The sequence below is a fragment of the Lolium rigidum genome, chromosome 3 (genome assembly GCF_022539505.1).
Source record: "Lolium rigidum isolate FL_2022 chromosome 3, APGP_CSIRO_Lrig_0.1, whole genome shotgun sequence".
Classification (NCBI taxonomy): domain Eukaryota; kingdom Viridiplantae; phylum Streptophyta; class Magnoliopsida; order Poales; family Poaceae; genus Lolium; species Lolium rigidum.
Window position 1 is genome coordinate 68,397,997 of NC_061510.1, and position 70,740 is coordinate 68,468,736.

Sequence of the window (70,740 nt, forward strand, 5' to 3'; positions counted from 1 at the left end):
TAGATGGCCAACACGTGTGCAAGGGGGTCCTCTAATGTGCACTAGTTTCCATTAGCACTCATATAACTAACCCTAGCTAATCAGACCCTACATAATTAAAACACATAACCCTAAAATATACTAGCTATAACCCGATCTAATAAAAACATGCTCTATATATAGCAGCTAGCCAAAAAACACACATATATACGCATGCACTTTATGCGCAAAGGCGCGGGTGCCTCTAATAATGTGTGTGCGCACTCGATCGATGATCCCTAAACCTTAAACCATAAAACCCTAAAACCCTAATCCCTAATCCCTAAACACCCTAAACACCCTAAACACTAAACCCTAAATCCTAAACACTAAACCCTAAACCCTAAACCCTAAACACTAAACTCTAAACCCTAAACCCTAAACACTAAACCCTAAACCCTAAACCCTAGACCCTAAACCCTAACCCTAACCCTAAACCCTAAATCCTAATTAAACCCTACATATATAGGCCAACGACACTTAATTGCGCATCAAGCAGGCGGCCAACTAATTAGCGCTGATAAATTAATTAACTTGAATTTTGACAAGTTCTCTCGAATGAAAACACATTTGATTAATTAAGTTACCTCATAATATATATATATATAATTAGTGTGCATGCATGGCATACCTTGCATATCATTCGTGCATATATTTTAATATATATTAATTTGAACATATTCTTTGGGGATTTCAATCTCTCTCTCTCGATCTATATATCGTTGGTGGCCAAAAAACTAACATATATACGCATGCACTTTATGCGCAAAGGCGCGGGTGCCTCTAATAATGTGTGTGCGCACTCGATCGATGATCCCTAAACCTTAAACCATAAAACCCTAAAACCCTAATCCCTAATCCCTAAACACCCTAAAACTAAACCCTAAACCCTAACCCTAACCCTAACCCTAACCCAAAACCCTAAACACTAAACCCTAGACCCTAAACCCTAACCCTAACCCTAACCCTAGCTAACCCTAAACCCTAAACCCTAATTAAACCCTACATATATAGGTAAACGACACTTAATTGCGCATCAAGCAGGCGGCCAACTAATTAGCGCTGATAAATTAATTAACTTGAATTTTGACAAGTTCTCTCGAATGAATACACATTTGATTAAGTTGCCTCATAATATATATATAATTAGTGTGCATGCATGGCACACCTTGCATATATTTCGTGCATATATTTTAATATATATTAATTTTAACATATTCTTGGGGGTTTTCAATCTCTCTCTCTCGATCTATATATCGTTGGTGGCCAAAACACACACATATATACGCATGCACTTTATGCGCAAAGGCGCGGGTGCCTCTAATAATGTGTGTGCGCACTCGATCGATGATCCCTAAACCTTAAACCATAAAACCCTAAAACCATAATCCCTAATCCCTAAACACCCTAAACACTAAACCCTAAACCCTAAACACTAAACCCTAAACCCTAAACACTAAACCCTAAACCCTGAACACTAAACCCTAAACCCTAAACACTAAACCCTAAACCCTAGGCCCTAAACCCTAACCCTAACCCTAACCCTAACCCCTAGCTAACCCTAAACCCTAATTAAACCCTACATATATAGGCCAATGACACTTAATTGCGCATCAAGCAGGCGGCCAACTAATTAGCGCTGATAAATTAATTAACTTGAATTTTGACAAGTTCTCTCGAATGAATACACATTTGATTAAGTTGCCTCATAATATATATATAATTAGTGTGCATGCATGGCACACCTTGCATATATTTCGTGCATATATTTTAATATATATTAATTTGAACATATTCTTGGGGGTTTTCAATCTCTCTCTCTCGATCTATATATCGTTGGTGGCCAAAACACACACATATATACGCATGCACTTTATGCGCAAAGGCGCGGGTGCCTCTAATAATGTGTGTGCACACTCGATCGATGATCCCTAAACCTTAAACCATAAAACCCTAAAACCATAATCCCTAATCCCTAAACACCCTAAACACTAAACCCTAAACCCTAAACACTAAACCCTAAACCCTAAACACTAAACCCTAAACCACAGAACACTAAACCCTAAACCCTAAACACTAAACCCTAAACCCTAGGCCCTAAACCCTAACCCTAACCCTAACCCTAACCCCTAGCTAACCCTAAACCCTAATTAAACCCTACATATATAGGCCAATGACACTTAATTGCGCATCAAGAAGGCGGCCAACTAATTAGCGCTGATAAATTAATGAACTTGAATTTTGACAAGTTCTCTCGAATGAAAACACATTTGATTAAGTTGCCTCATAATATATATATATAATTAGTGTGCATGCATTGCATACCTTGCATATCATTCGTGCATACATTTTAATATATATTAATTTGAACATATTCTTGGGGATTTCAATCTCTCTCTCGATCTATATATCGTTGTTGGCCAAAACACACACACATATATACGCATGCACTTTATGCGCAAAGGCGCGGGTGCCTCTAATAATGTGTGCGCGCACTCGATCGATGATCCCTAAACCTTAAACCATAAAACCCTGATCCCTAATCCCTAAACACCCTAAACACTAAACCCTAAACCCTAAACACTAAACCCTAAACCCTAAACCCTAAACCCTAAACTCTAAACCCTAAACCCTAAACCCTAAACACTAAACCCTAAACCCTAAACACTATCCCTAAACCCTAGACCCTAAACCCTAACCCTAACCCTAACCCCTAGCTAACCCTAAACCCTAAACCCTAATTAAACCCTACATATATAGGCATACGACACTTAATTGCGCATCAAGCAGGCGACTAACTAATTAGTGCTCGATAAATTAATTAACTTGAATTTTGACAAGCTAGTTCTCTCGAATGAAAACACATTTGATTAAGTTGCCCCATAATATATATATAATTAGTGTGCATGCATGGCATACCTTGCATATCATTCGTGCATATATTTTAATATATATTTGAACATATTCTTGGGGATTTCAATCTCTCTCTCGATCTATATATCGTTGGTGGCCAAAAAAACACACATATATACAATGCACTTTATGCGCAAAGGCGCGGGTGCCTCTAATAATGTGTGTGCGCACTCGATCGATGATCCCTAAACCTTAAACCATAAAACCATAAAACCCTAAAACCCTAATCCCTAATCCCTAATCCCTAAAGACCCTAAACACCCTAAACACTAAACCCTAAACCCTAAACACTAAACCCTAAACCCTAAACCCTTAACACTAAAACCTAAACCCTAAACCCTAAACACTAAACCCTAAACCCTAAACACTAAACACTAAACCCTAAACCCTAGGCCCTAAACCCTAACCCTAACCCCTAGCTAACCCTAAACCCTAAACCCTAATTAAACCCTACATATATAGGCCAACGACACTTAATTGCGCATCATGCGAGCGACCAACTATTTAGCGCTGATAAATTAATTAACTTGAATTTTGACAAGTTCTCTCTCGAATGAAAACACATTTGATTAAGTTGCCTCATAATATATATATATAATTAGTGTGCATGCATGGCATACCTTGCATATCATTCGTGCATATATTTTAATATATATTAATTTGAACATATTCTTGGGGATTTCAATCTCTCTCTCTCGATCTATATATCGTTGGTGGCCAAAACACACACATATATACGCATGCACTTTATGCGCAAAGGCGCGGGTGCCTCTAATAATGTGTGCGCGCACTCGATCGATGATCCCTAAACCATAAACCATAAAACCCTAAAACCCTAATCCCTAATCCCTAAACACCCTAAACACTAAACCCTAAACAATAAAACCCTAAACCCTAAACTCTAAACCCTAAACCCTAAACACTAAACCCTAAACCCTAAACACTAAACCCTAGACCCTAAACCCTAACCCTAACCCTAACCCCTAGCTACCCCTAAACCCTAAACCCTAATTAAACCCTACATATATAGGCCAACGACACTTAATTGCGCATCAAGCAGGCGACCAACTAATTAGCGCTGATAAATTAATTAACTTGAAATTTGACAAGCTAGTTCTCTCGAATGAAAATACATTTGATTAAGTTGCCTCATAATATATATATACTTAGTGTGCATGCATGCCATACCTTGCATATCATTCGTGCATATATTTTAATATATATTTGAACATATTCTTGGGGATTTCAATCTCCCTCTCTCTCTCGATCTATATATCGTTGGTGGCCAAAAAACACACATATATACGCATGCACTTTATGCGCAAAGGCGCGGGTGCCTCTAATAATGTGTGCGCGCACTCGATCGATGATCCCTAAACCTTAAACCATAAAACCATAAAACCCTAATCCCTAATCCCTAAACACCCTAAACACTAAACCCTAAACCCTAAACACTAAACCCTAAACCCTAAACCCTAAACTCTAAACCCTAAACCCTAAACCCTAAACACTAAACCCTAAACCCTAAACACTAAACCCTAAACCCTAGACCCTAAACCCTAACCCTAACCCTAACCCCTAGCTAACCCTAAACCCTAAACCCTAATTAAACCCTACATATATAGGCATACGACACTTAATTGCGCATCAAGCAGGCGACTAACTAATTAGTGCTGATAAATTAATTAACTTGAATTTTGACAAGCTAGTTCTCTCGAATGAAAACACATTTGATTAAGTTGCCCCATAATATATATATAATTAGTGTGCATGCATGGCATACCTTGCATATCATTCGTGCATATATTTTAATATATATTTGAACATATTCTTGGGGATTTCAATCTCTCTCTCGATCTATATATCGTTGGTGGCCAAAAAAACACACATATATACAATGCACTTTATGCGCAAAGGCGCGGGTGCCTCTAATAATGTGTGTGCGCACTCGATCGATGATCCCTAAACCTTAAACCATAAAACCATAAAACCCTAAAACCCTAATCCCTAATCCCTAATCCCTAAAGACCCTAAACACCCTAAACACTAAACCCTAAACCCTAAACACTAAACCCTAAAGCCTAAACCCTTAACACTAAAACCTAAACCCTAAACCCTAAACACTAAACCCTAAACCCTAAACACTAAACACTAAACCCTAAACCCTAGGCCCTAAACCCTAACCCTAACCCCTAGCTAACCCTAAACCCTAAACCCTAATTAAACCCTACATATATAGGCCAACGACACTTAATTGCGCATCATGCAGGCGACCAACTATTTAGCGCTGATAAATTAATTAACTTGAATTTTGACAAGTTCTCTCTCGAATGAAAACACATTTGATTAAGTTGCCTCATAATATATATATATAATTAGTGTGCATGCATGGCATACCTTGCATATCATTCGTGCATATATTTTAATATATATTAATTTGAACATATTCTTGGGGATTTCAATCTCTCTCTCTCGATCTATATATCGTTGGTGGCCAAAACACACACATATATACGCATGCACTTTATGCGCAAAGGCGCGGGTGCCTCTAATAATGTGTGCGCGCACTCGATCGATGATCCCTAAACCATAAACCATAAAACCCTAAAACCCTAATCCCTAATCCCTAAACACCCTAAACACTAAACCCTAAACAATAAAACCCTAAACCCTAAACTCTAAACCCTAAACCCTAAACACTAAACCCTAAACCCTAAACACTAAACCCTAGACCCTAAACCCTAACCCTAACCCTAACCCCTAGCTACCCCTAAACCCTAAACCCTAATTAAACCCTACATATATAGGCCAACGACACTTAATTGCGCATCAAGCAGGCGACCAACTAATTAGCGCTGATAAATTAATTAACTTGAAATTTGACAAGCTAGTTCTCTCGAATGAAAATACATTTGATTAAGTTGCCTCATAATATATATATAATTAGTGTGCATGCATGCCATACCTTGCATATCATTCGTGCATATATTTTAATATATATTTGAACATATTCTTGGGGATTTCAATCTCCCTCTCTCTCTCGATCTATATATCGTTGGTGGCCAAAAAACACACATATATACGCATGCACTTTATGCGCAAAGGCGCGGGTGCCTCTAATAATGTGTGTGCGCACTCGATCGATGATCCCTAAACCTTAAACCATAAAACCCTAAAACCCTAATCCCTAATCCCTAATCCCTAAAGATCCTAAACACCCTAAACACTAAACCCTAAACCCTAAACAATAAACCCTAAACCCTAAACCCTAAACACTAAACCCTAAACCCTAAACACTAAACCCTAAAACCTAAACACTAAACACTAAACCCTAGGCCCTAAACCCTAACCCTAACCCCTAGCTAACCCTAAACCCTAATTAAACCCTACATATATAGGCCAACGACACTTAATTGCGCATCAAGCAGGCGACCAACTATCTAGCGCTGATAAATTAATTAACTTGAATTTTGACACGTTCTCTCTCGAATGAAAACACATTTGATTAAGTTGCCTCATAATATATATATAATTAGTTTGCATGCATGGCATACCTTGCATATCATTCGTGCATATGTTTTAATATATATTAATTTGAACATATTCTTGGGGATTTCAATCTATCTCTCTTGATCTATATATCATTGGTGGCCAAAACACACACATATATACGCATGCACTTTATGCGCAAAGGCGCGGGTGCCTCTAATAATGTGTGCGCGCACTCGATCGATGATCCCTAAACCTTAAACCATAAAACCCTAAAACCCTAATCCCTAATCTCTAAACACTAAACCCTAAACCCTAAACACTAAACCCTAAACCCTAAACTCTAAACACTAAACCCTAAACCCTAAACACTAAACACTAAACCCTAAACCCTAAGCACTACACCCTAAACCCTAGACCCTAAACCCTAACCCTAACCCTAACCCTAACCCCTAGCTAACCCTAAACCCTAAACCCTAATTAAACCCTACATATATAGGCCAACGACACTTAATTGCGCATCAAGCAGGCGGCCAACTAATTAGCGCTGATAAATTAATTAACTTGAATTTTGACAAGCTAGTTCTCTCGAATGAAAACACATTTGATTAACTTGCCTCATGATATATATATAATTAGTGTGCATGCATGGCATACCTTGCATATCATTCGTGCATATATTTTAATATATATTTGAACATATTCTTGGGGATTTCAATCTCTCTCTCTCTCGATCTATATATCGTTGGTGGCCAAAAAAACACACATATATACGCATGCACTTTATGCGCAAAGGCGTGGGTGCCTCTAATAATGTGTGTGCGCACTCGATCCATGATCCCTAAACCTTAAACCATAAAACTCTAAAACCCTAATCCCTAATCCCTAAACATCCTAAACAACCTAAACACTAAACCCTAAACCCTTAACACTAAACCCTTAACCCTAAACCCCAAACCCTAAACCCTAAACCCTAAACACTAAACCCTAAACCCTAAACACTAAACACTAAACCCTAAACCCTAGGACCTAAACCCTAACCCTAACCCTAACCCCTAGCTAACCCTAAACCCTAAACCTTAATTAAACCCTACATATATAGGCCAACGACACTTAATTGCGCATTAAGCAGGCGACCAACTATTTAGCGCTGATAAATTAATTAACTTGAATTTTGACAAGTTCTTTCGAATGAAAACACATTTGATTAAGTTGCCTCATAATATATATAATTAGTGTGTATGCATGGCATACCTTGCATATCATTCGTGCATATATTTTAATATATATTAACTTGAACATATTCTTGGGGATTTCAATCTCTCTCTCTCTCTCTCGATCTATATATCGTTGGTGGCCAAAATTAAAACACACATATATACGCATGCACTTTATGCGCAAAGGCGTGGGTGCCTCTAATAATGTGTGTGCGCACTCGATCGATGATCCCTAAACCTTAAACCATAAAACCCTAAAACCCTAATCCTTAATCCCTAAACACCCTAAACACCCTAAAACTAAACCCTAAACCCTAAACCCTAGCTAAGCCTAAACCCTAAACCATAATTAAACCCTATATATAGGCCAACGACACTTAATTGCGCATCGATCAAGTTGCAGACCAGGGGTTCCTCGCGGTCCTCTAATTAAATTAAATGTGCCATGCATGATCCCTAAACCACATATATATAAATAACCCGATCTAATATAACCTTGCTATATATATATATATATAGATCATATATATAGCTAGTAAACCCTAGATTAACTCCAATTAATATATATGGCCTATATAGATCATATATATAGACATTATTGGGATTCATTAATTATATAATTAGTACTTATAATTCAATTAGTTAACTTGAATTTTGATAAGGTCTGAAATGAAAACACACTTTAATTAATTTGCCTCACAATATATATATAATTAATATGCATGCATGGCCTAACCATGCATGCATATATATATGTGTTTAATTTGGGGATTTCAATCGCTCTCTCGCCGCTCTCTCGTTGGTGGCCAACAACACACATGCACTTTGTGCGCAAAGGCATGTGCCTCTAATAATGTGTTTGCAGTCGATTGATCTAGTTTTGATTAATCATAGCACACAAATAAAGAAGTTGTATTTGAATCCACACAACCCTAATCTAAAACACATAACCCCTAACATGACCTAATTAATTAACTCCTTCTCTCTAGCTAATTAGTGGAAATTGCACAAAATCAAAAGGGGTCCCTCACTAATTATACATATATATCTAGATTGTGATAAACTTTTGCCCCATATTTGGTGGATGGGTGCATCTTGGCATGTAAAACAATTAATGTTTGCAAATGGCGTTGTCAAAATTTATGTACAAATGATTTCTTTCCATCCAAAGTGCATAAATGGGAGTTTTAATGAAGAAAGTACAAATAAAACAGCTCAACATGCCTCCACTTTTCACATAAGTAGAGCATATTTAAAGGATAATTCCAGAGATTTACTATTTTTCAAGCAACTTTGCTAATTTCCCCCCCACTCACATGACTTTATGTCGATTTAACGAAAATAGGGCGAATTTAAACTACATGGGCGGGATAGTTTGAATTGTGCGCGCGGCAAAGGGAACCGCCTATTCCTCAACCTTGTGCACGGCAAATTACACACGCAACTCCATTAAACACCACCTACCGACCTTAATTATTACCCCGGCGGCCCGGCCCTCATGACCCCCCACCCACCCCTACACAACTTATCCCCGTCCGTGCGAAGAGCTTCCCCTCCCCGTCCCGTCCGTGCGAAGAAGAAGCTTCCCCTCCCCGTCGTTCTTCTCGAGATGCACCGGCGGTCAAGTTGATCCACGGTAGGGCTGCTATCTCTAGCTCAATCATGCATCGGGCAAGACGGCCTAACGATTTATATTTTCTTGATGCTGCTAAAAAAATCATCAGTATGCTCGAACTAATTGGCACTTTATAGTTTTCCGCTCGATTTGTCCTCGATCAGTTTGTTCATTTGCGTGGGCATATAGAGTCAGTTCTGCACTCGATCTGTTAATTTGCTGAAATGCCATGGCAGAGTTTTGTACACGATCTGTTTGCTAAAATGTCGATGGGCATTTTTTGTTTTGTACTCGACATGATTGCTGAAATTCATAATCATGTAGTATAGTTTTGTACTCGTTGGATATACATTTCCTACTTCGCCTTAAATTAATCACCAACCAATGTATCTCATAATTAAACAGATGGACAGAACTTGGATACTGCATGGACACTTATGTTCCCCTTCATATATAAATGATGTTCAACCCTTTATGGGGTTTATTAGCTCATGAAGGTCACAACCTGGACGTGTATTGCCCGCGCTGCACATGTATGAATGGTGAGAAGAGGCCTCAGCATGTAGTGGAGGATCATTTACACATTTTTGGGATGGACCGCACATATGTTAGGTGGGTTTATCATGGTGAACCATATAATGATCCTTCAGCGGGAGAAGCGGATCTTGCTCACACTGTATGTGTGCTGGCATATGTAGTTAATTATTTATATTGATGCTGCCATTGTTTCGATCAATAGTTTGCATTGCTGTGCAAGGTTCTGTACTCAAATTTAACTTGTTGTAGATGGATGGACGGGAAGGAGAGAAAAAACGCTTGCTTCAGCAAACGGGTTTCAGCTCTGGGACATGTGTTGTGCCAGATGAGAAGGTAAATATGTAAAACGGCATTTGTTTAGGTTGCATCCCTTAGATGTTTGTCTAATCGGTTGATGTACTAATTGCAGAAGCATAGAGTTGAAGAGGTCTCTTAGTTTGATGGGAGATTTGTAGATGAATCTCAGTTTGATGCACCTGTGGATGGTACTGATGATGAGCCTTTCATAGACGAAGGTCCTGCACCTGACATTATCCAGCCTACAGAAGGAGGCCGTGGATGGAGTACACAGCTTTGCGTTGAAGTGGATGCACGCCCAGAGATCAGCAGGGGCGTTCGGGTAGTCTCAAGACCACCCAGCCCTGATGCACCTGTGGATGGTACTGATGACGAGCCTTTCATAGACGATGGTCCTGCACATGAGATTATCCAGCCTACAGAAGGAGGCCGTGGACCGAGTACACAGCTTTGCGTTGAAGTGGATGCACGCCCGGAGATCATCAGGGACGTTCCGGTAGTCTCAGGACCACCCAGCCCTCATGCAAAATGTTGAGCTACTTTATGATTCATACTCTTATGTTCTGGTGTTGTAGTATGTACTATCTTTGTTATGATTTGTACGCCTTTGGCGCTAGAACTATAATTAAGCATTCAGGGGATGATCGCGTTGCAAAATTTGACACCCACACAATCAGTTCATCGTATGAGTAGTAGCACAATTACTTCTACAGCCAGTCCTGCCAGTGCATTAATTGGTAGCATGAAACACTTTCAGGTACTCCCCTCTGATTCATATTAATTGACTCAATTTTGTCTAGATAAGGATGTATCTAGATGCATTTGTTAACTAGACTAACAAACTTGAGTCAGTTAATATGAATCGGTGTAAACCGCCCAAGTCCTCGAGCTTCTAGTTTATTAACTCTGGACTCCAAGCCTCTCGCGGCAAGCCATCGACAAAGCTTTGACCAGATCTTGGCCCGCTTTTTTTTACGAATAGCAAAGCTTTGACCAGTTCCTCTCGGGATACAGCACGCCGGTGAGCTTGCACGGTTGCCGTGAGCACTTTCCGGCAGAACTTCCTCTGCAGCGCCCTCAAGCCGCCGCTGCGAGACAGCATGCAGTGCCTCGAGGTGGACGGAATGGCGAACTCGGGATCTCAGGGCGGGGGGTCCGCCTCGTCCGGGAACGATCTCCAGCGGGTTAACGAGGACATGCATGGCGGCCATGGGATTTGGGTTTTCGTTGTTGTTTGATCTTGGGATTTGGGGTTTTTCGGATAGGGGAGGAGGAACCGAGGAAGAGGAAGTAACAGCCCGCGTGCTTGGCGCGTGGCGGTGTGCTTGAATTTCAAATTTTTGTGAAATGTTTCATTTCCCCGCTACAATTCGGGGGTTTTCTTGACGTGCCAATGCGTCCCGCCGGGCATCTTCAAGTGAATTTGGGGTGCCACACTATGGGCCCCAGTTTTAGTGAGACATGTAATGACTAGTCACATCACTAAGTTCACTGTGTAATAAAATATGTTACCCATCCCCTTTATGTAGCCCCCCTTCTCTCCCGATCGAGTGCCGACAGCCGACGGATGCAAGCCGCTAGCTCGATCCCCTCCTTTCGCCTCCATCGTCCAGGCATCCATCTTGGAGGGGCAAGCTGCATCTAGACCAAGCGGATTAGGTAGTATTCTTTCCTTTCTCGAGATCGGTTCTTTTTTCCTCATCTCGATATCTTGCGCATCTATTTCCTATTCTGGGCGAAGGGGTGTTTTTGTGGTCACCCTCGCGCTGGGAGTGATTGATGGGGGTGGGGGGCGGGGGCTACCTTTGCATGGATTTGGGTGTTCTTCCTTTATTTGTCGACATTTGCAACCTTTGCAGTTTCTGCTGATCCTCATTGTATCTTTTGTCAGCTTGTACAGGAAAGGAAAGACCTCGGTGGTGGTGGGGGGGGGGGCAATGGAGCGTAAGGCGACCACGCATGTGGGCAGTTGGCTGAGCCTGAGCTGCGTCCCCAGCCCCGCAAAGCAGGTACTCCGTTTGCTTATCCACTTTGTCTGTCCGCATCCTCAACTGCATTCCTGTTCCGGAAGATGCTTAAAGTAGCACATGTCTTCGGTTGTTTGTGCGTAAAGCCTCTGTGACACCATGCTCTATATTCTCTGTATCAAGTTGGTACCTCCAGGTTCCGTGCTGAGGCTATGGGGAACGAGAATAGCGCCCCACCTGCTGCAGGAGCATGGCCTGATCTGCAGCACAAGAAGCGAAATGCCACTGCTGAGGCTGGGCAGGGACCGCCCAGGGGTAATTTTTTTAACCAACTTACCATGATGTAGTCCGAATCCGATACTCCCTCAGATCCAAATTAATTGACTCAACTATCTGTAGATACGGATGTATCTAGATGTGTTTTAGCTCTAGATACTACTACCTCTATCCCAAAGCTTAGGGCTTATATTATTTTTAGGAAGTCAAACTATACCATGTTTGACTAAGCTTTTACCAAAAATCATTAACATGCAAAATACAAAATTAATATCATTAAATAGGTTGTGAAATATATTTTCCTATGGTATCTACACAATATTATATTTGTTGATAGAATGTTCTAAAATTTTGGTCAAACTTTACTTGTTTTGATTTTTCAAAAATAAATAAGCCTTAAGCTTTGGGATGGAGGTATCTAGACAAAGCTGAGTCAACTAGTTTTTTGTCTCGTCCATAGCTAGTGTTCATGGTGCAAAAGGCTAAGAGAATCCACTATATGCATCGATCTATCTCATACGAGTAATTCAATATCATCGCCGAGGTCTGCCTTTTGTTTTGCTATTCATATGCGGACTGGAACTTTAGGGCCTTTACTCAACGGGAAGATCAAAGCTCAGGCTGATCGAGCTGCCAGTATGTTGATGCCGCCCCCATCTTCTAAATTCCTCTACAAGCACAAGGCCACGCGCCAGCTGGGTGGTGATCTTTTAATGAATATGGTATATTTTCTTAATCCACAAAACATGCCTTGATTTTTGTCTGTTTATTGTCGGTTTTTTCTAATGCTTGCCAAAAGTTTACAGCAACAACAACAACAACCAAGCCTTTCAGTCCCAAACAAGTTGGGGTAGGTTAGAGTTGAAACCCATAAGATCTCTAAGCCAAAAGTTTAGAAACACCAAATTCGTTTGCTTACAATCATCATACAGTAATGTTCATCTACTCTCCAGTTCCCCTAACCCAACAAAAAATGATGTTAATTACGATTTTTAGATTAAAAGAGCACCATTAGGCGCTGTTAATTACGACTTTGAGATTAAAATGTCATTTGCAATTGCTAATTATAATTTTGAGACAAATGATTAGTTTAACCTCGATCTGTTCTGCTCTCCATTTTTTCAACCGAACAAAAATGTAACCATTCCATTCCTCTGAAATGGAACCATTCCATTCCATTCCACGATGTTTCAGAACCGAACACACCCTTGCATTGTTGTGAACTGTTGTCCATACACAGCCATACCCTTCCACTTACATCCAGGCACTATATGCATCGATCTGTCTCGCAGTCATTCAATATCACTCGCTGAGATCCGTTCCCATTCTTATGCGAGGATGAAACTGCTGCGTCTTTACTCAAGTGGATGCAAAATGAGGCTGATGAGGCTGTTGTGAGGACGATGGTGCCGGCACCATCTTCCGAAAACCTCTACAAGCACGAGGCCATGGGCCAGCTGGGTGGTGACCTTTTAATGAATCTGGTATATTTTCTTAATCCACATACATGATTTTATTATTATCTGTTTAATTACTGTTGGCTTTGCCTAATGCTTACCAAAAGTTCAGAAACACTGCGTTTACTTACAATTATCATACACTAATTTTTCACTTTTCAGTCTGTCTCATCCAGTATATAAACTGTTAAGTTCCGTTGGTTTCTTTTGTAATCATTTGCATTATTGTCAAATATTGTCTATGCACAACCCTATTCTTCCACTTACATCTCGCACTATTTGCATCAGTCTATCTCATAGATTTATTAAATATCAATGATGAGTTCTGTTGCTATTCATATGCAGGCTGAAACTTCTGTGCCTCTACTCAAATGGATAAAAAATGATCCTGATGAGGCTGCTGTGAAGACGATGGTGCCGCCACCATCTTCTGAAAACCTCCTCAAGCACAGGGCCACGGGCTAGCTGGGTGGTATCCTTTTCCGTAAGCAGGTATATTTTCTTAATCCTCATACATTATTTGATTTGTTTGTTTATTGCCGGCTTCGTCTAATGCTTACAAATAGTTCAGAAACACACACAACCCTATTCTTCCACTTACATCCAGCACTATATGCATCAGTGTCTCATAGATTCATTTTATATATCACTGTTGATGTCTGTTGCTCTTCAATTTTCATATGCGATCGAAACTGCTAAGCCTTCATTGGTCAAAAGGATTGCAACTGCTGCTGATGAGGCATCTGCAGAGGCTGCCACCAAGTTACTGTCAGACCCACCTCCTGGATGCTTATATAAGCTCAAGTCCAAGGACCAGCCGGGCCGTAACCATCCAAGGGTTCGGGTATATTTTTTTAAGCCACATATACATGCCATGATTTATGTCTGATATTATCACCGGCTCTGTCTAATGCTTTTTGGAATTCGGAAACACCAAATTAGCATGCTTATATTCATCATACACTAAATTTTGACTGTTCAGTTTGTAACATAGTGTTATGCACTCGCTTGTCAACATTTGCATTGCTCTGAACTACGCACTTTACATAACCTAATTCAGCGCTACGTACCAGTAGTACCTCCCATGTTTCCTTCACCATCCCGATGCCGAGCTTGCGGGAATATGGCGGGCCCATGTACATACCCCGCATATAACACCTCCTATGGCTCTATCTACCTTTCTAATAACTCCTTCACGAGTTACAAGTATGTATCTCGGTGGTTTAGCATGAATTGGCATATAGTAAAGTCTTGTTTTTAGTCTTCCTCGCTTCTTACATTAGTATCAATTTTCACTGCAGATCTGTACCTTGTGAACTTCGTCCAATGATTAACCAGATGTGTCCGCATGAAGGGTTTTTCACTATGCATGGCAATGGCAAATTGATGAACACCTACACGGTCTATGAGGTGTATGTCTACAAGACGCAGGTCATCACATATTTGTATGGACATGATTAGAGAAAGTTTGCTTTTGACTACGGTCTGAAGAAGGGTGACGAGCTGAGGATCAGAAACTCAAACGGGCAGATATACGTAACTGCTTACAGAGTTGGAGACACTTCCAAATATATAATATGTAACTTTTTTGTACTCATATCCTTTGATTACTGCATTCTGAGCAGTTGTTCTAAACCATTCCCTCTGTTCTAGCTTGCTGAGTTTAACATGATCAAAACTGCAGATCCCCTGATGGAACAGGAGTGGATGTCACAAAGGGCACCCACACCAGCACCGGCACCGGCTTCCCACTCTCCTGCATCAGCACTAGTTCCTGTACCAGCTCCGTTTACTGCATCTACCCAGCAGGCCCCTACATCAGCATTGGTTCCTGTAGAGGCCCCATATACTACACCTGCCCGGCGAGGCTCCCGCATCGGCACTGGTTCCTCTAGCTGCACCGTTTACTGCACCCGCCCAACGAGTCTCTGCATCGGCACCGGTTCCTCTAGAGGCACCGTTACGCTACCTGCCCAGCAGTCTCCTGCATCAGCACCAGCTCGTGTACCAGCCCAGGCTCCTGCACCTGCCCTAGCCAGATCACCGAGGTCTCAGCTCATTGTTGTGGCCACCCATGTGGTGACCAGGACGCATCTGAAGGCTATGTTCGTGAGTATATGACAACATAACTGCTCTTATCTTGATGTCTTCTCTGCTCAAAGTCTCACATGGTTCAGTCTTCAGTGCATTGGTGCCATTGACTAATTTTTGGTGGTATCTCTTGCTTTAAATCAGAAATTGCCTAAAAGTATCTCCAAGGATCTCAATGCTGGCCAAAGGGGCAAGATATCCCTCGTCATGGAGAGTGAAGGTCTCACCGAGGAGGGACGGTACTCCGTCAGTCCCACAGATGGCCGCTTGGCTGTTACTTCCAGGTGGAAAAAGTTCATTGACGGTGCCAAACTTCGCATTGGATCAAAGTTGAAGGTCAAGATCTTTCGATGCCGCTGTGACATGCTGGTCATAAAGTTTGCGGTTGTCTAGTTCTCGTTGTCCCATGAGCCCTTAGCAAATGCATTTGTAGTTATACTTACATAAGGTTATCTTATCCGAACTCGCTAATTAATTGTATGAGTGGTAAAACTACGGCAAGCTTTTGCTCTTAGCAAGTATGTATGTATGATCAGCTATTATGATAACTAATGTTTGTGTTCATCTTAATTTGCATTTCCATTTTAGAAAAAAACTTAATTTCTATTTTGGCTGACCCGTTAGAGAACTATCAGATTGAATCCACAACATGATTCAAATAGATTCATTACACCGAGCCACATGTCTTGACCTTGCTATACACTACTTCCATTAATCAGTGCAAGAAGGGCTTACCTGAGCTGCCTGAACCACGGAAGATTCGAATCCACCTTAGCTATCTAGAAATACAACCTTTGCAGAAAGAGGATTTGCAGTACGAGGAGGCTGAAATTGGGGACCCATGAGCCAGCAGCGTCGTCAACGTTTTAAAGGCGGCATGAGATCGAAAGAAAAAATAATCCAAAAATCAGTTGGTAAACAAAATCCAAGAAATGAAACATTTACCTTTCTGAGAGGATGACACGCGGGACCCATGAGGCAGCAGCATCCTCAACTATTCCAAGGCGGTAGGGGATCAAAATAAAAAAAGGAAATAGCCAGAAATTAATTAGGGTCAAAAATAAATCTATCAAAGGAAACCTTTATTGTTCATAGAGGATGACATGTGGGACCGACACCGCCATCTGCGTTGTCATCGTTTCAAAGGGGGCAGGGGATCAAAAGAAAAAGGCAAATAGCCAGAAATTAGGGGTAAAAAATAAATCCAACAAAGGAAACTTTTATTGTTAATAGAGGATGACATGCGGGACCGATGAGCCAGCAGCTTCCTCAACGTTTCAAAGTTGGCATGAGATCGAAAGAAAAAAAGCAAGTGACCAAATATCAGGAGCCAACAATAATCCAAGAAAAGAAATTTTATTGTACATAGAGGATGATATGTGGGTCCCATTTTGCAGCAGCGGTCTCAACGTTTCCAAGGCGGCACAGGACCAAAAGAAAAATGAAGTAGCCAGAAATCAGGGGGTGAAAAAAATCCAAGAAAAGAAAGATTTCAATTAGGCTGCATCTGGACATCTGGGCCTTCGAACTATCTTGCTGGGCCTTTTGACTCGTACAATTTCAGCCCACTCCAAAACAGGAAAGTTCGGATTTTTTTAAAAAAACAGGAAAGTCCTATGCTTCGTAAAAACAAAAAACAAGGAGATTCAACATATAAGTTTGTTTATGTAAAAATAAAGATTTAATTTATCCATTTGCAATAGCTCAGAGCGAAATACACTGTTTATTGTCTGCAAAATAATCAAGATATCACATGTTTCTTGTACGGGGAGGCTGACATCGGGGACCCATGAGCCGGCGAGCGTCGTCAACGTTTTAAAGGCGGCAGGGGATGGAAAGAAAAAATAAACCAAAAATCTGTTGGTAAACAATCCAAGAAAAGAAACATTTTCGTTCTGAGAGGATGACATGTGGGACCCATGAGGTAGCAGCATCCTCAGCGTTTATTGTTCATAGAGACTGACATGTGGGACCCGTGAGCTAGCAGCGTCCTCAACGTTTTAAAGGTGGCGGGAGATCGAAAGAAAAAATAAGCCAAAAATCGTTTGGTAAACAAAATCCAAGAAAAGAAACATTTACCGTTCTGAGGGGATGACATGCGGGACCCATGAGGCAGCAGCATCCTCAACGATTCCAAGGCGGCAAGGGATCAAAAGAAAAAAGGAAATATCCAGAAATTAATTAGGGGTTCAAAATAAATCCATCAAATGAAACTTTTATTGTTCATAGAGGATGACATGTGGGACCGACCTGCCAACAGCGTCCTCATCGTTTCAAAGGGGGCAGGATATCAAAAGAAAAAGGCAAATATCCAGAAATTAGGGGTCAAAAATAACTCCAAGAAAGAAAACTTTTATTGTTCGTAGAGGATGACATGCAGGACCCATGAGCCAGCAGCTTACTCAACGTTTCAAAGGCGGCATGAGATCGAAAGAAAAAGGAAAGTGACAAAATATCAGGAGCCAAAGATAATCCAAGAAAAGGAACTTTATTGTACATAGAGGATGACATGCGGGTCCCATTTAGCAGACAGCGGTCTCAACGTTTCAAATGCGGCTTGAGATCAAAAGAAAAAGAAAGTTGATTGTACATAGAGGATGACATGCGGGTCCCATGAGTCAGCAGCTTACTCAACGTTTCCAAGGCAGTAGGGGATCAAAAGAAAAAGGAAATAGCCAAAAATCAGAGGGTGAAAAAATCCAAGAAAATAAAATTGTATAGCACATAGAGGATGACATGCGGGTCCCATGAGCCAGCAGGTTCCTCAACGTTTCAAACGTGCCATGAGATCGAAAGAAAAAGGCAAGTGACCAAATATCAGGAGCCAAAAATAATTCAAGAAAAGAAACTTGATTGTACATAGAGGATGACATGCGGGTCCCATTTAGCAGCAGCGGTATCACCGTTTGAGAGGCGGCACGGGGTCGAAAGAAAAAGGCAAGTGACCAAATATCAGGTGCCAAAAAAATCCAAGAAAAGAAAGTTTTATAGTACATAGAGGATGACATGTGGGTCCCATTTAGCAGCAACGGTATCACCGTTTGAGAGGCGGCAGGGGATCGAAAGAAAAAGGTAAGTGATCAAATATGAGGTGCCAAAAAATCCAAGAAAAGAAAGTTTTATAGTACATCGAGGATGACATGCGGGTCCCATTTAGCAGCAGCGGTATCACCGTTTGAGAGGCGGCAGGGGATCGAAAGAAAAAGGCAAGTGACCAAATATGAGGTGCCCAAAATAACTCCAAGAAAAGAAACTTGATTGCTCATAGAGGATGACATGCGGGTCCCATTTAGCAGCAGCGGTCTCAACGTTTCCAAGGCGGCAAGGGATCAAAATAAAAAGGAAGTAGCCAGAAATCAGGGGGTAAAAAAATCCAAGAATAGAAAGAATTTTGGTTCATAGAGGATGACATGTGGGACCCATGATCATGCATCGTAAACGGCTCGATCGGAGAGCGTTGAACGAGATGGCGCGATCGAGAAAAAAAAAACAATGCCAGAGAGGCTGCCATCTGGGCCCTACATCCCTGGCTGGTGCGGATTTGCGTTGACTCGGCCGGCGAACCCGAGAATTCGAGATGCACCACGTCCCGGGCCACCATAGGAGACGTTTTGGCCGTTTTCGTCGGGCTAGGTGGCCTCAAAAACGAGAAAAAAAAAAGTGTTGACATGCACAACAGAGAGACCAAAAATCGTCGGCCATGGTGCACCAGCAACCACGGCGCGACTTCAACTTCGTCGGCCATGGCAACTTTTCTTGTAGTGGATGTCAAGAACGCGTTCCTACATGGTGTTCTGGAAGATGAGGTTTATATGAAACAACCCCCTGGTTTTGAAAACTCTCACGCTCCGCATTATGTTTGCAAGCTTGATAAAGCCTTGTATGGACTTAAGCAAGCCCCTCGAGCATGGTACTCTAGGCTTAGCTCCAAGTTATGTGAGTTTGGATTCAAACCGTCAAAGGCTGACACTTCACTATTTGTTCTCAACAAGTCAGGTATCACTATATTTGTTCTAATTTATGTTGATGACATCATAGTTACTGTTTCTTCTGATCATGCCATCACTACTCTTCTTCAAGACTTAAAAGCAAATTTTGCTATAAAAGATCTGGGTGACTTACACTATTTCCTTGGTATTGAAGTAAAGAAGATACACAATGGTTTACTTCTTACACAGGAGTAATATGCTACATATTTACTGGACAGAGTTGGTATGCAGAGTTGCAAGTCTGCACCTACTCCTCTGTCTTCATCTGAACAGTTGTCTTTGACAGATGGTACACCTCTTGGCTCTGAGGACAGAACTCAATACAGAAGCATTGTTTGGAGCTCTTCAGTACTTAACACTGACACATCCTGATTTAGTTTTCTCAGTAAACAAGATCTGTCAATACTTACATGCTCCAACTACAGAACATTGGACAGCTGCAAAGCGTATTCTCAGATATGTGAAAGATACATTACAGCTTGGTATTACTTTTACAAAGTCCTCATCAACTTTCTTAAGTGCTTTTACAGATGCAGACTGGGTTGGTTCCCTGGATAATAGACGTTCTACATGTGGTTTTGCTATATTTATTGGATTTGGTCTCCTGAAGTGCTAGGAAGCAAGATACAGTATCTCGGTCTAGTACTGAGGGAGAGTACAGGGCATTAGCAAATGCTACAACAGAGTTGATTTGGGTTGAAACTCTCCTGGTTGAACTTGGAGTTAAATTGAAAGAAAAATCAAGTCTTTGGTGTGACAATTTAGGGGTAAATTGTCTGCAAATCCAGTATTTCATGCTCGTAGCAAGCATATTGAGATTGATTTCCATTTTGTCGGAGAAAGAGTTGCTAATCAGAAGTTGGCCATTCGGTTTATCTCAAGCAAATATCAAATTGCAGATGGTTTTACCAAGGCACTTCCAGTCAAGAAACTTGATGAATTCAAGTGTAATCTCAACCTTTCGAAAGGTTTAGATTAAGGGAGGGTGTTAGAATATGTAATAGGCTCTTTATTTTATGTGTTTTACTCCTATATGTATGTGTATTTGGAGTCCTTCCTTGTATCATACCCGGCCCATGTTGTGGCAAATATATCAACATGTAACCGCCTGGAGACGACCTAGACTTTCAGACCTATTCATCGACATGGTATCAGTGTCGCCATCTTCCTCGACAACCTAGCTGCCGCCGCCGCCCCCGACAAGTTGGACTGCATGCTTGTTTGCTTGTAAGTTAGACTGAATGTGGTATTGTAAGTTAACACATTGTAACCTGGATTGGATGTTTTAAAATGTTGACTGAATGCTTTCTTGTAAGTTAAATAATTTGAGTGCTAATGTTGTTTGACTGAAATTGCGTGATGTCTGCTGGCAGTCCAGTAAATTAAAACATGCCTACAAAAAAATCAGCGGTACCATACCTATATGCCTAAAAATAAATTTGGAGGCATTTACAGAAATGTCAGCAAACAATTTGGACGGCATTTCCGTCACGTGCCAGAAAAAAGATTCCGCAACATCTTCAGCTAGTGCCAGAAAGAACATTCAGCGGCATCTCTAGAAAAGTGCCGGCAGAAACATTCTACGGCACATTACCAAAGTGCCAACAAAACTCTTAACATGCACAAAGTTAACTGCCTGAAATAGTTACTACTCGCATCTTTGCTTGTGCCTTGACATACTTCCGGCGACATTTTTTGAAAATTGTCAGCAAAGACCTACCTCGACTCGAGCAAATACAACACTTTTTTTCTGCCTAGAAAAACCATTGCCGACACTTTTGGTACAATTACCAGCATTTTTTTGTGCCAGCAATCTGGGTCCTGACATAGTGTATAAGTCTGGTCTCGCTTCTCTAGGCCGTGCAAACGAAGACGCGAGCGCCAAGCAAACGAAGTGGAGTCGGATTCACCTCGATCGCGAGAAATCGCTAGTCCGGCGGCAAGCTCGCGACGCAACCTGCCCAGCGACGAATGTACATTCAACTTGAATCCGAGTCGAGGTCGAGGCCGGTTCTACTTCTGTGTCGAACTGTCGATCCAGGCCATTGCGCGTTCGGCTTCACTGGTGTATATATGCCGCGAATCCACCGCCAAATGCTTCCTCTCCCGATCCACGGCCGCCGTCTGCTCCACCTCTTCATCGCATCGCTCAGCTCCTCCCTCCACCACAGCAACCAAGAAACCCACCATGGCCGTCGGCAAGCGACCTGCTGCTGCCGTCCTCAACGCCGGCCACGTGATGGAGCAAGGATCAGATGATTACAACAGCAAGAGGAGGCGCGTCCGCGTCGGCAGCATGGAGGAGTACGAGGCGACGGACGTCCTCGGCGAGGGCGCCTTCGGCATCGTCAAGAAGGCACGCCACTGCGTCACGGGCAAGACGGTGGCAATCAAGTTCATCCGCCCCGACACCGACGCCAGCGAGCTCCAAGAAGAGGGACGCTTCCTCGAGGCCTGCGCCGGAAACCCTTACGTCGTCGGTTCCTACGGCCTTGTTCGCGAACCGAACACCACCAAGCTCAGCCTCGTCATGGAGTACGTCGGTCCGAGCCTCCACGCATCCTTGTCCAAGAGGCCGCCGCTCCCGGAGTTCGTCGTGCGGCGCTACATGTGGCAGCTTCTCACCGGTGCCCAGAAGATGCACGAGCGCGGCATCGTCCACCGCGACATCAAGCCGGCCAACATCCTCGTCGGCGAAGACGGGAAGATCCTCAAGCTATGCGACCTCGGGCTTGCCATGTGCCTCGCGACGGAGAATACGCCGTACTACGATGCCGGCACGCCACCCTACATGGCGCCAGAGATGCTCCTGGGGAAGCCGGACTACGACGCGCGGGTGGACACATGGTCGCTGGGATGCGTCATGGCGGAGATGCTCGCGGGAGGCAAGATGCTCTTCAGCGACAAGGGCGGAAGCAGGCACGCTGTTAAGATCAGCCAGCTCTGGGATATCTTCAGCCTGCTTGGCTTGCCAGATGAAAGGGCGTGGCCGGAGCTCGCGTCGCTGCCGCTCGCCGGCACGTTTCTGCGATGGTTCCCGGCACAGCAGCAGAACACGCTGGGGGAGCGGTTCCATGAAGAGATGCTGTCCCACGATGGGTTCCAAGTCTTGAAAGGGCTTCTTGAGTGCAACCCTGAAAAGCGGCTGACGGCGGCCGCCGCGCTCCGACTCCCGTGGTTTTTGCCCGAGATGGACAACTTACCAGTGCCTGGGAAGATCGTGGTGCGTATAAAGCTCTCTCAGCCGGCGACACCCAAGAAGAAGAAGAATCTGCAGCGGATCAAGACCATACCTCCGGGTCCGGCGACACAAAAAATGAAGAAAGTGAAGCCGATCAAGAACATCGTCGCTCCAGCTACGTCGAAGAAGAAGGTGCCACGTATCAAATTCATCACACGTGTGACACCTAAGACGGAGAATGTACTTAGAATTCCACTGGCGATGTGGGAGAAGGCACGCTTGATGGATCCATGTAAATGCTAGAAACTAGATATCCTTGTACTGGAACTGTAAATGATGTAACTCGTTGCATGTAGAATTATACAGTGTAGATCGAGCGTGCAATTGATGACTGATTTTGGTAGAAGCGTGTGCCATGTAAATTCTAGAAGAGGGCAAGAGGCACTTCGAACTGGATTAGTTGTCTTTCGATCTATAGATTATGCGAAACGTTGTACTGTACCTTTGTGTTCATATGAGGTGCTAGCTGTCTTCACCCTTGTCATTTTGTCCATGTGCGTAATTGCATCATGATGTAACTAATTGAGCATGATGTAAATTGCCCTTACATGTTTTTATGTACCGTCAAGGAGTGCCATGAATCAAAGGGGGGAAATGGTTAAAGTGTAGCAAGTATTTGTGAACGGAAGGAGTGTTTCTATAGTGGAATTCGTAGCCAATTTTAAGTTACAGCAACAAGTGGTAAGTGGTAACCCTGCGTCTTATTTTGGACCAGCTTTCCAGTACCTACAAGATGGTTGTCCTACATTTTGTTTTCAAAGTTGGACGGCAAGCTGTTTGATCTGAACAATCTGGTGTCAGCCCAGTGTTCTTCATTTTTGTGCAAACCTTCCTGGTGAATCTGTTCTTGAGAAGGAAACAAAGCGCATGGATGACTGGTGAAGATCAGAGAATCTGGAGCAACCTCCTGCGATGTTTAGAATTGCTATGGATCGAAACGAAGCATTTATTTGAAAGCGCCGAAAATTGCTGAAAGGGTTGAGAAAACCGAATATGTGTTTGCGAGTGCCAAATCTCACAAAATAAGGTGTGGTCAAAATTTCAATGGTAACACACAAAATGATTACAGCTGATTTCCAGAAATTATACTATCTCATATTTCGAAGTCAAATCCTAACGTCGCTCGGGAGTTTTGGAACATGCCTCCTTCCCATCACCCTCTTGTTTACAGATGGTCCGGACCCATCACCACCTTCGCTTTGGTATGTGTCCGTGAGTCTAGCAGAGACAAGAACAAGAGAAATACAATATCAGAAAAAATGAGGTTTGGAGCAACTGCTACAAGGACCTAATTATACTGCTACCTTGGAGGCTCTAGCTTGCAGGGAGGCGTTGGCTCTAGCTGAAGACATCCATATTCAGAAAATGATTGTAGCGTCAGGCTGCCTCCAAATGATCAACAACCTGCATGGAGAATATGGAGGTAGCTACAGCATGGTTACACAGGAGATCAAGGTGAAATCATCAGGTTTCTCTGATGTCCATTTCCGACATGAAAACCGGGCTTCTAATTCAGGAGCTCATAGAGTGGCTCGTAGTTTTGTTTCTAGTAGTTCTGGTAGACAGGTTTGCTCCTTCAGCCTCCTGAAGGTCTTTGTATTCCTTTGTTGGTCAATCAATAAAGAGCCACTTTAACCCGAAAAAAAGGTACCAGGCTCCAGGTGGTAAGAACCACGTCGGACTTGATATGGCCATCACGGTAACCATCCAGGGTCGCGAACAATGGTGCCACCGCAGACGCCATTTCTTCCGGTTGCCACTGCCTCAGTAGCTTGTGTTGCTTCTTCATTGAAAATGAGCATGTTTCCGTTGAACAGCAGCCAGGCAGGGGGAGCCAGAGAAGATCGTCCGAAGAGGTGAAAAATCTCGGCCACTTGGCTCCATGCTTCTGATGGTTTCAGAGGGGAGCAAGGACTTGGATTTAAGGAGGGAATCGGCTTACTCCATCAAACAAACTAGGAATTGGTTTACTAATTCGATTCAAATTCGAATTAATAGCCGAGCTAAATACAGAGACATAGTAGTGTCATTAAATGATTTTATCTAAAAGTCATAACTACTTATTAGGTGGAGTTTCTTTTCCGGTGGTGAAGTAGTAGCTGCTAATGCCTCCAAAAAAGGTCTTGCATTTCATGTTCATGTGCTCCCATTCCATATCTCAAACACCTCTCTAAATTTACGAAAATTTTCTAAGAATAAGCACATGGATACAACTGAATTATAAATCCAGGTTCAATTTACACTCCAGAACAAAATGGCAAAATCAGTGTTGACCGTGATAATAGGCCGAATTGACAACCCAGTTTGAATTAGCTGCTATTCACATATGAATTTGTCTTACTAGTATTTTGTTTCCAAAATGTGGATTAACTTTTGGATTTGATTTTTTATGACATAGTAGACTGATGTTGTATGAACTTGGTAAATTGTTTATAGAAGAACTCATGAGTTTTCTGGAGGTTATTTTGAGGTTGGAGTATAGGGAGTACACAAAGGACAGGAGCACTACGTTATGTGCTCCTTTGCACCATTTAGAGTACAAACTGGTCGAAAAATAAAATCCATAATGGGGAAAAATATTTTCCTAATAATATTTTAACACCAAAAGACAACACTTCAAGGCTGACTTTGCAAGAATTAGTTATCTTACATCTTAAATCAGCATTAACTCATGTCACTCCCTTGTATATGTTCTACAACATATACAATATTAGGATCCATTGCATTGGTGTATGTATACTTAAAATTGGCGTCACACAACAATATAAGAAGAACGGACTGGACAGAATGCAAGTCTTCCTTTGACCATATTTGTAGGAATTTATTGTGTGCCATCCTAACTGTTCCACTTTAACATGTATCTTCACTCATATAAGTTAAAGAAACTGCAGCAGAGTAGCGTAGTGACAGTAGGTTACATATGCAATTGTGTGTTTAGATTTGTACAACTAATAGCTATTGCATCTCAGTCAGGTCAGGAGGCTACTCAGCTGATGTGATGTGCTGCAGCATGAAGGACCTCGTCTTGCCATCTGGTGTCAGCCCAATGCTCTGCATTTTCTTATACACCTTCCTGGCCAATATGGGTTTGCCTCTCAAGCAAAGCCCATGGATGACTGTGTTGTAGATCGAAGAATCTGGCTCAACCTCCTGCAATGTTCAGAACTTTCAGGTGTCAAAATGAAACTTGAAAGCACCAAAAGTTGCAAATCAAGTTTGAAAAAATTAAAATTGTGAGTACCAAATATCACAGGGCTAGGTATGGTCAAAACTGGCTAAATACATACTAATGATTACTGTTCATTCCCAGTAAGCTCGAATTTCTAAGAAAATACACCCATGCAATCTATACATTTTTTAGGCTAGCAAAGTGTGAACACCAATCAATTAAATAGAAAATAAAGCCATGTGTGTGGAAATGAACTTCATTTGTGCAAAGAACACAAGTCCACTTGGAACAACAGATTCCTGAAATATATATATTTTTTACTGTTACTAACATGAGAACTTCCTTTCATGTTGTTGACTGTTAACAACATTACTACAGTCAACAACACAGTTATACCTCGGCTTCACAGTGTTGACACCCACCCTGGACGATTGCAATTTTGACATTATGTTAATGTAGCTTTGTAGAATTCAGAACCAAAGCATCAAATGATTAGACACTGGAACACTAGAGAAGCGCACAATAATGCTATTGGAAATACAAAATCATTACCAGTTCAACAGAAATAAATAACCAAAAATGAAATAGTACCTCCAGTATGTCCTCTACTTCGTCCCAGAGAGATCCCCAAATGCAAGCTCTTATAACAGATAAATGTGTGAATGTATCTGGCGAGCACCTTTCACGAGTCATACGCTGGTACACCTTCAGCGCAACTCTTGGCTCGCAAGCAACCTCACAAGCACGTATCACGTGATTGTAAGAAACCGCTGAGATTTGCAGGCCATGTTTTTCCATCATCCACAACAACTGCAAAGCATGCTCCCACTGGCCGAGCCTTTCACAGGACATCAAAGCGATGTGGTAGAGATGACTGTTTAATACCGACGGATGCTTGGATTTGATTCCATGAAAAAGATCCAAGGCGTCCCAACATCGACCAGACCTATGTAACGCAGACAGCAACGCACTCCACGTATACTGATCAGGCTCGAGCCCTGAGGATGTCAGAAGATGGTACATCCTAAATGCGAGCTCATCTTCAGCGGCCTTCCCAAGCGAGTTGATGATCGAGTTAAATGCGATGATGTTGGGCTTCATGCCAGCACTCAGCATTCTCCTGAACGTGGCCAGCGCAAACTCCCACCTGCCTTCTCTGGTGCACGAAGCAACGATTGCCTTCATTATATCCTCGCTTGGATCAAGCCCGTTGCGGAGCATTTCCTCGTACGCGGCAACTGCTAGCTCGGACTGTCCACACTGCACGAACGTGCTGACGAGCAGGTCATAGGTCATCAGTGTTCCACCAGTTAAGGAGCTGTTTTCTGCTAGCCTTCTCCAGAGTTTCTCCACTTGCCTCCAGTCCTTTGCTCTCCCGCACGCGGATATCATGGTGTTGTACACAATCACGTCAAGGGCTTCCCTTGACTCTTTGCCCTCTTCGATCTCGCTGAACATTTGCAAGGCAGAAATGTAGCCCTCGGTCCTCGCGACAGCCTTCAGGATCAAGGTATATGTATGGCCAGTAGCCAATCTTTTCTCCCTCATGAACTCAAACATCCTCCTGGCATCCGCGGGATAACCTCTGCGGATGAGACTGGCCAAGAGAGAGTTGCAGGCGTGCGCGGTCGGCTGCAGGCCAGAGGCACGCATTGAATCAAACAGCTCCATGGCACTCCTGACCTTGTTGGACTGGCCGAGCCTCATCAACCTTGTGGACAGCTTCTCCTCGTCCCGCTCCTCCAGAAAGTGCAGCCTTGATCCCCCATGCTCAAACTTATCTGAAACTGGCACTTCTTGCGTCGACTCTGAAACTGGCACCGGCCGAACACTTCTGGCGCGGACAGGTTCCTTGTCCACGGCAGCAGCAGGCGGCTTGACCGGACGCCGCCGGAGCCCGTGGCTCTTGTGATAGACGAAACCACCAGCAACAGGCCGTTCATCGTCGTCCATGCCACGAGTCCCCGAGCCAGCCTCCTCCTCCTTGCGGGTGACGTCAGATTCAGGGACACACGGCGGAGCAGCCGCTCTGCAAACACACACTACTCCTCTGGCCATCGCCATGGCGCCGCTTACCCGGTGGGCTTCACCTCCGCTCCGGCCGCCGTTTCTTGATAGGATCCCCGTGCCACGCCGAGGCAGTTCGAGACTGAAGGAACCGCGGCTTGTGCTGCAGCCGCCCCAAACTGCAGCCATACCCGCCGCAAATGCAAACGGGAGACAAAGATTTCAATCAAGAACCCCGAGCAACGGCGGAACCACGTCGGGGAAGAAAAGCGGCGGCGCTCACCGCACTGACTGCCGCGCGCGCCGTGAATGAAGCCGCGGTAGCTAGTTCGTATCGAGTAGCTGGGGTGATGGGTGGAGACGAGGCTGCTGGAATGGAGGGGAATCAATGGAGGTCCAGGCCTCGTCCTCCGGCGTGCTCCGGTTCCAAATTGCGGCCGAAGGAGAAGGCAGCAAGGGGGAGAGTGTGCCTTATCCCCTTTTCCACCCCTTTTTTTCTGTTTCCCAAAATTGGACCCAAAAATTGAAGAGGTTCCACAAAGTCTATTACTCCGACTTCAAGATTTTTCAAAGCAAATGTTGCTAGGTCATACTTCCCAAAGCTTAAGGATTTTTTAAAGTCAAACCAAGAAGAGTTTGATCAAACTTTTAGAAAAATCTATCAACAAATATGATATTCTGTAGATACCATATAAAAATATATTTTATTATCTATCTAATGATATTGATTTTGTATTTTACATGTTAATGATTTTTGGTAAAATTTTAGTCCAACTCGACACATTTGACTTTCTAAAAATAATACTATAAGCCTTAAGCTTTGGGATGGAGGTAGTATTCGGTTTTATCTTGCATACCCACCAGGACAACGGGAAAGACCTACCGTCATGGTTAGAGTAATGAGCCGAGATGTAGTGAACCCTTTATTTTTTTGAAATTTTAGAAGTCATATATATAAAGCTTGACACATTACAAACAAAATTATGGAGGTACGCAATGATGTATAAATCCCAATTTGAAATACTTTATACTCTAAGCTACACAAAAATGAAAAAGTGGATCTAAATTTGAGCAATGCATCCAAATCGAAATGCTTCAACTTTATAAATTGACTTATTCCTCACAATTCTTCTAGTTATGTCTTCTCCTCTTTATTTTTCATATTTCGCACCGGGGGAACAAGTTCTTCTCCTCTTTTTTTATATTTTCTTATTAATAATAATAATGGAATACTTGGAATTAGTAGAATCCTCAAACTACGGAACCAACTGCTTTCGCGCTGAGGGAACAAAGATTCAGAGCAATGACCCTAAGAATTTGGAAGATATCTCGAGAAGGTTTTGCACTGGTCTCTCATATATGTGCTTCAGTTTATCCGAAGTATCACAATGGTGTAAGACTGTCGACTATTTAGGTATAAACGAAGAAGATCAATTCTCAAATTTGGGGATGATATCTCGAGTCCATCCCTTTTTATTTTTGTAGAGTGGTAAATTAGTGTTATTCTAAGGAAGTGGTAGCTGTTCCTGTTCCAGTACATAAAGAAAGAGAGATTTGTGTAAGGGCAGGCCCAATGCACTGCCCTAGAGCTACTGTCTCACACCTTTAACTAGGTTCAGGTGGTCCAAAGTAGGTTCGGATGAGGAGGCAACCTCCTATTCAAGAAGTGGGATCTTAAACCTAAAAAGCATGCTTTTTGGAGAGAGAAAGAGATACATAATGTCATATTTGTGGGGTCCCTTCTCTCTTTTTTCTGACTAAAGTTATAGCTTTCATTGGAGAGATAAAATTGACCATGTTGCTTCTGACAACTTTCTTACATGGAGCAGCTAGTTGTGTATGCCACCATTGCTCATGCCCTAACCCGGATGCTTTGATCAAGATGTAAGCCTCATGTGACTGACTAATAAGAAAGTGATATGAGTCTGTGCTCAGCTTTCTTTCTTTTTTTCCAAGGATATTCTTATTCACTTATCTTAAAAATGAAAAACAAAAGCTTTACATCATATTTACTTAATATAGACGGAACCGAGACCTTGACTTCTTCTTAATTTGCTTCGGTTGTCCTCTTCGCTAACCAGAGTATACCACTATTTCTAACCTTTTTAAGAGACAAACCCATAGGAGACAAGGGATGAATGGCAGCTATCGAACGAACTTTGAAGAAAAGAGCAAACCCTGCCTGGATGACTGAATCTAGTATACGAAGAAGGTCACCTAGGATAGGCACACAAAGCTAAAACTCGTTAAGAAGCCGCCGGAGACACTATGGGAGAGCCACCTAGATTGTGGTAAGAGACTCGATGATATCTTTCTTCAATGTGGGTTTTGCCGGACCTAACTAACTAAGCGGTAGATGGAAAATAATGGAAACTCAATTGCAGATCGCACTCAACAAAGTAAAATGGGATGAATTCAATCGCCAAGACCTGACACTAACTGATTCCATAAGCACGGAAAAAAAGGGTTTACAAATCATAGAGAAAAAGGTACTCTTCTTGTTATTATCAAAACCCATCAAATCATTCAAAAACAAAGAAAGAAAGATGACTAAGCAAAACCAAGGCCAAGCCTGATTTTTCCCATTTCTCTAGCTGAATAGTTCATCATTGTTCCCATTTCTCTAGACCCGCCATCAAAAGTAAGTCCTTTTTCGAATCGATTTCAAAAAAGAATGGATTCGATCTTATGGATTTTACCTCCTAACAGCTCATAAACGAGGAGCTTGCGGCTAAGCAAAGCACAAATGGCACCAACTGCACGACCGATTTACAGCAGCTCCGCACCCCCCCAACCCTCCGCCCCCAACCCTAACCCTCCCGTACCCCGCCCTCCGCCGCCGCCGGTAGCGCCGCCGGGGGCAAAGTCCCTCGGGGCGTGGCGGCGGCGGGGGCTCTTCTCCTCGTCGCCGCGTGCAGATCGGCGGCCGGATCCCCACCTCCTCGATGCTTGGCGGAGCAGACACGCGTGGGATGGGCGACGGCGGCGGCGGCCCTCCTCCCGTCGGCTGTCCCCTGGCGGACCGGTCGGCGCGGGTGCGATTGGCGGCGCTGCGGTCTCCCTCTTCTCGTCGGCTTCCCGCAGCACTCCGGCAGGGGTTGGTGGTGGGCGGCGGCCAGACCCTCGGTCTGCGCCATGCCATCCACCCCCACCTCTCGTTGGTGCGTGGAGGCGATCTCGGGCATCTTCCGCGACACGAGGGCGCCCGGGGCAGCAGCCTTGGGTTTGATGGAGGAGGTGGCCTCTTCTTCGCCGGAGAGGGTCGGCCTGCGGTTGGTGGTGGTGGATTTTTGATCTATCATCGCCAGCCGGCGGTGAGATGGAGGTGCATGGAAGCCGGCGATGGTGTCGCCGGTGGAGGGTTGGGTTGGCCAGCCCGGGATGGTCGCCGACGTGGGGGTCCGGCCTGAATAAAGGCGGCGGTCCTAGGGCCTCTCTTGCGTGAAGAGGAGGACCTACCGGAGGCCTGGACTCGTGATCTGGCCGGAGAGTTGAGTTCTGGAAGGCTGTGCCGGCGAATGTAACAGTGCTTTGCCTGGAGTTTGCTGGATCAGAGGTATTCGGTCGTGCGGACCCATGCGTTTATTCCGACCATTTGGTTCTGGAGGGAGCGGCGCGAAGCTCTTTTTCTGTGTTGACATCAAGTGACTATGGATCCATGATGAAAGTCGGAAGAAGAGAATTTCATGAAGGCCGGAGGGAGGACTAGCTAAGGGAGGTTCAAGTCTCCGCGCTGTTGAGGGGCTTGCTTGGTGTCCGGGCTTCACAGCAGCGGTATGAAAGTGGGGGCAACAACACATGTGAAGCGCAGAGTCCTACCTTTCAGGGTGAAAATCCAAGGTTTGGCCTTAGCTCGGTTGTGCACTGGCAGTGACCTTGGTGGAGGCATTGTTTTGAGAGTGGGGACTATCTTCAGGGTGAAAACCTAAGATCTTTGATCGGGCGACGACGGTGTTGGAGCACTGTTCCCTTCTTGGAGGCGTCGTTTTTTTGGAGAGTCTGCAATTCAGGTGTTGTCATAGTGGCGGATGTATTGCTGTTGTTAGATCCGTGATACTATAGCGGGACTTTTGTTTCTTAGTTTTCTTTTCGTTTTTTTTGGCTGTGTGCATCCGTAGTGCCATTAGGGTGATGCGTTGTTGCAGAGGCTGGGTGTAATTGGTATCTCTCGATATTAATATATTCCCTTTATCGAAAAAAAGCAAAGCACAAATTGTAGTGGGCAGACTCAGCTTTGCAAGCAATGACCTTCCTATTCAATACCATGGAGTGTCACTATTCTCAGGGTCTATAAAAAGTCCCATTTACCGTTTTGATTGAGAAGGTGAGAAGAAACAAATTGGAAGGAGGAAAAATAACCATCATTCAAGTCGTTCGGCAGTCCATGCCTCTCTATGTTTTGTCAATATAAGCCCCCCCCCCCCTCCTCAATTTAAGTTCTATAAACAGATGGGAAACATGTATGTGAAACTTCCGTAGGGGGGCAAGCATCAAAGGGATAACAACATCATTGGATAGGCAGAACCTGTTGAAATATTGGGCCCATTTTTAGTGGTCCAAATTAGATTTCAGTTTTCCCTATAAATCTCAAAGCCCACATAGTGGCAGCCTTGTGAGTTTGAGCTCAAGTTGGTGGCAGCTCACTAGGGAGTGGCAAGAGGTGGGAAGTTTAGTCTCACATGGAAAGTTGGGAGGAAGTTAGACCACCTTATAAAATGGGTTGTTCCACCACTAGTAAGTGAGTGAGAATAGGAGTGCTACACGTGCGCTCCTCCTCCTCCTCGCTCGTCTCGACTCGACTTGACTCGAAACGACACGTCACGTCACGCGCGCCTCGCTCGTGGTGAGTGGATTGAGCCTCGAGCCGAGACTTTCCTTACTTTTTGCAGCTCGGGAAAACGAACGGAGTCCTAGACGGACGCGTCGCAGTTAGTCGGTTCGGGTCGCTCCCGGATCGTGGGCTATCTGTAACCGACTCAAAACGTTCGTGCGACGTGGGCGTGGCCCACGTTGCCTAGGGTTTCCCGAGCCTATATAATCTCTTGCCCGACTACCGCAGAAATATACTGAATACACGAGTTAGGGTTTCCACCTCTCTCTGCTTGCGCCGCCATCGTAGCCTACTCCATCCCGCGAGCCGACGTGCATCGGCGAACGGGAGAGCAGGTCTCCGGAACCGCTCGTCCTTGCGATCTTGTACGGGAGAGGGCGAATTAGGTTTTTGGGAAGCGCTCTGCGCGACTGCTCAAGCTCTTCATCACGGGTCGCCTTCCGTCCAAGTCGGGCGGTGCTGCCTACCGTCGTCTTCAAAGCTGTCTACTTCGACCTGTCGTCCCCGTCGTCAACAACGTTGTCATCAACAACGTTACTGCTGCGACATCATCTGCTACACCTCCACCGCCACCTCCACCAGATCGGTACGTGCGACATATCTCGATCTGTTTAGCGATGGATGCTTTACCGTTTGCGCTGCTGCTACTCATGTTGATTAATGCATCTAGTATGTTTGAGTTTCACATGTTAGTAGTTGCTGCCATCATGTTTTATATTCTGGATTAATCATGGAAATTGTGCCTAATTTTCCAACAGAACCAATGTACACTAGTTTTATAACAAAGTTTGATTAGTGCAATGAAAAAATGGTCAATCGTTCTTCCATCCTTCCTACCTCCTCGAGCTTGCACCCGTCTCGGGCATCACTGCTTATCTAGATCTGCATCCTGATAAGGTGCATCTCGTTAAACGATCTTATGTAAAACTTATATTACCATAAATAAAACTCTCAAATTTATCAAATTTTGTCATTTGTTACTTTTCTCGTCCCCGAAAAGAGATGCCCTAATTTTGTATGATTATTTGAAGACGGTAGCGGAACTAAAGGTCTTCTCGTACTTTGGGTGGGGAAAGAAACCTTTGTTTCGCTGCCCATTTGGGGAAAATCGTCATCATCCTTGACACGGAAGGCTCCTTTATGTGGGGAGCGCCATCTCCATCACTATCTTCATCGTCTCCAATGATATCACCTCCTCCATCTTCATCGTTGACAGCACCCACCCCCTCCACTACTTGTGTAGAACGGAACCCTGAGTAATGTTCTAGTGTTGTTTGCATCCTATTGCATGATAGCGTGTTATACTTTTAGACTGTATTATTATCATATGCATCTAACTGTTATTGTGGTTTATCATTGTGAGTAGTTCCTTATGTTCCTGACAACATGGAAGAGTAGTCATGATTGGCGTATGATTGTACAATAAGATTGTTGTTATGTTTTATTCTTAAGTTGCAATTCTATAATTCATGGTAAAGTTTCTTTTTATGAAACACTATAGATGAAGACACTCATAAAATACGTACATAAATTCACCCCTATAAACGTAGCGCGCACACCTTACCATATGAGTACCTCCGAGAGACTGAGTCCGGGAATTAAAGAAACCTCAAGACTTCGTGTTATCATTATGATTTTACCTTAATATCTCCTTTTTAGTTCCTGGATAAGGGGAGCTATATAATCATAAGAGGTGTATGTCGGCATGGATATTCCTGCACATAAAAAACCTAACATGTGTCTTAATTTTATGGTTATGGTCTTATGGAATTGTAGGACTAGAAAAATAATACCTGCCATGCTCGGGAAGACTTTTGTCTCAGTAAAGTACAATCTTTGGCTTGTTCTCTAGAGGATTGGGCCATCTTTGAACCATGTTTATTTTTGTTGTTATTTACTTATTTATTTTGCAGCTATCTCACAAATCAAATACCACTTATTTCATGTCGGTAAGTTTTTTTTGTCTAAAATAAAATGATAGTAGGACTACTGGATGAAGACTAGCTACCTGCTTGTAAAATGTCAAATTCGCAACCAGGCATAATCAGGACAGGGAGCCAACTACTCATGGCTAGAATACAAGAAAATGGGAAAATATTGACCAGAAAAAAAGAGAAGCAATTAGGCTTCAGCTAATAAGCTTCCACACGGTCCCATCCAGGATTCCAGATGACATGTGACGCAGCTAGCAGTGCCATCCATCCACTAGTCTAGTACTGACCTAGCAGCAGAAGCATCAGAGAGATGTTTCTTCTTCCCCTCGTCGCCTCCACCTCATTCTCCCGCTCCGGCTGCTTCGGCTTCTTCCCAGATGCAGATGGTATTCCACGCAGTAGGAACAACACTAGTCTCTCCTCCAGCTCCAGGGTAGGTAATGATTATTTTTCTTATCCACTTAGGAATTTCCGTCTCCTCTTCCTACTCCTCTATCTAAAGATGCAATAATTTGTGGTGGTGCTTGCCCTTAGGGAAGGCAAAGGAGGTTGGAACTGAGACTTCAACCATCGTCGACTAGTCCTCCTGTTGGTCATCGCCATGGGCAGCAGCAGCAGCATCATGGAAGCATGGGAGCTGCGCGAGCCGGCAATGGCAGCGACGGCATTGCAACCAACCTTCCTGAAGCTGACGACTACTGCTTAACAGCGAGAGACATAGTGCGTGCCACCTACGGACCTACCACTCCCCTTCATCTATCATCTTATAGCATGAAATGGAAGGAATTAAGATGTAAATGCATGCTCCTCTGCTCTACTAACATTACTGCTCGTTGCAACTCATGCAGAGGTGCGTGGTGCTGGACATCGAGGGCACCACCACCCCCATCCCCTTCGTCACCGACGTCCTCTTCCCCTACGCCCGCTCCAATGTCCGTGCCTACCTCGTCGACACTTACCGCACCCGCCAGACCATGGACGACGTCGCCTTCCTCCGCGCCCAGATCGACAAGGACTTAGCCGATGGAGTTCCGAGCGCCGTGCTAGTTCCACCGCCATCGGCACCCGAGGAAGAGGTCATCGATGCCCTAGTGGCCAACGTGGAGGCCATGATCGACGCGGACCGCAAGCTCCCGGCGCTCAAGCAGCTCCAGGGCCGGATATGGCGACTCGGCTTCGATGGCGGCGAGATCCAGGGCGTCGTCTATGACGACGTCGCCGAGGCTCTCGCGCGGTGGCATGGCACCGGCACCGTCAGGAGCTACATCTACTCCAGCGGCAGCAGGGAGGCGCAGCGGCTGATATTCGGCAACACTGAAGCCCACGGCGACCTCAGGAGATACCTATCCGCCTTCTTCGACACCAGCGTCGGGTACTCGTGTAGCATATCGAATCTTGCCTTCCTCGTAAAGACCATATACCATTTCACCCATTGTTGAGCTTGATCGGTATGGAGGTTTGCAGGGGGAAGAGGGAGCCCCGGAGTTACTATGAGATCTGGCAGACGCTGGGAGTGGACAGCCCGTCTCAGATACTCTTCCTGACCGATGTCTACCAGGAAGCCACCGCCGCAAGGGATGCAGGTCTGCAATCACATCTCCTTTCCCCTTTTTTCACTCACAATTTCTTCGCAGTAACATCAATGTTGCATGTACTCAACTAAGTGATGTTTACTGCTATACATAACTGAAAAACCGCATCTCATTTCAAGCATCTTTCAGCTATTCGAAAGCAGTAGCATGCATTTCTGCATATACATGTACATGCCAAGGCTTATCTTTTCAGACTCATCATACATTTCGATTTCACAGGTTTTGAGGTGCTCATATCTATCAGGCCTGGAAACGCGCCGCTCCCCGAAGACCATGGCTTCCAGACCATCACGTCGTTTGCACAGATCTCTGTCTGAATGCCTCAACTGGCTTACCCCTGTATATGGACAAAAGCTGTGTGTTATCTACAGGGCCTCTGATTTAATCGGAATCACTTACTATCTCGTATCCTACAACAGTTAACAACCGATCGAATTACAACTTACAAGGCACAAGAGTTGGTACAATGTTTTAAAGGACTTCGTGTGATGACAGCTTGGTATGATCAGGGTGGTTCCTAAAATTATAAGGGTGATACTTTATCAAAGCCCTCTTACTAAAGTTCCCCCAAAAATGATAATTAATTCTATGACAAGTGTCTACCTCAACAACGCACAAATGAGAGACAGACCTTTGTCTCATTTGGAACGATTTCATCCCAACATGGTATCCAGTCAAACGCCAAAATCAGCTTCAATGACTGCCATTACACAAGGACGGAAAATGAATAAGTAAAAGGGAACCAATCAACACAAGAATTTACCAAGTGCAAAAACATGACATAGAAATTGGCACCTCAGTCTTGCATTTCAATATCTGTAGATTCAACCTCCATACTGTTTGACTGAACAGAGGCTATCAGATCCTCAATTCTAAGAGAAGCATGCCTGGCAGCATACTGGAATAGAATCTGAACACACAAAACAAGAGCTTAGGTACACGTGATGAAAATGAGAGCATTGTTTAAATCAGTGCTTGGTCATGTCAACACTTACTTTGGAGTGGCTGTCAGCAAAATTACGAGAACGGTTCAGCTTCCCGACAAACTGCAGCTCACCAATCTCCATCTTTCCATCCACAAGTTTCACGCTTTCATCTCTTACACTGAAGCGGAGAAGGTTCCCTGGCCGCAGGTTTGACTGCACACAAAAAAAGCATAATCATATAAGATTATGTGGTTTATGATTAAAACATATTCAGATAAGGAACATAGACAGGTGGTCACTGTATAGGAAGGAACGCAAAATCAAGAAAGAGCATGCAGCATCTAAAAAGTATGTTTGCATATACTAAGTGCATCACCGCAGAGATAGCATCATGTCACGGGCATGTACACGAATTATCTATTATGGTCATAATGAATCATTAAGAGGCTTGGAACAGAGGTATTTTAAATCTACATTGGATAATTTATATGGCCTGGAATATCCCATTGTCCAATATGCCGATGACACATTGGTAATACTGCCAGCTGATGAAACTCAGTTCTGTAGTTTAAAAGAATTGTTGCACAAATTCTCTACATCTACTGGAATGAAAGTTAATTATACCAAGACATCCATGATCCCTATAAATATCTCAGCTAAAAGATGTGTGAGCCTGGCAGAGGCCTTTGGTTGTAAAGCAGAAAGCCTTCCTTTTACCTACTAGGGCTTGCCCATGGGTACCACTAACCCAAGGATCGAACATTTCATTAATATCGCTGACAGAATTGACTGGCATTGCCTCTATTTTGTCATATGATGGAAGACTAGTAGTGGTTAAGTCAATTTTCATGTTCATGTTAAATTTTGCCATGTGCACCTTGAAAGTTCCTTTCTGTATAATTGATCATGTTGAAGGATCAGCTAGAGGAGGTTGGAAAAGATATTGAAAAAAGAGGCAAGTGCTTGGTTAAGTGGGAGAATGTTTGCAAGCCTTAGTCTGCTGGAGGTCTAGGGAATATTGGACTTGAGGACTCAGAACTCTGCTTTACTCATGAAAAATCTATATAAATTCATGAATCAAATGGATATTCCATGGGTTCAATTAATCTGGAATGCTCACTACAAGCCTAACCTCACACCACAGAACACTGCTCCTGTAGGCTCCTTTTGGTAGAAAGATTGTCTTGCTCTGTGGGAATTTTTTTTCTTTCAAATCTGTCTAAATGCACCCCTGGTGACGGCAGTACTATTAGAATGTGGAAGGGTAAATGAATGGAGATGGAAGTGAAAGAAAAATTCCCTCAGTTATTCTCATTCTCAAGGAATCAGGATATCACTATTAAAGAGATCTGCAACATTGCTAGTGATGATTTCTATGATCACTTCCACCTACCACTGTCGATGCCTGCATCTTATCAGTCTGATAATATGCTTGACATTATTAACCCTCTTATTGGCATGGAAGGGAAGGATAACTGGATGATACAGAGCAATAAAAGGTTTAGACAGCTATGTCGCCATCTGACCAAGCTCCTAAGCCTTTCAACTGGATATGGAAATCATGTGTCCAGCCTAAGCATACGTTCTTCTTTTGGTTATTAATTCAGGACTAACTGAATACCAGAGATTTATTAGAGAGAAAGAATTTGCATGTTGCCAATGTCAACTGTGCTCTCTGCCAAGATAACTCCAGAGAATTTTTCATGCACTTATTTTTCAGATGTGATTTTAGCCAATGCTTCTAGTGGAAGCTAAACCTTGAATGGAACACTCATATGCTACTGATGGATATGTTAATGGATAGCAGACGGAGATATAATTTGAAGTGTTTCAAGGAAATTCTTGTTACTGGCTGTTGGGCCATTTGGAATCACAGGAATCGCCATATATTTGATGCACAAGACGTTGCAATTCTGGAGTGCTTCAGATTCTTAAAGGAAGATCTCAGTCTTATAATTCATAGGGCCAAAGCAAGTTTGAAAGAGGGAATGCAGCAGTGACTAGACACTTTGAAAATTATTTTTGAACTACTCCTGTTGATGCAAATATTCTTTTTATAAAATGAAAAATGACGAAGTAGGGAGTTTTCCCTATTGTCTAACAGGGAGGGAAAACACTGAGACACGGATCATGCATCATAATTATTTCTATTGTGGAAATATAAGCTTCATGTCCAAACAGTACCTTCTGTACAAATTCGCTGTTCAAGCTACCAAACACAATTGGAGGGTCATCAGACGTAATTAGATTGCCATCCTCTTGCAGCTCCAACACAACCTGATAACGAAACAAGCCCAACAAAATTATATTATTAAGAAATGAAGTGAAGCGGTAGCAAGCGCAAGAGTTGAAAATATTTTTCATCTTTCTAGGAGTTATCTAATCAGCTATAGTACGAGTAATCATAATAGAGAAAGGAACCTACATGCTGCTCGGTTGGTACTTGTCCTTCACTATCCGTATCAAGAACATATTGACTGCAAGTCCCATCTTTCCATACCAGTGTAAGGGGTGTGATTCCAGATTGATAATGTGCATGCCTGATAAGAGAGAAAAAAAAATCCCCTAAGTGGCGTGAAATGTAAAAGGAGTTTGCAAACATGAGAATATGTGTATCAAGAACATATGAATAAAGGTCTGCAGACAGAAGTTATTACTTGTTGTAAAACAGCAAACCATCCTTGACATAAGGTGTGCTTAGCGAATATGCCGCTTGAAGACCCTCAAGGGTGGACTCATACATGGAGACGGCGCTGAATCTATACCGATGGTAGGTCGACGGAGGGTCACCAGCTGAGGTCTCCGTGAGCTTCGAGTTCACCCAGAAAAACCTGAACTCAGCAGTGCAATCATACAACGAATAACCTCGCCAACATATCATATCGACAATATAGTATGTCTCATCAAGCTGCAGCACAAGAACACAAAGATCAGAAACAGGCCTAAAGCAAGCAAGTAAAGGATCAGGCAGCCAAGTGCCCTATAAAAAATCTTTTGCATGGCTACCTCGTGGAATATGCAGTCGAGGATAGAGTAGGAGCTTGCTGGGCCAGAGATTCCCCTCTTTGATCCGTTGGGCAGGGCGGAAGGAAACCGGTGGAGAATGGTCCCGTTACGGAGCCTGCTGATCGTGATGCCGTTGGACGACATGACCAGGCATCGTTTGCCGGCAGGCCTGGCACAAACATGCCTGCATACAGAAAAATTAAATTGTTGGAGCAATGTCAATCCTTCATTGTTTGTACAGTAACTTCTAACTTGACTTGTGAGTACAGTGCTAGCGCTATTTCTCAATGGTAGGCTTAGGTAAGTTGTACTCGGTTGTACTTTGTAAGTAGAATACACGCAAAGTTTGCTGCTAGGATGAGGATGAACTGACAAGGGCATGCCAAATAGAACATAATCCGTATTGGAAGAGTCATCTTTCGAAGAGACTACAGAAGAATCGAACTTGAATCGAGATGACGGGGGGCGACGGATTACCAGTCGCGGGCGAGGTGGGGAGGGGCGTCGACCATCCACTCCGGGAGCATGATCTGGCGGGCGAACCAGCGGCGCTGGTCGGGGCCGCGGAGCTTGGCTGCGGCCGCGGCAACTTCGGCGACGGCGGGCTCGTCTCCGTGGGCGTCGGGGGAGGTAGGCGGTTGGTCGTCGGAGGAAGACGACGGGGGGGACAGGAGGGAGTTGGCGAGGCTGCGTGCGCGCGCCTGGGCGTCGGCGCGCCGGGCGGACTGGGTCCGCAGCGCGGAGTCGCGGCGGCGCTGCTGGTCGGAGATGGCGGCGCGCTTGTAGGGCCGGCGGGGATCGTGCTGCGGCGGCGCCATGGCTGACGGAGGTAGACGAGGATGGTTTTGATTTGGGCGCTCGGGCCCCTCTTTTAGGCTGGATATAATGGGAGGTGCTTAAAAGAAATAATTTTTAAAAATAAACTGGCTTTTCTACTAGTAGCGCTATAAAATTCGTTCCACTAAGATGTATTTAGTGCCAGTGTAAAAAAAAAAGATGTATTTAGTGTTCCTTTATTCAATTAAAGGATCATTTCGTGCGGAAAATTTATCTAACCGTGTGAGTTAAGATTCCTCCATATAAGGGCAGCGCGACAAACAAATATTTGAAACGAATCCTTAAAATAAATTTTCTCCTAAACTGATAATGCAATTGATGATATGTCAGCACCTCTAGATTCGTATCGACAGGAGCTTCGAAACAAAATTCTATCTTATTGTGTTTTGACGAAACTTTTTTTCAACTTCAGTTGCCAGGTTACAATACTATATATAGGTATCATGTTACTAGTTAACTATTATTAGCCAAATTGTACATAATTTCCGAATAACTTTTACATGCTTTTGTCATAGCAATGATTTACGTGTTTAGAGAGTGGTTATTTGACCCATTGTAATCACGTAGAAGATAACATTACCACCATGCAAGACTTACATGAGTGAGAAGAGCGAAGGTAAAAAAAAATTTGGCAATTATTTCATTTTAGCCTGGCAACCAACTTTGGCTAACTAGGTGATCAAGTGACTATAATCTAGCAACTAGGTTCGAATAAAAATTTGTCAAGCTAACCGTGAAAACGGATCTGTATTTCAACTTTCAATTCAAGAGGTAAACAATTTAAAATTTGAAGAACAAAAGAATTCTCAGGCGGCAATTATGTTGCATGTGACAACATATCACAGTCTTTTAACATTTGCAAGCTAAAGTGTTTCCGCATCATGCCAATTATTTTTATTTGTCTATTTCAAATCTATGATTAGTACACACATACAACAATGACACATCATCCACTCTAGTTGTCTTCTTTATATCCTTAATTACTTCACTTCTTCTTCATCTCTTCTAAAATTATGGATTTGCCTCTTCACCCTTTATCTTCTTCACTGAATATCAGTTCTCTCTCCCATAAGACATTTTCTTCTCTTCCACCATGGTGCTTCATTTGGGCATGGTCTGCAGCATCACTGCAAGGGCCCCGCCGGCTATATGTTGTTGCCGATGTGCAGAGTTATCTCACCCTCTCCTAGAAAGTTGGATCTCTCTCTCTTATTGTGATAGCATGCACGATTAAACCACCAGGATATCTGCTGCCTACAATCAGATGATTTGGATCCGCTGATCTCTTAAATCGAGAGAAGAAAGCATATGAATCGAACTCTTAAATCCAATGGTTTCCGACTTAATTTTCAAGTTTTCCTTGCTGATCTATAGATTTTGTAGTTATGCTGAATTGCCACTTCTTCACCTGATGTTCGTCTCACAAGCAACCTAAACCCTTCCGGGTCCAATTGGTTTTGCTACTTAAGGCTTGTTATTATGCATTAATTGCAGGTGAAGGGTGAAGCCAAAGCGTTGTTTGTTACTTGATCTATGGATCTTAAGTTCAGTTATGTTCTCTTTCTCACCTGATATTGATGTTGCATGAACCACCAGGTTTGATTGGCTTTGCTACTGATAATGTACTGGAGGTGAAAGCGTGAAGCTAGAGTTTATTCAAAGTACAGACTAGAACGTGCTAGCAGTAGCTTTGCATTTTGTTATCACGTTGCCTGATTAATTATTGTACACTTTAAATTAACTATCTTTTTGCCGGAAGATACACTGACCAGGTATGTTGTTCACTTGGTTCCTATTTGTTCAGATACATCAATTTGAGATGCAGACCTACAAGTCAACCTTTAATGTTCTATCACTTAGAAGATTATTGTTGGACACTAGCAGTTCCTGGTTCGGAATTGTAGATCATTTGGTCTAGCATATGGCATTTAAATACCAAGGCATACCATTATCTTTGGTCTCCTATGGTGGCTTTGCCGCCTTTTGTTTTGGTCTATTGGTCTAAACTCTAAACATTGTAATGAATGTACGTCTGTGTTGAATCCTCTAGTGCATAGGTCACGAGAGTTTGGTCTGCACCTTTAGATAACCTGGTAGCACTTTTGCAAGAACAAAATCTTGGAAGTTGGAAACCGGAGTCCCTTCTTCAGACAGAACGCATATCAAGTTTCCCCTTTCCAGATCCTAACGCAGTATTTAAGCCTAAAGTGACAAAACTAGCATCCAGCAACCATTACAGAACAGATTCATCACTTGCGATTAAATAATAAGAAAACCGAGACTTACAATGAGCAGGCTTCTTTATCGAAAAAACAATGAGCAGGCTTGGCATCGAACTGACATGTGTAAGCGATCAGCGAAATTGACAGGCTACTAGCTGATTAACTTCCATTATGTAAAAGACCCTAGCCAATTAGCTATGTACAGAGCACAAGAATCCTGCATAATTAGGCAGGGGTGTGGCACACAAGAAGATGCTAATTTGCATTACGGAAAGCTATTATTCCTAGCCTAGCTGTCTCTGGACTTGAGCCGAAAGCATAAGGGGGGATGATCCTTGGAGGGAAGTGCAAACCCAAAAGGGGTCAGATTCTTGAAGGCTACCATGGGGTAAAGCAAATCCCATCTCCAAGACTCCAATGCTCTTCCCTGCTTCCAAGACAAGAGTTTCCTTGCCCTCTTCTAGCTGTTTCCCCCTTCTCATCTTTCTCTCTTCACCACCTCAAAATACAAGCAAGCCATATTTAATGCAAGGCCTGGTGTGCCTTGGAGCTGTTGCTTCTCTACAAATACATTGTGTGCCATGGACGGCGATCTGAAGACGCGAAGGTAAACGAACTGCATGCATGCGGTATCTAGCGCTGGACTTGGTGAAATTAAGCTTGGATCTTTCTGTCTCTGTTTTGCTGATTAACTGTGAGCTTCTTATTCCATGCTTAAGTTTGGTTTCACCTTGTAACCATACGTTTATCTTCTTTTGGTATTGATCTTTTCAAAGGCTTCAAATTTCTCCAAGAAAAAGATATTGGTTGTTTATGTTAGTTGTTCTTGGATCTTCCTTTTGCAGGGTTCAGTTTTCTGGAGTAGGAAAGACAGACAAAGGTGCCAGGCAATCTTCAACGATACAGACGCAAGAAGACACAGCTTTTGGAAGAGGTATGTGATCAAGGTTTGCTCTTTCAGTTTACAAACATACCGAGCGCAAAAACATCATTATTATTGTTGGATGATCAGTAGATTCCAGTTAAATTCCTATCTTAAGCAGTATAATCAGAACAGTTAATCCACATTAGATTACGAAACCTTCAGATGTCCTGACCAAGGAAACTACTGTTCAAATGGACTCAAGTGTCGAGACCAGCTATAGTTTGTTTCTTGACCTTGTGGGTGAACCGAATTTTCGTTTAAAGAAATAAACCTGACTGGCATTGCCACTTTCCAGCGCAAATGAACAGCGACGAGGAATACAGCGCTGCATTTGCAGCCACAATTGCTGCCGCAGCATATGCAATCGCGGCACGAGAAGAGAAGCTAGAAGCTCAGAAGAAGCCCTTCCCCGTTGATGTGCCGACTGCTGCGCCTCATGTCCAGCCACCGATCAAGAGAGGCGAAAGCACAAGAAAGCCTACAGGAGGCAGCAAGGTCTCAAGATGGTTCAGTGCCAAAGAGACTGCAGAAGATGACTACGACGGACCAGGTACCCGAGAGCTGCTTCGCTCCCATCCCTTGTTAATTCCACTGTCGCAAAACCTCTTTTAACAATGACGTATCATGTTATCATTTCAGCCAATGTATCAGTAAGGAGGCCGCTGAAACCAGAACAGAGAAAGCCTGGAGGCACTGGCTCGGATCAGAAGGTGCCACTGCCACTGCCACCAAAGATGCTTGATTCTTCTGTAAGTGCGAAGAAGCCTTCAGGTTCCTCCAGAAAATCACCAGACAGGAGAGGGAGTAAGAGGTTTGAGCAGGAGCAGGCAATTCAGAGGGCACCATCAGCTGTCAGGCCAGCGACATCATATCAGTCCAGACGGAACGACGATGTCGCAGCTGGAGTAACTGCTATTGCCGGCACACAAACCAAGGCTGAAGCATGGGAGAAGGCAAAGCTTGCAAGAATCAGGGAGGAGTAAGTGTACAACATTTAGTTTTTCTGACCAATTGATGCAACTAAAGCTAATACTACCGCCAAATTCAGGTACGACAAGATGATCGAGACCATATCTGAATGGGAAACTGAGAAGAAGGTGAAGGCCAAGCGCCAAAAAGAACAAAAAGAGGTTTTTGTTGATTCAAAAGCACTGTGTTTCTCATTGTTATTATTAATTCTTTTATTGACGGGGTAGCGAGTGGGTGCAATCCTCATGTTGAAAACCAAATCATTATAATGATCCATGATACAATTTCTTACTAAATGATGAGGCTGACAGAACTGAGAACTTACTAAATTGCAGGTTGAGTTGGACAAGAAGAGAGCAAAAACACTGGCAGAATACAATCAGGAAATGACAAGGATCAACAAAATTGCTGGAGGGGCAAGGTCAATGGCAGAGGAAAGGAAATATGATGATGAGAAAAGGATCAGAGAGAAGTCGAAGAAGATACGATCAACTGGAAAGTCTCCCCGTGGGTGCTGCTTTTGAAATATTACATTCTACAAAATTTGGAAAATGAAGGGCAACGGCTTAAATGCTACATAAGTTTCACAATAGCCATTTATTGTATTGCAAAAAGTGATTGGTTTGATGAATGGTAAGAGTGTATAATTGCATCCGACATGCAATGGTATTGTATTGGGAGCAGCATAAACAAGTTATAAGGTTGTCTGGTTGTGGATAATCAAAAGTACAACAAATGTGTGCATAGATCATCAATACAAAGCAGGTATTGTAGGAAAATAGTCAACGGAATGGAACAAATTTAGGAGTTCCCCTGCAACTGCTTACTGTCTTTAACATACAAATACAGCTTTCAGGATAGTGAAACCCCAAAAGTAAGTGCAACACGCTTGTAAACAAATCTTAAACCAATACTTGTATTATAATACTTCAGAATCCAAGCCCAACATAATCACGATTGATTTTGTCTTTTTTGGTGTCTCAGTTCATTTACATTGAAATATAATTGAAACGGTATCTGCATGAAGCACCTTGGCTATGTACTGTAAATTCCAAAAACCTTTGAGAAAATGGTTAATCCTCACTAAAAGAGACGCAACACACAAACTATACAAAAGCACTCTTTCACTAAATCCAGTTTTGGAGGAAAAAGAAGAAAATTCCAGAAGATTACTGCAAACTTGGCGATTCAGTAAGATGTGCATAATCTACACTGGTTCATCCGATGTCTTTTCATCGTCATTGTGAACTGAATATGGAGAGATGCTTGCCTGTGGTGTGGATGGTGAGGGATTGCCATCCTGGAGAAGTATCACCGTTTCAAAAGCACCAACCAAAGCCTTTACCTTGCTTTTCCTAGACTCCACAAGCTTGCTTGCAGTTTCTTCTATTACATTGTTGAACAGCCCCTGCGCATCCTTCTTGTCTTGTGCATCCTGATGCCTCAGTTTCACTCCAGGAGATTCCAAATCAGGTTCAGCAGGAACCCCATTATTTCTTATATTCCTCTTATAAATCTTTCTGGCTAGCTGACCATCACCATTTGCAACTTCACTTGCAACTCTTCTTCTAAATATGAGTCTTCTCGGGCCATTACTGTCTGGTGTGAGTTCTACAATTTTACCCCTTTTAAACTTCAATTTGTAAGGTGTGGTACTAGCTTCATCTGGGTGAAGTGATGAGATTCTTTTTGTCCATTGGCCTTTTTCCTTCGAAGATTCATCAATATTTGGGTTGATTGTTATTCCTTCATGTTCTGCATCAGACTCATCTAATTCAACTAACTCATAATCATATTCTTCATAATTCTCATCATCTGATAGTTCTTCCAGTAGCTGTTGAGCAACAATCATTGATTTCAGTTCATCCTGTTCAAAGGTGCCATCGTTATGGACACTTGTTACCACATCAGTTTGTATTGGTTCAGTTAACATAGGCTTTGGTTGCTCCATAAGTTCACCATATGATGAAGTTTCTAAAATTGACTGGCAATGAGGTGTACCATTGAAAGTCTTAACCTCAACAATTTCAGCAGCGTTAACATTTTCAGTTACATTTCCTGCACTGCAATCGAGGCAATACTCAGGATCAGCATGTTCTTCATCAAGTGCCCCTAGTTCCGGAAGCCCTTGGAGGTCTTCATGAGCTCCCATGCACTCCCCATTTTCAATGATAACAGACTGCACACTACCACTGATCTTCACTTCATCAGCTTCAGTCTCCGAGCTTACATCTGCATTTTGCACAGCTGTTAATTCTTTAGATGATTGGCATGGAGCTGCATCATCAGTGGTTTCATGAGCTCCCACGTCCTCCCTACTTTCAGTTACCACAGACTCCACACCAGCGTTGACTTCCACTCCATCAGCATCACATTCCACATCTTTAGATGATTGGCAGGGAGCTGCATCATCAGTGTCTTCATGAGCTCCCACGTCCTCCCTACTTTCAATTACCAAAGACTCCACACCAGCATTGACTTCCACTCCATCAACATCACTTTCCAAGGTACTTTCAGTTAGTGCAGAATCATGTACATCTGACCGTTCAGATAGTTGGTACAGAGCTGCATCATCAGTTTGTATGTCTTCATCCGTTAAAGCTCGATTAGCAATGGCATTCTGTTCTGGTTGCATATGTTCTAGATCAGATTTAGTTATCACAGCCTTGACTTCCTGGCCATCAAATGATCGCTGAGCAATGATACTTTTGACAGGTAGTTCAGCAGCCAATGCTTCAATATTTTCATGACATTCCACTTCGTCCTCTGAAATGGATGTACATGCATCTTTTGCTGTAGGTCCAGATTTGTCTACATATTCTGTAGCACTTGGCGGCAGTTCTGCTAGTGCTGACTCCACACTATGACCTGCAATACATGAAGCTTGCACATCATCTTGTGCTTCAAACTCAGATTCTACAGAGGATGATGTTATGGACATATCCAAGCCATCCTCTGAACTTGTTTCTTCTGGTTCTATTCGAAATTTTTCTGCATATTCTGTGGCATCTGCAGACAGTTCTGTTGCTGTTGACTCCACAAGATGGTCTGTAACACATGAATCTTGCACATCATCTTCCTGTATTTTGACAGAAGCGGTAATGTCAGATTCAATGGATAATGGTGTTACCAGTAAATCTGAGCCACCTTTCCCATCAATATTTGCATTACTGGACCTCATAGGACTTCTTCCAGCTTTACCGCTATTGCTTGTATGCTTGCCGGTAATAATTGCTGGTGAAGATGTAAGCCTTCCCTTCAGAGTATTTTTATCTTTTGAAGATACTAGATTACTGGAAGCCTGAGATGACACAGACGATTTCTTAATCAGGTTGAGTTTAGTGGGAAGTGAGGCTGGTCTCTTAACCAATGATTGCTTGACAGTAGTGGCCTTTTCCGCAGTTCTAGCTTTCTCCCGCGGTGTCTTTTCCGCAGTTCGAGCTCTCTCCTGCAGTGTCTTTTCCACAGTTCTAGCTTTTTCCTGCTGTGTCTTCTCTGGCAACTTGGAACCCTTGACTGGCATTGCTGCTTTTTTATCAAAATTAGGTACTCCGTTGGGTGACTTTGGATTAGGCGAAGTCCTCTGTGCAACCACCGGCTGTTTCTTTCTTCCATCAGAGCTCACACTTTTATGATCAGCCAAAGAAACGCGTGGGACCAAGTGTTCTGATGATGCAGCGCCTCTCAAATTTGCTGATTTTATCTTGTGAACAACACGGTCAGCTTCACCCAGTGATATACTTGATTTGACAAGTGAAATATTTCTTCTGCTCCTGGCATCCTTGGGTGGTGTATCCAAGGCAATTGATCCATGCAATGCCAAATTATTCAGATGAGTTGGAAGTTTTTTTCTTCGCCCTCCTAAAAATTTCTGAATTTCTTCAGAAGGATTCCTGTGTCCATGCTTGCACAAATCATGGCATGAGCCTGTAGATGGTCTTAGATAACGTGGTACTGGCTTCTCCTCCTTTCTTGAAGAATCTGAAGCTGAAGTTGAGCTTGCAGGAGTGGTGGCACCAAATGAATTTCTTCTTTCCAAAACTTTGGACATTGAAGCCTTCCAGTAGCTGAGATAGTGCTTGTCTCAGCTGAGCGTTCTTCCCTCTGAATTGGAGAATAGCTGCACTGATTTAATAAAGGGCATATATTATTATTAAAAACTCGCATAACCACATTCTAGGAGTCAACACATATTAGCGAAAAACTGGAAATTGTGGAAAAGTTAATTAGCAACACAGAATTGTACTAGTTCCAATCACATAAATAACCACACAAATTTGAGATTTCTGTTCTGAATCTTATCTATCATCATTGCACACTCTAGAGCTCTAGAGTAAGGCAGTGTGCATCATCTTAAATTACAGTTATTATGGTCATCTGAATAGCATGGGTGCAAGTTGATCCTAACAGCTTACTGGACCCCAAAATTTTGCATGCAGAAAGAGATTCACATTATCGTAATTATTCACTTGTGAAAGAATTTCATATTGTGGCCACTGATATGCTGCTGTTGTACGAGACAAAACAGTATCATAACAAGACAAATGAAAAATATTTTTACAAGGTTGACTTGAGTAATAGAGTTCTACAAGGTTGAAGTTCTTGAAGACAAACTGAAAGATTAAAGAAAGAATCTTAATCACACCATTAGCAGTGCAGCATACCTCCCAGTAGAAGATACCAACAAATTTGCTGTTCACACCTCAGACAACAATTATCAAGGAGTATCCAATTTCCGAGATAAATTATGGACCTGAAAGTGCAAGGAGATGAGGCCATTGTGGCATTAATAATTCAATATCCACTAGTATTGACAATAAAGAAAAATAGAGCGCCCATCCTCACAACTAGCTTACACTATCATTTATTCCTTCACCAACTGCTATCGTACCAGCAGCACTACTGAATTTATTTCTTTATAAAAACGAAGAAAAAGGAAAGGTATTCACATCGTATGTCAGAACACCTATATTTTGATAGAACAAAATGGCAATCAAGAAAAAGGAAACGTGTTCACATCGTATGACAGAACACCTATTTTTTGATAAAACACATGGACAGTTGTGTCCAACACTAGCACACAAGAACAGATCCAACCCCAACAAGCAGCTACCCTGTCTTACCTGATACTGAGTAAATCCAAAGATATTAATCTCCATACACTAAACAAGAGCAGAAGTGACAAAGAAAAGAAGTCCAAAGACAATGGTTATATATATTTTGATGTATCTTGTTATTAAGCTACCCACCAAGATCCCTAAGTTCCCCCCCCCCCCCCCAAAAAAAAAAAAACTCTCCAGGATGTATTACTGACCATTAACAACAGCAGGACCAACTTTTTTGTAGCCAAGCTGTCCTAGATCCAACTGTTCCATCCTATTATTTTTCCAGCTAGGAACTGCAAGGACTAAAAGCAGAAGCTGCCAACCAAAACCCCTACGGAAACAACAGAAACCTACGTTGGTTGAGCTAAAAGGTCGCTAATAACAGTCAGTCTGACACCTTTTCAGATGGAAATCTTCTAATCGTGGCACACTGGCACATGTCATTTACTAGTCAGACAGTCAGATCATCGGAGAAAAACTAACCATTGCTAAGGCGAAATTTGGGTGACACAAGCAATTTCACAGGGAATTCAGGCAGAATAAATGTGACCAACAAATCAACACACTTTTTTTTCTTGAAGAAAACATAGCTCGTGCAGGTTGTCAGTGCAATCATGGAGGGAGAAGCTGGAATGTGAACGATCAGATCAACAGACCGAACAATGCAACGATTGCGCGTCGAATTTCCACATTTATTTCTCGCATTCAAAACCTCATCTTTCTTCACGACACATTTACCTCGACCTACCTAACCATTACCAACCCCCCGACGAACCTCGGGCACACCGCTGAATCCCCAAACAAACGTTCCTAGCAGGCGAATCACGCGAAACCAAAACCCCACCCAACGAAGCAAGGATCCGCGCGCACCGAGGAAAATCATCGCTTTGCGCCGAGATCATAAACGCAATACCTTGGAGAGACAGCGGCCCCGATCTCGGGAGCCTCCCGCCCTAGCTCCCTCCCCGCTGCGAGTGCGGGGGCGGCCGGAGCGGAGGAGGCGGTGGGGGAGAAGGAAGGAGGAGGTGGCGGACTGGCGACGCGGGCAGCTGGGCTGGGCACCACCCTCCCTGTTTCTTCTTCTCCTGCTTCGCGGGGAAGGAAGTCGTGCGGGCATCAACTAAAAGAAAGGGAGAACGGGTGCGCGTCTGTTTCACTGTTTTGCGCGTATCGTCTTCGTGGCATTCTCCCGTAACGCCTCACCTCACCGGCCAACGGCACCAGCAAGCTTTGCCCCTGCTTTTTGTGGCATTTTTTTATGCCTTCGAAAGTACTAATGCATTTGAGAACCTCCTAGTTCCAGCTATCTTGGGTTTCTTTCAATGAATAAACACATGGTCCAAGAAGATTTCGAGTGAATTCCATTTTTTACCATATAGTTACGCATTTGTGATACATATTACCCTATTTTGTGCAACTTTTACAAAAATATTCCATCTAGGAGTTTTTAAACATGGTTTTACCCTCAATTTAGCATTTTGTTTGTTTTTGTTAGATAGGACCGGCGTATTTCGTCGATGTGATGCGACAAAATATGTAAATATCGGAGGCCCTCATCTACGATTATGTCCAGACTTCTCTTGTCGAATTGTTTCATTCCTCGTTCCCGTACTGATATTTTTGAAAGTAGGTAATCACCTCATAGCTTGCCCAATGAATACACACCAGAAATCGAGGGTACAAATATTCTAAAATGCATAATCTAGATGATTTTTTATTCAACGGGGCAATTAGTGTCACAACTGCAGAATTACGGGGTAAAAAGTGGAATTCACTCGAGATTTTTTGTAGTTTGCAGATGGAAATCATCGTGTGGATGGTTGGATGGCAAGTTACTGTTTGATTGGTACGCATTACTCAACCAAATTTTACAGCGACGCCAGACATAATGTAGAAACAGATGAACACGGAGCAAAAAGGGGATGGAACTGAGTGGTGCCACATTTTTCTTTTATGAAAGCGGAAAACGAATACACAAATAAATATTGCTGGAAGCAGATGATGACCGAATACAATGCAAACATGGAGTGGAAAACCAATGTTTCTTGGCACACCAGACGCTTGCAGCATGAAGAAAAATTCAAGCAACACAAGAAACCAACGAACTTGATCCTAACCCTAGCACGACTGCTCGGTATATATTGGGAAAAAGGGAAGGGTCAAACCGTGAAAGCTCGAACTCAGGAAGGGATTACGTGGTCATCTACTTCGGGATGGGCCACTTTGGCGGTTCAGCTTGACAAGGTCACGTGTTGGGCCTGCTCGATTAGGTCATGCAGATCAAAACTTAAAATGGAAATTTTATATCAGGCATTGTTTCGTCAGAAAATGTTGTTCTATTTACCTTTCAGCCAATATAATTTTGTTTTTGTTTCGCAAAATTTCGTTTTTGTTTCCATAATTTTTTCCATTTACGTACTTATGTGAAAAAGTTGGAAACTTTCCGCTCCTTATTCATCCTAAAACCTTGTTTATGATCTGACAAATCCAAAGAGATCTTTTGTATTATGTATTTATTACCTTCTTGATACATGTGCTTTCTTAATTTGTTAACTAAAGAGGTGCTAAGCGATTTAGATGGTTTACTAGAAGTATTACTGTGAGAACCTTTACTTCATACTATGACCTAGAAGGGCAGGTCGGGAACATATCTTCTTTGGAGCTCCTGATCAGAATCGGAGTTCCCAGTCTTTTATGTGAAGTGTCATCTATTTGACATGAGCCAACGTGGGTATCATGATGCCATGACGAGGTATGATCATTTCTCGGTGAAATCGGAGTCGCTGAAAAATTATGATGATGACGCTCGTGGATAATCTCTACGACGACTATCGCTTTGGTAGTGTGTGTGTAATTTCTGTTTGTAGCTTTTTGGTTTTTCAAGCGGTTTCTTGCTAATTAACCGTCCAACTCTTTCCTCGTTGATTAGAAAAATATCATATTCTCTCTAAGATTGACCAATTGTTCTGCGATACATTATGAAAATATATTATGAAAAAATTTCTGTTTTTGTATATATACGAAGTTAAATTCAAATACTATTTATTTATTTGCTAAGTTTACACGTCATGTACTTGGAGAGACGGAGGGAGTATTACTAGTTCTTTATCGTGTAAGACACGTGGGCTCATAGTTTCAGCTTCGACGTGGGTATACGTGTTCTTAATCTGTGTTGACCATCTTCTATCAAATTCGTTTTTTTTTGCCAATGTTCTACTACCTCCGTTTTAAGGAATTACTTCAAATAGATAAAAATTATTTGTATGAAATTAGTATCATTAAAAAAGTGCTTTTCAATACGAATCCAATGATACTATATACATATAATATAATCAAAATTTTGTTGCTCAATTTTTATGGTCAAAGTTTCTCTTGAAATACGCGTGCGCCTTATTCCTTGAAACGGAGATAGTATTAAATTCACATGACTAGTTAAGCATCCACCGACCAACGAATCGATTTCCAGGTCGTCGACGCCTTTTAGTCAAAACTGCGTGACGATACAGATCTGACCAAATGCACCCGTTTAGTTTTATTCTTTCCTTTGTGGACAATGCCGCGCGCGTGGCTTGTTGGGTCGATGGTCAAGTGTTTGGACTTTGGACTTAGAGGGACACGACCAGGCGGAATGGAGCTGATGGATCGTTCGATCAAGCAGGACGGACTACATGAGGAATTGCCAAACGCCTGAAATGGCAATTCACCAGCAAATGCAGCTGAAGTGAATAACACAGGATAAGTTGCTTGCGTGGTTGTATATATTCACAAAAGAATACATGCTTGCATGCATGCATATACGAAAATTGTGTCTAGATTTGGGTGCGCTCCAAGTCCTGAACTCCTAATAATAGCTGCGCAGTATCGAACTAGATCTGATCGATACCTCTTGCCTTGTATGAGTGCTCAACAGTTGTAGCTGCAGCTGCTTTTAGCTGTCCCCGGAGATTAAGTCTTTACGGCCACCCACAAATTTGGCAAGAACGAAAAAGCCGATGTGCCGAAAGCTAGCGAAACCTCAGACAGAGCAATCAACAGCCCCTGCAATTAAAACAGTGAGTAGCATGTAGTTAATCGGAGAAAAAGCTGTGGCCCATGGTTTAGCTGGGTCAGATCAGATCGATCAGGACATTAATACAAACTCGCCATCTTCATTTAACATTACTTTGATCATGGAAATCATTGCAATCTGATGTTTAACTTAGTTCATTGCTAAAGCATGCAGGAGTACAAGCAACATCAAAGAGCCGGCGATGCTTAGAGGCCAAGCAACAAAATAAAAACGCGAGAGAGGAATATCGAGATGCCTTGGTCGGTCAATGCTGGGGTCTGGGAGAGTCATCACCTTGCTTCTTTCCGTTGTCTTTTTCATCTTTAGCTTCTTCTTTTAAGTTGGTATATTATATTTTTGTGTTGTTTCGAACCTCTGATTCACTGATTGGAATGTTTCTTCCTTCCTGTAAGTGATGTTTTGGCTCTTAGATGCATATGCTTCCTTTATTTTAAAATATAGTTTGATCATTTTGAATGTAAAAAATTTCAAATGAAAAAATCATGTGTACATTTTCACATGCAAATAGATTGTTGAGATGTACATACAAAAAAATTGTTGGATTTTTTTTGACAATTAAAAATATGTTTTTGGGTGGAAGGAGCATATGCACCCGGTAGCCGAATTGAATTTCACCTTCTTGACCAAAAGTTTCTAATATTAGCTGCATATAAATCTGTAAGGGTACTTATAAAATTCCAAAAAAAATGTATGAACACATCAATGACATGGCATCTTGCAAAAATTAAATAATAGTTAACACTATAAACAATATTATGTTCAACTAGACCGTGCTAAGGAAAAGATGCTCTTTTCAAGCACCTTCCCTAATAAATTGGGGATAAATTAATAGATCATATAAGACTTGGTCTATTTCTTCACCAAGTTAGACCCCAATTAGAAAGTGCAACTGTGGAGTCGGTCTGGCCCATGTGTCATCAGCTATACAAAAGAAGAAGAAAAAATCAGTTGCTTCATCTCTTCTTCTTTGTTGGGGGGGAGGTGATACGTCTCAAACGTATCTATAATTTCTTATGTTCCATGCTACTTTTATGATGATACTCACATGTTTTATACGCACTTTACATCATTTATATGCATTTTCCGGCACTAACCTATTGACGAGATGCCGAAGAGCCGCTGCTCGTTTTCTCGCTGTTTTTGGTTTCAGAAATCCTACAAAGAAAATATTCTCGGAATTGGACTAAATCAACGCCCAGGGTCTTATTTTTCCACGAAGCTTCCAGAAGACCGAAGGGGATACGAAGTGGGGTCACGAGGTGGCCAGACCATAAGGCGGCGCGGCCAAGGAGGGGCCCGCGCCGCCCTATGGTGTGGGGCCCCCGCGCCGCCTCCAACCCTACCCTTCCGCCTACTTATAGCCTTCGTCGCGAAAACCCTTGTACCGAGAGCCACGATACGGAAAATCTTCCAGAAACGCTGCCGCCAATCCCATCTCGGGGGATTAAGGAGATCGCCACCGGTACCCTGCCGGAGAGGGGAATCATCTCCCGGAGGACTCTTCATCACCATGATCGCCTCCTGATTGATGTGTGAGTAGTTCACCCCTGGACTATGGGTCCAGAGCAGTAGCTAGATGGTTGTCTTCTCCTCATTGTGCTATCACGTTAGATCTTGTGAGCTGCCTATCATGATCAAGATCATCTATTTGTAATGCTACATGTTGTGTTTGTTGGGATCCGATGAATATGGAATACTATGTCAAGTTGATTATCAATCTATCATATATGTGTTGTTTATGTTCTTGCATGCTCTCCGTTGCTAGTAGAGGCTCGGCCAAGTTGATACTTGTAACTCCAAGAGGGAGTATTTATGCTCGATAGTGGGTTCATGCCTCCATTGAATGCGGGACGGTGACGAGAAAGTTCTAAGGTTGTGGATGTGTCTGTTGCCACTAGGGATAAAACATCAATGCTTTGTCTCGGAATATTTGTGTTGATTACATTACGCACCATACTTAATGCAATTGTCTGTTGTTTGCAACTTAATACTTGGAAGGGGTGAGGATGTTAACCTGAAGGTGGACTTTTTAGGCATAGATGCATGCTGGATAGCGGTATATGTACTTTGTCGTAATGCCCTGATTAAATCTCATAGTAGTCATCGTGATATGTATGTGCATTGTTATGCCCTCTCTATTTGTCAATTGTCCAACTGTAATTTGTTCACCCAACATGCTATTTCTTATCGAAGAGACACCACTAGTGAACTGTGGACCCCGGTCCATTCTTTTACATCTGAAATACAATCTACTGCAATACTTGTTCTTTACTGTTCTTCGCAAACAAACATCATCTTTCACACTATACATCTAATCCTTTGTTTACAGCAAGCCGGTGAGATTGACAACCTCACTGTTACGTTGGGGCAAAGTATTTTGATTGTGTTATGCAGGTTACATGTTGGCGCCGGAATCCCTGGTGTTGCGCCGCACTACACTCCGTCACCAACGACCTTCACGTGATCCTTGACTCCTACTGGTTCGATAACCTTGGTTTCTTACTGAGGGAAAACTTGTTGCTGTACGCATCACACCTTCCTCTTGGGGTTCCCAACGAACGTGTGTTAACTACACGCCAGCAGGGGGAGCTTCAAACTATCATTGTTTCCGTAGCCGGTGTACTGCAAACAAAACATAGAGAAGCTCGAATTATACATAACATATAATAATGGTTGTTAACAAGATGTCATTCCACTTCCTTTTCTTTCTATTTGAACTGACGCGACAACATAATAAAATTATCTCTTATCCTATAGTGTGGTACATAATTGGCTGTAATGAGGCATGAGCGTATTTGAAATTACCTGAGAATTCATGGCCATGCATATGTGGAATTTGAGAAACAATTAAGGGGATAGGACAAGGAGTGGTGGCATATTGGTCATGTTGGCACAAAGGAAGACTCAATGAGCATTTAGAGATGTGAAAGCAAGGAATATAGACGCATCCAAGGAGGCAATGGAGCAATATGGTCTCACGGACCTGTAGGATAACGTTGCATAGAAAACAAAAAATTTCCTACCGCGAACACGCAATCCAAGCCAAGATGCAATCTAGAAGACGGTAGCAACGAGGGGGTATCGAGTCTCACCCTTGAAGAGATTCCAAAGCCTACAAGATGAGGCTCTTGTTGCTGCGGTAGACGTTCACTTGCCGCTTGCAAAAGTGAAGGAGATATGCCCTAGAGGCAATAATAAAGTGGTTATTATTTATATCTTTATGTTTATGATAAATGTTTATATATCATGCTAGAATTGTATTAACAGAAACATTAGTACATGTGTGATATGTAGACAACAAGAAGTCCCTAGTATGCCTCTTAAACTAGCTTGTTGATTAATGGATGATTAGTTTCATAATCATGAACATTGGATGTTATTAATAACAAGGTTATATCATTATATGAATGATGTAATGGACACACCCAATTAAGCGTAGCATAAGATCTCGTCATTAAGTTATTTGCTATAAGCTTTCGATACATAGTTACCTAGTCCTTATGACCATGAGATCATGTAAATCACTTATACCGGAAAGGTACTTTGATTACACCAAACACCACTCGCGTAAATGGGTGGCTATAAAGGTGGGATTAAGTATCCGGAAAGTATGAGTTGAGGCATATGGATCAACGATGGGATTTGTCCATCCCGATGACGGATAGATATACTCTGGGCCCTCTCGGTGGAATGTCGTCTAATGTCTTGCAAGCATATGAATGAGTTCATAAGAGACCACATACCACGGTACGAGTAAAGAGTACTTGTCGGGAGACGAGGTTGAACAAGGTATAGAGTGATACCGAAGATCAAACCTCGGACAAGTAAAATATCGCGAGACAAAGGGAATTGGTAATATATGTGAATGGTTCATTCGATCACTAAAGTCATCGTTGAATATGTGGGAGCCATTATGGATCTCCGAGATCCCGCTATTGGTTATTGGTCGGAGTGAGTACTCAACCATGTCCGCATAGTTCTCGAACCGTAGGGTGACACACTTAAAGTTGGATGTTGAAATGGTAGTTCTTGAATATGGAATGGAGTTGGAATATTTGTTCGAAGTCCCGGATGTGATCCCGGACATCACGAGGAGTTCCGAATGGTCGGAGAATAAGATTCATATATAGGATGTCATTTTATGTGAATAAAATGTCGCGGAAGGTTCTATGGAAGGTTCTAGAAGGTTCTAGAAAAGTCCGGAAGAAACCACCAAGGAAGGTGGAGTCCACAAGGGACTCCACCTCCATGGCCGGCCAGCCCTAGATGGGGTGGAGTCCCAAGTGGACTCCACCATAGGGGCCGACCACCCCCACATGGGAGGTGGGAATCCCACCTTTGGGTGGGAGTCCTAGTTGGGCTAGGATTGCCCCCTCCTATGGAAGGTTTTGGTTTCGGGTCTTATTCGAAGACTTGGACACCAACACTTGGGTTCCACCTATATAATGAGGGGCATAGGGGAGGGGCCGGCCACACCAAAGCCACCACCTTGGCCGCACCCCTTGGAGGCCGGCCACCCCTCTCCCCAAACCCTAGCCGCCCCACTCCTCCTTCTTCCCCGCACGCTTAGCGAAGCTCCGCCGGGATTCTCCACCGCCACCGACACCACGCCGTCGTGTCTGTCGGATTCAAGAGGAGCTACTACTTCCGCTGCCCGCCGGAACGGGGAGGTGGACGTCGTCTTCATCAACAACCGAACGTGTGACCGAGTACGGAGGTGCTGCCGTTCGTGGCGCCGGAACCGATCGTGATCAAGATCTTCTACGCGCTTTTGCAAGCGGCAAGTGAACGTCTACCGCAGCAACAAGAGCCTCATCTTGTAGGCTTTGGAATCTCTTCAAGGGTGAGACTCGATACCCCCTCGTTGCTACCGTCTTCTAGATTGCATCTTGGCTTGGATTGCGTGTTCGCGGTAGGAAAATTTTTGTTTTCTATGCAACGTTATCCTACGGTGGTATCGAGCCGTGTCTATGCATAGATGGTTGCACGAGTAGAACACAATGGTTTGTGGGCGTTGATGCTCTTGTTATCTTTAGTTGAGTACTTTGCATCTTTATGGCATAGTGGGATGAAGCGGCTCGGACTAACTTTACATGACCGCGTTCATGAGACTTGTTCCTCGTTCGACATGCAACTTGTATTGCATAAGAGGCTTTGCGGGTGTCTGTCTCTCCTACTATAGTAAAGATTCAATTTACTCTTCTATTGACAACATTAGTATCAACGTTGTGGTTCATGTTCGTAGGTAGATTAGATCTATATCGAAAACCCTAAACCACGTAAAATATGCAAACCAAATTAGAGAGCGTCTAACTTGTTTTTGCAGGGGTTTGGTGATGTGATATGGCCATAATGTGATGATGAATATGTATGAGATGATCATTATTGTATTGTGGCAACCGGCAGGAGCCTTATGGTTGTCTTTAAATTTCATGTTGAGTAGTATTTCAAAGTAGTTGTAATAGTTGCTACATGGAGGACAATCATGAAGACGGCGCCATTGACCTTGGTGCTTCGCCGACGATGATGGAGATCATGCCCGAAGATGATGGAGATCATGTCCGTGCTTTGGAGATGAAGATCAAAGGCGCAAAGACAAAAGGGCCATATCATATCACATATGAACTGCATGTGATGTTAATCCTTTTATGCATCTTATTTTGCTTAGATCGCGACGGTAGCATTATAAGATGATCCCTCACTAAAATCTCAAGATAATAAAGTGTTCATCCTTAGTAGCACCGTTATCAAGTCTTATCGTTTCGAAGCATCTCGTGATGATCGGGTGTGATAGATTCGATAAGTACTTACAACGGGTGCAAGACAGTTTTTGCACATGCGGATACTAAGGTGGCCTTGACGAGCCTAGCATGTACAGACATGGTCTCGGAACACGTGATACCGAAAGGTAGAGCATGAATCATATGATTGATATGATGAACACTTTGAGTGTTCGCCATTGAAATTACACCTTTTCTCGTGATGATCGATTTGAGGTGTGATGGATTTGGTTCGTGTGATCACTAAGACAATGCGAGGGATATTGTTTTGAGTGGGAGTTCACCTAGATTTTTAATTATGTTGAATTAAAATTTGAACTCAATTTGTCATAAACTTAGTCTAAACTATTGCAAATATATGTTGTAGAGATGGCGTCCTCAATCAATTTTAACCGAGTTCCTAGAGAAAGAAAAGCTTAAGAGCAACGGTAGCAACTTCACCGACCGGTTCCGTCATGTGAGGATCTTCCTCTACGGCGGAAATCCGCAATATGTGCTTGATGCACCGCTAGGTGACCCTCCTGCGAAACCGAAACCGATGAAGTAAAAGCTGTTTACGAGACTCGGAAAACTCGGTACTCTCAAGTTCGAGTGTGCCATCCTGTGCAGTCTGGAATCCGATCTTCAAAAAACGTTTTGAGCACCACGATCCTCATGAGTTGATGAATGAGCTGAAAGCTATTTTTGAGACTCATGCGGCCGTGGAATGCTATGAAGCATCGAAACATTTCTTCGACTGTATGATGGAAGAAGGCAGCTCCATTAGTGAGCACATGCTCGCCATGACCGGGCATGCGAAGAAACTCGGTGACTTGGGAATAGTGATTCCTAACAGATCGGGGATTAATCGTGTCCTTCAATCACCGCCACCAAGTTACAAGAACTTTGTGATGAACTACAATATGCGAGAACATGAACAAGGAGTTACCCGAACTCTTTGGCATGCTAAAAGCTGCTGAGATTGAGATCAAGAAAGAGCACCAAGTGTTGATGGTCAACAAGACCACCGAGTTTCAAGAAACAGGGCAAGTCTAAGGGAAAATTCAAGAAGGGTGGCAAGAAAGCTGCCACGCCTCCTATGAAACCTAAGAACGGCCCTAAGCCCGATGCTTGAGTGCTATTCTTGCAAGGAGAAGGGACAATGGAAGCGTAATTGCTCCAAGTATTTGGCAGATCTGAAGAGCGGCCTTGTCAAGAAGAAGAAAGAAGGTATATCTGATATACATGTTATAGATGTTTATCTCACTAGTTCTCGTTCTAGTACCTGGGTATTTGATACTGGTTCGGTTGCTCATATTTGTAACTCGAAACAGGAACTAAAGAATAAACGACAACTACTGAAAGATGAAGTGACGATGCGCGTTGGAAACGGATCCAAGGTCAATGTGATCGCAGTCGGCACACTTCCTCTACATCTACCTTCGGGATTAGTTTTAAGCCTAAATAATTGTTATTATGTACTGCGTTGAGCATGAACATTATATCCGGATCTTGTTTAATGCAAGACGGTTATTCATTCAAGTCTGAGAATAATGGTTGTTCTATTTTTATGAATAATATCTTTTATGGTCGAGCACCACAAAAGAATGGCTTATTTCTATTAGATCTCGATAGTAGTGATACGCATATACATAACATTGATGCTAAGCGAATTAAATTGAATGATAATTCTACTTATATGTGGCAGCTGTCGTCTTGGTCATATTGGAGTGAAACGCATGAAGAAACTCCATACCGATGGATTACTTGAATCACTTGACTTTGAGTCACTTGATAGATGCGAAGCATGTCTAATGGGAAAAATGACTAAGACTCCATTTTCCGGTATGATGGAGCGAGCTATCGACTTATTGGAAATCATACATACCGATGTGTGCGGACCAATGAGTGTAGCATCGCGCGGTGGTTATCGTTATGTTCTAACCTTCACGGATGATGCTGAGTAGATATGGGTATATCTATTTCATGAAACATAAATCCGAAACTTTTGAGAAGTTTAAGGAATTCCAAAGTGAAGTAGAAAATCAACGTAACAAGAAGATTAAATTTCTACGATCCGATCGAGGAGGTGAATATCCGAGTTATGAGTTTGGCATGCATTTAAAGAAATGCGGAATACTTTCACAATTGACACCGCCGGGAACACCACAACGAAACGGTGTGTCCGAACGTCGTAATCGAACTCTCTTAGATATGGTTCGTTCTATGATGTCTCTTACCGATTTGCCGTTATCATTTTGGAGTTATGCATTAGAGACAGCCGCATTCACTTTAAATAGAGCACCATCAAAATCCGTAGAAACGACACCGTATGAATTATGGTTTAATAAGAAACCTAAGTCGTCGTTCCTTAAAGTTTGGGGTTGCGAAGCCTATGTAAAAAAGTTACAACCGGACAAGCTAGAACCCAAAGCGGAGAAATGCGTCTTCATAGGATACCCTAAGGAAACTATAGGGTACACTTTCTATCACAGATCCGAAGGCAAAATCTTTGTTGCTAAGAACGGAACCTTTCTTGAGAAAGAATTTCTCACTAAAGAAGTGACTGAAAGAAAAGTAGAACTCGATGAGATTAATGAATCTATACTCGTTGATCAGAGTAGCGCAATGCACGGAAGATGTACCTGTACCGCCTACACCGGCAACGAGAGGAAGCTAATGATAATGATCATGAAACTTCGAACGAGGAAACTACCGAACCTCGCAGATCGACAAGGGAACGTGCCACTCCCGATTGGTATGATCCTTGTCTAAATGTCATGATTGTGGATAACAATGATGAGGACCCTGCGACGTATGAAGAAGCGATGATGAGCCCGATTCCAACAAATGGCAAGAAGCCATGAAATCCGAAATGGGATCCATGTATGATAACAAAGTATGGACTTTGGTAGACTTACCCGATAGCCGAAAGGCTGTCGAGAATAAATGGATCTTCAAAAGAAAAACAGATGCCGATGGTAATATTACTGTCTATAAAGCTCGACTTGTCGCAAAGGGTTTCCGACAAATTCAAGGAGTTGACTACGATGAGACTTTCTCACCCGTAGCGAAGCTAAAATCTGTGAGGATTTTGTTAGCAATAGCTGCATTTTTCGATTATGAGATTTGGCAGATGGATGTCAAAACGGCATTCCTTAATGGAGACATTGAGGAAGAGTTGTATATGGTACAACCCAAAGGTTTTGTCGATCCTAAAAATGCTGACAAAGTATGCAAACTTCAGCGTTCAATCTATGGACTGAAGCAAGCATCGAGAAGTTGGAACCGACGCTTTGATAAGGTGATCAAAGACTTCGGGTTTATACGAGTGTCATGGAGAGGCTCGTATTTACAAGAAAGTGAGTGGGAGCTCGTAGCATTCCCGATATTATATGTAGATGACATATTATTGATCGGGAATGATATAGAACTATTAAGCGAGTGTAAAAGGTTATTTGAATAACAGTTTTTCAATGAAAGACCTTGGTGAAGCATCGTATATATTAGGCATCAAGATTTATAGAGATAGATCAAGACGCCTAATAGGGCTATCACGAGTACATACCTGGACAAGATTCTAAAGAAGTTTAGAATGGACGAAAGTAAGAAAGGGTTTTTACCTATGTTACCGGGCAAGGTCTTGAGTAAGACTCAAGGACCGGCTACGGCGAGAAGAAAGAGAAAGGATGAATCGGATCCCCTATGCTTCGGCAGTAGGCTCTATTATGTATGCCATGCTATGTACAAGACCGGATATAGCGCATGCTCGTTAGTTTGACTAGCGAGATATCAAAGTGATCCAGGAATGGAACAACTGGACAGCGGTCAAGAATATCCTGAAGTACTTGAAAAGAACTAAGGATATGTTTCTTTGTTATGGAGGTGACCAAGAGCTCGTTGTAACAAGTTACACCGATGCAAGTTGGAACACCGATCCCGATGACTCTAAGTCACAATCCGGGTACGTGTTTATATTGAATGGTGCTTTGCGATGAAGTCGGGCAAGCTCGAAGCGGTGCACGGTGGCGAAGTCTTCAACGGAATCAGAGTACATAGCGGCTTCGGAGGCTTCATCGAAGCGGTATGGATGAAGAGGTTCATTGTAGAGCTCGGTGTGGTTCCTAGTGCATTGGACCCATTAATCATTTACTCGTGATAACATGGGTGCCATCGCCAATGCACAAGAGCCGAGGTCACACAAGAGGCTGAAGCATATCAAGCTGCGTTACCACTCGATTCGCGAGTACATCGAAGATGGAGAAGTAAAGATTTGCAAAGTACACACCGATCCGAATGTAGCAGATCCGTTGACTAAAGCTCTCCCTAGGGCAAAGCATGACCAACACCAGAATGCCATGGGTGTTAGGTATATTACAATGTAATCTAGATTATTGACTCTAGTGCAAGTGGGAGATCGAAGGAGATATGCCCTAGAGGCAATAATAAAGTGGTTATTATTTATATCTTTATGTTTATGATAAATGTTTATATATCATGCTAGAATTGTATTAACGAAACATTAGTACATGTGTGATATGTAGACAACAAGAAGTCCCTAGTATGCCTCTTAAACTAGCTTGTTGATTAATGGATGATTAGTTTCATAATCATGAACATTGGATGTTATTAATAACAAGGTTATATCATTATATGAATGATGTAATGGACACACCCAATTAAGCGTAGCATAAGATCTCGTCATTAAGTTATTTGCTATAAGCTTTCGATACATAGTTACCTAGTCCTTATGACCATGAGATCATGTAAATCACTTATACCGGAAAGGTACTTTGATTACACCAAACACCACTCGCGTAAATGGGTGGCTATAAAGGTGGGATTAAGTATCCGGAAAGTATGAGTTGAGGCATATGGATCAACAGGTGGGATTTGTCCATCCCGATGACGGATAGATATACTCCGGGCCCTCTCGGTGGAATGTCGTCTAATGTCTTGCAAGCATATGAATGAGTTCATAAGAGACCACATACCACGGTACGAGTAAAGAGTACTTGTCAGGAGACGAGGTTGAACAAGGTATAGAGTGATACAGAAGATCAAACCTCGGACAAGTAAAATATCGCGAGACAAAGGGAATTGGTAATATATGTGAATGGTTCATTCGATCACTAAAGTCATCGTTGAATATGTGGGAGCCATTATGGATCTCCAGATCCCGCTATTGGTTATTGGTCGGAGTGAGTACTCAACCATGTCCGCATAGTTCTCGAACCGTAGGGTGACACACTTAAAGTTGGATGTTGAAATGGTAGTTCTTGAATATGGAATGGAGTTGGAATATTTGTTCGAAGTCCCGGATGTGATCCCGGACATCACGAGGAGTTCCGGAATGGTCCGGAGAATAAGATTCATATATAGGATGTCATTTTATGTGAATAAAATGTCGCGGAAGGTTCTATGGAAGGTTCTAGAAGGTTCTAGAAAAGTCCGGAAGAAACCACCAAGGAAGGTGGAGTCCACAAGGGACTCCACCTCCATGGCCGGCCAGCCCTAGATGGGGTGGAGTCCCAAGTGGACTCCACCATAGGGGGCCGGCCACCCCCACATGGGAGGTGGGAATCCCACCTTTGGGTGGGAGTCCTAGTTGGGCTAGGATTGCCTCCTCCTATGGAAGGTTTTGGTTTCGGGTCTTATTCGAAGACTTGGACACCAACACTTGGGTTCCACCTATATAATGAGGGGCATAGGGGAGGGGGCCGGCCACACCAAAGCCACCACCTTGGCCGCACCCTTGGAGGCCGGCCACCCCTCTCCCCAAACCCTAGCCGCCCCACTCCTCCTTCTTCCCCGCACGCTTAGCGAAGCTCCGCCGGATTCTCCACCGCCACCGACACCACGCCGTCGTGCTCGTCGGATTCAAGAGGAGCTACTACTTCCGCTGCCCGCTGGAACGGGGAGGTGGACGTCGTCTTCATCAACAACCGAACGTGTGACCGAGTACGGAGGTGCTGCCCGTTCGTGGCGCCGGAACCGATCGTGATCAAGATCTTCTACGCGCTTTTGCAAGCGGCAAGTGAACGTCTACCGCAGCAACAAGAGCCTCATCTTGTAGGCTTTGGAATCTCTTCAAGGGTGAGACTCGATACCCCCTCGTTGCTACCGTCTTCTAGATTGCATCTTGGCTTGGATTGCGTGTTCGCGGTAGGAAAATTTTTGTTTTCTATGCAACGTTATCCTACAAAAAGCGCGTAGAAGATCTTGATCACGATCGCTTCCGGCGCCACGAACGGGCAGCACATCCGTACTCGGTCACACGTTCGGTTGTTGATGAAGACGACGTCCACCTCCCCGTTCCAGCGGGCAGCGGAAGTAGTAGCTCCTCTTGAATCCGACAGCACGACGGCGTGGTGTCGGTGGTGGTGGAGAAATCCGGCGGAGCTTCGCTTAAGCGTGCGGGATGTGGTGGAGGAGAGAGACCGCTAGGGTTTGGGGAGAGAGAGGGGTTGGGCGCCGGCCCTCTAAGGGGTGCGGCCAAGGCTGAGGCTTGAAGTGGTCAGCCCCCTCTCCTATGCCCCTCATTACATAGGTGGAAGCCCCAAGAGTTGTAGTCCAAGTCTTCGAATAAGACCCCAACACTAAAACCTCCCATATGTGGGAAACCTACTTAAGGAGGGAGTCCCACTCAAGGTGGGACTCCCACCTTTCCTTGAGGTGGGGTGGCCGGCCACCTCTAGGTGGAGCCCACCTGGGACTCCTCCTTTAGGGTTTGGCTGGCCAAGCTTGTGGAGTCCTTCCGGGACTCCACCTTCCATAGTGCGTTTCTTCCGGACTTTTCTAGAACCTTCTAGAACCTGCCATAAATGCACCGGATCATTTCCAAACTTGGAATATGACTTCCTGTATATGAATCTTATTCTCCGGACCATTCCGGAACTCCTCGTGATGTTCGGGATCTCATCCGGACTCCGAACAAATATTCGAACTCCATTCCATATTCAAGTTCTACCATTTCAACATCCAACTTTAAGTGTTTCACCCTACGGTTCGTGAACTATGTGGACATGGTTGAGTACTCACTCCGACCAATAACCAATAGCGGGATCTGGAGATCCATAATGGCTCCCACATATTCAACGATGACTTTAGTGATCGAATGAACCATTCACATACGATACCAATTCCCTTTGTCACGCGATATTTTACTTGTCCGAGGTTTGATCTTCGGTATCACTCTATACCTTGTTCAACCTCGTCTCCTGACAAGTACTCTTTACTCGTACCGTGGTATGTGGTCTCTTATGAACTTATTCATATGCTTTCAAGACATTAGACGACATCCCACCGAGAGGGCCCAGAGTATATCTATCCGTCATCGGGATGGACAAATCCCACCGTTGATCCATATGCCTCAACTCATACTTTCCGGATACTTAATCCCACCTTTATAACCACCCATTTACGCAGTGGCGTTTGGTGTAATCAAAGTACCTTTCTGGTATAAGTGATTTACATGATCTCATGGTTATAAGGACTAGGTAACTATGTATCGAAAGCTTATAGCAAATAACTCAATGACGTGATCTTATGCTATGCTTAATTGGGTGTGTCCATTACATCATTCATACAATGATATAACCTTGTTATTAATAACATCCAATGTTCATGATTATGAAACTAATCATCCATTAATCAACAAGCTAGTTTAAGAGGCATACTAGGGACTTCTTTGTTGTCTACATATCACACATGTACTAATGTTTCGGTTAATACAATTATAACGTGATATATAAACATTTATCATAAACACAAAGATATAAATAATAACTACTTTATTATTGCCTCTAGGGCATATCTCCTTCAGGACCCACGGACCGTGGTTGCCACCTCGACGTGAGTACAAGGCAAGCGCCTAGTGAAGAATAGATCGGCGAAGCATTGCTTTGTGGGAGAAGACCAACATGTACTTCAAGATTTACATTAGCAGGTGATAGTTTCTAACAAGGGCCTATCCCCATGAAGAATTAGACCTGGTCCTATAGGATTTTCCTCCTAACACGGGCTAGCTAAAACTTTTTTGCATATGCAATCCTAATATGATTTCATTACATAAACACAAACAAAATTTTAAATAAATGTGATAGCATAGTTCAAACGGAACAATACATCATTAAAACACACAACCTCAAATGTTTCATGCACGCACAATAAAAATGATCAAGCAATAGAACCACCGTTGTCATTGTTGTCTCCCATGGAAGTTGTGCTGCCATTGCTACCATCATCACCGAAGCCGCCACCGCCACCACCACCACCACCACCACCAAAGAAACCCTTGAAGAAACAAATGAATCCTACATCATCTTCAATGCCAAGACTTGATCACGAATCATCTCAAAGTATGCTTTCCCCTTCTGATCAAGCTCGATTGGGTTCATGTACCTGATCAAAATTTTGATCTTTCTTATTCTTCAACATCCTCTCATTAATTTCAATCCTATGTTCCTCGATCATGACACGACACTCTGTCACGGTGCCCATCGCTCCTTGGAGGTAACCCGGCGCTCCTCCATATCGTTGAGCACCATCTACTTTGAGGTTTGAGCCCTCTCTTCTGTCATCTAAGAAACATATTTGAATTAGTATCGAAATAATTTTGCGCGTGGTACACTATTTTTGTGATTCTAAAACCAATTTACTGAACGGATATCCTAATCTCTATGAACAAAAGGTAAAAGATAGATTAGATAATTTTTTGATATATTAAAGTTTGTTTCCAACTAGTAGTCTTGTTAAAATGAAAACTCACGGCCAATGAATCCAAGTTTGTCGTGTTCGATTTCTGCTCGGGTGTGGTTCAGCGCTGCAAATCTGTTGGATAATGCCATATTTTCTGCCTATATACTCTGCCCTTCCTCCCCCCATTATTTGGAGTGTGTTTAAGGGTGTCAAGTGGGATCCCACTTTTGCCCACTTGTAGTATAATTTGACTTTTCTAGTACAAATTTTGACACCAAAATTTGAACTATATAGTACAAAATGACATCCCACTGGGATCCCACCTTGACACCCTAAGTGTGTTGCCGCGACTTGTGGGCAGCTAAATCGTGGAGTACAGCGGGGAGGAGTAGGACGCCCCCGTTCTCCTCTACGACACGGCGACGCGAGGCCTTGCCATGGGCCTTCGCGTCCCTGTCGGCAAAAATAATGGCTTGAAGTTCGTGCTCGTCACTAGCAGGTGGGACGAAGGCCGGGATTGCTTCGAGGTGCTAGCCACCGACCAGAAAGAGGGCTGGGCCTGGAATGCCCTCCGCCTGGCGTCATTCGACATATAGGAGGTCATGGATGAAAGATTGCTGCATTAGCTAATTAAATTAAAAGTCCGAGCTGATGGAAAGAAAGTAGACAGTGTATTTATATTCAACACTTCCTCTCACATCTAGGCTATCTTAGTCTTTAGCGTGGGTTCGGTGTAGCCGCAGAATCTTTTTTCCTTTTTATTTTTAAAACTGCGTAAGCAGGATCTTGAACTTGAGACATGTTGGCCCTGATACCATGAAGGTTTGTTGCACTAGCAAATTAAACCAAAAATCCAAACTAATGGAAAGAGATTAGGCAGTGTATTTATATTTAACAATGGAGTGTCTGCTCCTATCGACGATGATGACGGCGAGAGACGCCCGCCACCGTCGCGAAAGATCACTAAGGTTTTGTTTGGTACTAAATTGTTTGTAGGGATTAATAAGGATGAACCGACCCAATTCCCACAAAACTTCATCCTCAATCTATCCGGTAGGGATGAAGTATTTGTGATTGAGAAAAATATATACTAAAATTTAGGAAAAAGTGAGGAGATGATGTGCAAGGACGCGGAGAGGATCCAAACCGCTGCGCTGACTCACATGGGATGCGGAAAGTTAAGCCTCGTCCAGCATCTGCCGCGGAAGGGGTTGTCCACGCCTCCACGGACGTCCTCCACACGCGCTACCTGATCTACGCGACAACTTTCGAGCTCCCCCACGACAAGGATGGGGGACTCCGAGCCACGGCACGCCGGACTCGCTCCTACAGTCCTACACGGTGCCCACATAATCTAACGACTTCAACTCGTGGGTGATTGGGATATTATAAGCTCTCGCCATGAAACTGAGTTCCTTCTGCCCACAGTCAAAGACATACAAAAATAGCAAGGTCGTCAGCGTCGCCATACATTTGCTCATAGCCGTATCCGTTGTTTTTTGTTACAGCTGCACACGCTGTTGCTTTAGGTACCTGCATATCATAATTGTTCTGATGAAGCTTCAAACATTCATTTGTTACA

General features: G+C 43.2%; 6 protein-coding genes across 19 annotated transcripts; 3 read left to right on the forward strand and 3 right to left on the reverse strand.

The window, feature by feature from the left end:
• Positions 1-22,054: 22,054 nt before the first annotated feature.
• On the forward strand, positions 22,055-23,350 carry LOC124694976 (putative cyclin-dependent kinase F-2). The gene has a single exon (XM_047227895.1). The coding sequence runs from the start codon at positions 22,055-22,057 to the stop codon at positions 23,348-23,350; it is 1,296 nt and encodes a 431-aa protein (XP_047083851.1).
• Positions 23,351-25,886: 2,536 nt separating this feature from the next.
• Positions 25,887-28,740, reverse strand: LOC124701743 (pentatricopeptide repeat-containing protein At3g29290-like). 2 transcript variants are annotated; one of them, XM_047233837.1, is made up of 3 exons: positions 28,567-28,740; positions 26,868-28,462; positions 25,887-26,257 (listed from the first exon to the last, which is right to left on the reverse strand). In XM_047233837.1, exons 2-3 carry the CDS (start codon positions 28,338-28,340, stop codon positions 26,090-26,092), a joined length of 1,641 nt encoding a protein of 546 aa, XP_047089793.1. In that variant the 5' UTR covers positions 28,341-28,462; positions 28,567-28,740; the 3' UTR covers positions 25,887-26,089. The 2 variants fall into 2 exon arrangements, with proteins under 2 accessions (XP_047089793.1, XP_047089792.1); XM_047233836.1 differs by having other exon boundaries at positions 26,868-28,740.
• Positions 28,741-35,299: 6,559 nt separating this feature from the next.
• Positions 35,300-37,116, forward strand: LOC124701745 (probable bifunctional methylthioribulose-1-phosphate dehydratase/enolase-phosphatase E1). 2 transcript variants are annotated; one of them, XM_047233840.1, is made up of 5 exons: positions 35,300-35,481; positions 35,583-35,768; positions 35,897-36,420; positions 36,513-36,631; positions 36,860-37,116. In XM_047233840.1, exons 1-5 carry the CDS (start codon positions 35,359-35,361, stop codon positions 36,955-36,957), a joined length of 1,050 nt encoding a protein of 349 aa, XP_047089796.1. In that variant the 5' UTR covers positions 35,300-35,358; the 3' UTR covers positions 36,958-37,116. The 2 variants fall into 2 exon arrangements, with proteins under 2 accessions (XP_047089796.1, XP_047089797.1); XM_047233841.1 differs by having other exon boundaries at positions 35,371-35,485.
• Positions 36,726-41,390, reverse strand: LOC124701744 (snurportin-1-like). Of its 8 annotated transcripts, none has more exons than XR_007002189.1 (10): positions 41,050-41,390; positions 40,573-40,756; positions 40,224-40,474; positions 39,992-40,106; positions 39,751-39,843; positions 37,636-37,779; positions 37,436-37,550; positions 37,272-37,340; positions 37,087-37,157; positions 36,726-36,977 (listed from the first exon to the last, which is right to left on the reverse strand). XR_007002189.1 is itself a non-coding variant. In XM_047233839.1 (8 exons), exons 1-7 carry the CDS (start codon positions 41,388-41,390, stop codon positions 37,437-37,439), a joined length of 1,242 nt encoding a protein of 413 aa, XP_047089795.1. In that variant the 3' UTR covers positions 36,726-36,977; positions 37,404-37,436. The 8 variants fall into 8 exon arrangements, 1 of the variants encoding a protein (XP_047089795.1); XR_007002187.1 differs by having other exon boundaries at positions 37,244-37,340; XR_007002191.1 differs by having other exon boundaries at positions 37,404-37,550.
• A 1,332-nt stretch (positions 41,391-42,722) lies between these two features.
• LOC124696616 (remorin 1.4-like) lies at positions 42,723-46,306 on the forward strand. Of its 3 annotated transcripts, none has more exons than XM_047229321.1 (6): positions 42,723-44,238; positions 44,477-44,565; positions 44,852-45,106; positions 45,196-45,535; positions 45,605-45,686; positions 45,861-46,306. In XM_047229321.1, the coding sequence occupies exons 1-6, from the start codon at positions 44,213-44,215 to the stop codon at positions 46,047-46,049; spliced, it is 981 nt and encodes a 326-aa protein (XP_047085277.1). In that variant the 5' UTR covers positions 42,723-44,212; the 3' UTR covers positions 46,050-46,306. The 3 variants fall into 3 exon arrangements, with proteins under 3 accessions (XP_047085277.1, XP_047085278.1, XP_047085279.1); XM_047229322.1 differs by having other exon boundaries at positions 45,605-45,653; XM_047229323.1 differs by having other exon boundaries at positions 44,238-44,325.
• A 111-nt stretch (positions 46,307-46,417) lies between these two features.
• On the reverse strand, positions 46,418-51,565 carry LOC124701746. 3 transcript variants are annotated; one of them, XM_047233843.1, is made up of 3 exons: positions 51,544-51,565; positions 50,190-50,278; positions 46,418-49,629 (listed from the first exon to the last, which is right to left on the reverse strand). In XM_047233843.1, exon 3 carries the CDS (start codon positions 49,574-49,576, stop codon positions 46,733-46,735), a length of 2,844 nt encoding a protein of 947 aa, XP_047089799.1. In that variant the 5' UTR covers positions 49,577-49,629; positions 50,190-50,278; positions 51,544-51,565; the 3' UTR covers positions 46,418-46,732. The 3 variants fall into 3 exon arrangements, with proteins under 3 accessions (XP_047089799.1, XP_047089798.1, XP_047089800.1); XM_047233842.1 differs by having other exon boundaries at positions 46,418-49,650; positions 51,544-51,562; XM_047233844.1 differs by having other exon boundaries at positions 46,418-49,645; positions 51,544-51,561.
• Between the last annotated feature and the right edge of the window lie 19,175 nt (positions 51,566-70,740).

What these genes read in the sequence shown, in the direction of transcription:
- LOC124694976 (XM_047227895.1), top strand. Translation starts at nt 22,055, where the DNA reads ATGGCCGTCGGCAAGCGACCTGCTGCTGCCGTCCTCAACGCCGGCCAC.
- LOC124701743 (XM_047233836.1), bottom strand. Translation starts at nt 28,472, where the DNA reads ATGGCTGCAGTTTGGGGCGGCTGCAGCACAAGCCGCGGTTCCTTCAGT. An exon ending in AAGTAGAGGACATACTGGAG is followed by an intron (nt 26,258 to 26,867) that starts GTACTATTTCAT and finishes TGAACATTGCAG; the next exon opens with GAGGTTGAGCCAGATTCTTC.
- LOC124701745 (XM_047233840.1), top strand. Translation starts at nt 35,359, where the DNA reads ATGTTTCTTCTTCCCCTCGTCGCCTCCACCTCATTCTCCCGCTCCGGC. An exon ending in GTCTCTCCTCCAGCTCCAGG is followed by an intron (nt 35,482 to 35,582) that starts GTAGGTAATGAT and finishes GCTTGCCCTTAG; the next exon opens with GGAAGGCAAAGGAGGTTGGA. An exon ending in CACCGCCGCAAGGGATGCAG is followed by an intron (nt 36,632 to 36,859) that starts GTCTGCAATCAC and finishes TCGATTTCACAG; the next exon opens with GTTTTGAGGTGCTCATATCT.
- LOC124701744 (XM_047233839.1), bottom strand. Translation starts at nt 41,390, where the DNA reads ATGGCGCCGCCGCAGCACGATCCCCGCCGGCCCTACAAGCGCGCCGCC. An exon ending in TCGACTGCATATTCCACGAG is followed by an intron (nt 40,475 to 40,572) that starts GTAGCCATGCAA and finishes CTTGTGCTGCAG; the next exon opens with CTTGATGAGACATACTATAT. An exon ending in AAGTACCAACCGAGCAGCAT is followed by an intron (nt 39,844 to 39,991) that starts GTAGGTTCCTTT and finishes TTTCGTTATCAG; the next exon opens with GTTGTGTTGGAGCTGCAAGA.
- LOC124696616 (XM_047229321.1), top strand. Translation starts at nt 44,213, where the DNA reads ATGGACGGCGATCTGAAGACGCGAAG. An exon ending in AGACACAGCTTTTGGAAGAG is followed by an intron (nt 44,566 to 44,851) that starts GTATGTGATCAA and finishes GCCACTTTCCAG; the next exon opens with CGCAAATGAACAGCGACGAG. An exon ending in GCCAAAAAGAACAAAAAGAG is followed by an intron (nt 45,687 to 45,860) that starts GTTTTTGTTGAT and finishes ACTAAATTGCAG; the next exon opens with GTTGAGTTGGACAAGAAGAG.
- LOC124701746 (XM_047233843.1), bottom strand. Translation starts at nt 49,576, where the DNA reads ATGTCCAAAGTTTTGGAAAGAAGAAATTCATTTGGTGCCACCACTCCT.